The 72,089-nt window shown below is 42.4% G+C and overlaps 2 protein-coding genes and 2 long non-coding RNA genes across 8 annotated transcripts; 1 reads left to right on the forward strand and 3 right to left on the reverse strand.

Moving 5' to 3' along the window:
* Positions 1-4,119: 4,119 nt before the first annotated feature.
* LOC124046402 (serine/threonine-protein kinase PAK 6-like) lies at positions 4,120-23,076 on the reverse strand. Of its 2 annotated transcripts, none has more exons than XM_046366735.1 (8): positions 22,921-23,076; positions 13,822-14,070; positions 11,002-11,637; positions 7,344-7,477; positions 5,939-6,065; positions 5,721-5,846; positions 5,420-5,554; positions 4,120-5,299 (listed from the first exon to the last, which is right to left on the reverse strand). In XM_046366735.1, exons 2-8 carry the CDS (start codon positions 14,023-14,025, stop codon positions 5,132-5,134), a joined length of 1,530 nt encoding a protein of 509 aa, XP_046222691.1. In that variant the 5' UTR covers positions 14,026-14,070; positions 22,921-23,076; the 3' UTR covers positions 4,120-5,131. The 2 variants fall into 2 exon arrangements, with proteins under 2 accessions (XP_046222691.1, XP_046222690.1); XM_046366734.1 differs by having other exon boundaries at positions 13,822-15,718.
* A 9,935-nt stretch (positions 23,077-33,011) lies between these two features.
* On the reverse strand, positions 33,012-40,248 carry LOC124046403. Of its 4 annotated transcripts, none has more exons than XR_006841008.1 (4): positions 39,929-40,248; positions 39,674-39,705; positions 34,897-35,011; positions 33,012-34,619 (listed from the first exon to the last, which is right to left on the reverse strand). It is a non-coding gene; the product is annotated as an uncharacterized LOC124046403 (long non-coding RNA). The 4 variants fall into 4 exon arrangements; XR_006841007.1 differs by having other exon boundaries at positions 33,012-34,334; positions 34,436-34,619; positions 39,674-40,243; XR_006841010.1 differs by having other exon boundaries at positions 33,012-33,976; positions 34,436-34,619; positions 39,674-40,239.
* Positions 39,607-42,854, forward strand: LOC124046404. The gene is made up of 4 exons (XR_006841011.1): positions 39,607-40,476; positions 41,223-41,324; positions 41,901-42,068; positions 42,279-42,854. It is a non-coding gene; the product is annotated as an uncharacterized LOC124046404 (long non-coding RNA).
* A 7,366-nt stretch (positions 42,855-50,220) lies between these two features.
* LOC124045247 (protein phosphatase 1 regulatory subunit 14B-like) lies at positions 50,221-70,818 on the reverse strand. Its single transcript, XM_046364529.1, has 4 exons — positions 70,453-70,818; positions 59,197-59,277; positions 50,858-50,890; positions 50,221-50,659 (listed from the first exon to the last, which is right to left on the reverse strand). The coding sequence occupies exons 1-4, from the start codon at positions 70,639-70,641 to the stop codon at positions 50,591-50,593; spliced, it is 372 nt and encodes a 123-aa protein (XP_046220485.1). The 5' UTR covers positions 70,642-70,818; the 3' UTR covers positions 50,221-50,590.
* Between the last annotated feature and the right edge of the window lie 1,271 nt (positions 70,819-72,089).

Genomic DNA, 72,089 nt, shown 5'->3' on the forward strand with positions numbered 1-72,089 from the left:
TCCAATATGTCCATTAAACATCACAAATAGTCCTTTTGTTTGATTAATTCTGTCGTTATATCCCCAAAATGTCCATTTATTTGGCGAGTTTGATTCTGAAAATACACCGGTTCCAACTTGCACAATATGACTACAAAGTATCTAATAAGTTACCTGTAAACTTGATCCAGACATTTCAAATAACTTTCCTAATACAACTTTAGGCAATTCTTTACATAAATAATCGATACAATTTAAGATGGGATAAACTGCGTTCAATAGCGGATAAAAACAAAGTGGAGCGAGCTTTCAGGTCATGCGCCTCTAACAAACAGTACACTTCACTCGACCCTCGTTCTGAACTGCCTTACTTCTTAATTTCTCAAAGGAAAAACATCAACCAATTTCTAAAGACTGTGTACATCCAGTGGAAGTGATAGGAACAGCAAGCAAGGGCCTTAGAAATCTTGATCTCCATAGAAAACCATTGAAAAGAGAGTGACCTCAACAACAACAAAAATCCTAGATGGTTTGTCCTCTGGGTTTCGCCTGCTAAATAAGTTATATTATACTCACAGACATCATTCAAACAGTTTTAGTTTTCTATCCAAATCTACTAATAATATGCATATCCTAGCTTCTGGGCCTGAGTAGCAGGCAGTTTACTTTGGGTACACTTTTCATCCGGACGTGAAAATATTGCCCCCTAACCTTAAGAAGTTTTAAGGGCTTTCAGGGCTGCGCCAACCAGGCTGGGCACTCTTCCATCCAGGTGGCCAACTTCTTTGGGCACGGAAAGTATGTCCAGACCCTGAACTCTGGGAGAGAGAAGGTGGTGTCAGATGACCCACTAGGAGGGGTCGGCATCGGGAAGGGGGCAGGGACCGAGTGGTGACAGCCCAACTAGCTCTCTAAACCCTCTGGGGCAAAGCAAAGTAATTTCACCTCCACCTCCTGAGCAACAGAAAGCAGTTTTATCAGGGTTATGTGCTGAACAAGAGTCTATCAGCGAAGAAATTAAAGATAGCCTTGCTGCAGGACAAAATATCCCCTAATAGCCAATGTCAAGAGAGCACCTGTGAGGTGACAAACAATGCTGATAAAACTGTCTCCACGCCAAAAGCACTTTTAAACGGCAAAGTCAATCTCCGAGAGCGCCCGAGGATTCCACTAGGGCGCCAAAAGATGAAAATAATGACGTTGCACAATCAAGTAGGAGAGGGAGTCAGAAGCATGGCAGCCTACCGCCGAAAGGACGACTAAACAAACTCCACTTCCACAGAGCAGAGATGGAGTCTGAGATTCCTGTCAGTCCCCCAGGGTTCACCGGGCTGGGGACCAGATTACTGCACCGATTCACCACCCCTAAGTTCATGAGACTGGTAAATAACTGTTCCTCCGGTTCCTCACAAGGCAGAGGGAGGATGTCCTGGGATAAACCTTTCCCTTTTCTCAAAACACCAGAAGGTTTACAGTCAGCCAAGTGGGACAGCATCAGCGGGTTGAAGTGTGAATTTGAGAGCAGTGTCTCCCTCGAGTAAAAGGAAAACTGACTGTTCAATTTGAAAAATTAGAGGCGGTCCATTTGATAAAGCACTTTAGATTCCACATGTTCAAACAGTATGGTAACTAAGGAATATATTCCAATGCCTTGTCTGTAGATTCAAATCATGTGCTATTTGCACAAATCGTAATAATGGCAATGTTGCTTTTATCTGACAAAATAATAATATATTACACTATTATTGAAATATGTGGTGTATATTCTCATTATAATGTAAACTTATTTATAGTGAATAATGTTGTTAATATGCACAGGCTATGCTATATGAATTGTAATACATTTATACAACTATTTCCAAATGTGACAGAATTATAATTTTTGCATTTTAGAGAGAGAGAGAGAGAGAGAGAGAGAGAGAGAGAGAGAGAGAGAGAGAGAGAGAGAGAGAGAGAGAGAGAGAGAGAGAGAGAGAGAGAGAGAGAGAGAGAGAGAGAGAGAGAGAGAGAGAGAGAGACAGAGAGAGAGAGAGAGAGAGAGAGAGAGAGAGAGAGAGAGAGAGAGAGAGAGAGAGAGAGAGAGAGAGAGAGAGAGAGAGAGAGAGAGAGAGAGAGAGAGAGATGCTCTTGTGTGAAAGGGGACATTAAACATCAAACTCAATTGGAACAAAATAGCAGTGATTAGTTGATAAATAGCAGTGATTAGTTGATAAATAGCAGTGATTAGTTGATAAATAGCAGTGATTAGTTGATAAATAGCAGTGATTAGTTAATAAATAGCAGTGGTTAGTTGATCAAGATCAAGAGTTAATATGCATTATTTATTGATTTTTACAAAATGTCATAAATGTCCTACATAGAAATACAAATACATTAAATATATTGTATCACTGGTAAGAATACAAAGACAATGTGCAAGGTGTTCTCAGCTGGTGGACGTTCTTCAGCATCACATGCCAAGCCTGTGTGCTTTATCTTTGCAAACCAATGCAAATGCTGTCACGCATACATTTTCTGTAGCAACACACACATTCTGTAGTTTAAAAAGTTGGTTGCAACACAGTGGAAGGGGTGGTTGAGGCAAACACTAAAACAGCATCCAGGCATAAACACACACTTTTAAAAATTAAGTTAAATTCATACCATATACACTACCGTTCAAAAGTTTGGAGTCACTTAGAAATGTCCTTGTTTTGAAAGCACTTTTATTTGTCCATTAAAATAACATCAAATTGATCAGAAATACAGTGTAGACATTGTTCATGTTGTAAATGACTATTGTAGCTGGAAACGGCTGATTTTTAATAGAATATATACACAGGCATACAGAGGCCCATTATCAGCATCTATCACTCCTGTGTTCCAATGGCACGTTGTGTTAGCTAATCCAAGTTTATCCAAGTTTATCGTTTTAAAAGGCTAATTGATCATCAGATAACCCTTTTGCAATTATGTTAACACAGCTGAAAACTGTTGTTCTGATTAAAGATGCAATACAACTGGCCTTCTTTAGAATAGTTGAGTATCTGGACCATCAGCATTTGTGGGTTCGATTACAGGCTCAAAATGACCAGAAACAAAGTACTTTCTTCTGAAACTCGTCAGTCTACTCTTGTTCTGAGAAATGAAGGCTATTCCATGCGAGAAATTGCCAAGAAACTGAAGATCTTGTCAATGCTGTGTACTACTCCCTTCACAGAACAGCGCAAACTGTCTCTAACCAGAATAGAAAGAGGACTGTGAGGCCCCGATGCACAACTGAGCAAGAGAACAAGTACATTAGAGCATCTAGTTTGAGAAACAGATGCTTCACAAGTCCTCACCTGGCAGCTTCATTAAATAGTACCTGAAAAACACCAGTCTCAATGTCAACAGTGAAGCGGCGACTCAGGGATGCTGGCCTTCTAGGCAGAGTTGCGAAAAGCCATCTCAGACTGGCCAATAAAAAGAAAAGATTAAGATGGGCAAAAGAACACAGACACTAGACAGAGGAAGATGGGGAAAGAAGTGTTATGGACAAACTAATCTAAGTTTGAGGTGTTCGGATCACGAAGAAGAACATTCGTGAAATGCAGAAAAAAAGGAGAAGATGGTGGAGGGGTGCTTGACGCCATCTGTCAAACATGGTGGAGGCAATGTGTTGGTCTGGGTGTGCTTTGGTGGTGGAAAGTGGGAGATGTGTACAGGGTAAAAGGGATCTTGAATAAGGAAGGCTATGACTCCATTTTGCAACGCCATGCCATACCCTGTGGACGGCGCTTAATTGGAGCCAATTTCCTCCTACAACAGGACAATGACCCAAAGTACAGCTCCAAACGATGCAAGAACTATTTAGGGAAGAAGAAGTCAGCTGGTATTCTGTCTATAATGGAGATTGCCAGCACAGTCACCGGATCTCAACCCTATTGAGCTGTTGTGGGGCAAGCTTGACCGTATGGTACGTAGGAAGTGCCCATCAAGCCAATCCAATATGTGGGAGGTGCTTCAGGAAGCATGAGGTGAAATCTCTTCAGATTACCTCAACAAATTGACAACTGGAATACCAAAAGCCTGCAGGGCTGTAATTGCTGCAAATAGAGGTTTCTTTGACGAAAGCAAAGTTTGAAGGACACAATTATTATTTCAATTAAAAATCATTATTTATAACCTTGTCAACGTCTTGACTGTATTTCCTATTCATATTGCAACTCATTTCATGTATGTTTTCATGGAAAACAAGGACATTTCTAAGTGACCCCAAACTTTTGAGCGGTAGTGTAAGTACAGTGGCTCTGCAAGTAAGTCCTAATATACAGGCTGTATTTACATTATTTGTTCATCTGCTACATTTCAAGTTGATATTCTAAACTGAAAATGTATTTGCAATTTCACGTTACAAACCATTCACAACACTTTTCGGGAAAGCAAAATAGAATAAATATTAAAAGGAACATGATTCCTTGAGCACAATAAAATCGAACAGACATCCCCTCATCTACACATTTGTCATGGTGATACTGGCGGCAGGTCTGTCATAGTAGCATGTTTTAAACATTCTGATCAGGCCAGGTCTGCCTTCATTTGGCCATGCAAATTGTTTACTGACAAGGTGAACTTCAGTCAGTGTCCCATATGGTTGTAGAGGTATGTAACATCAAGCTTCTCTCCAAGTCATGAGCTACCATAACTTGAGTCTATAGCACAAGCTGAAAATTCACTATTATCCAAAGACTACAATGGGAAACTGCTCAATTACAGTAAAAGTTCACAATGCAGTTTACAGTTCCCTTGGATTTCAAGTCTGTATATAATGTACCAAGGCTAGATTGGTGTTGTGTCGGGAGGAATCCCATTGGATGTTGTCTATCACAGGTAGAACCAGACGTTGTTGAAATGAGTTAGGAATACTGTTTGTTTGCATGCTACTGTTTCACTACACCAACTCACTGCTAAAGTGCTTCTTACAGTAGGTCTCTAGGCCCATGCTGTGTCATTGTTTACCAAGCCTACAGGCCTGATGCCATGAGCTCTGTAACAGCACCAGGATCTCTGGGTCTGGATCTGCTCTCTGGTCCTGCTCCCACACTGGGGTGGGTGCTGGGTGGGTTGGACCTGGGCAGATCACACTCAGGGTGGGTACAGTAGTAATCAGGGATCAGGGTCCACCATGGGATCAGCAGTGAGACATGCGCTTGCGGTACTGCTCCACCAGGGGCACCAGGCACTGCGGGGAGCCACTCTGCAGGAGGAAGGGGTGTTCTAGCAGGTCTGTGGCGCTGGCCCTCTCCACTGGGTCCCGGGTCAACATACGGTTCAGGAAGTCTTTCAACACCGGGGATACCTATGGCGTAAAGTCCAAGCTAATTCAGCAGACATGTTGAAATAGAGAAAAGATGTGTTTCTGTGCATGTGTAAGAGAGTATCTCTCTATGTACTGTATGTGTTCTGTTTGACCTCTGACCTGGGTTGTGTTCCGTACGGTGGGAGCTGGCTCATCCCTCAGCCTTCTCATGGCTGCAACGGGGGTCTCACTGAAGTAGGGGGGCTCTCCATCCACCATCTCAACTACCATGATGCCCAGAGACCACACATCCACCTGGCAGACACAACAAACCAGTACGCAGTATACTGGATATCAGCAGTGTTGACATGCACATGAATACTGGACATCATGAGTATTTGTTTGGACACAGTTAGTATGCAGTAATATACCTGTAAAGTTAGTTAGGATACAGAGTCGTTTTGAATATCTTCTTTCTCACCTCAGTGCTGTATGGAGATTTAGAGATGACCTCCGGAGCCATCCAGTAGGGTGTTCCTACTAAAGACTTCCTCTTGGGAATGTCCTTACTGATCTGTGCACAGAACCCAAAGTCTGACAGCTTGATCTGTACAGGACAGGAGCATTACAATTAAATGATCAACAGTTATGAATACATGAACAGGTGTGTTCTCTCTCAACTCAATTCAAAAGACCTACCCTCCCATCCAGTGTTAGCAGTATGGAGTCACTCTTGATGTCCCTGTGGATGACTCCCTGGGAGTGAAGGTAGGCCAGGGCTTGCAGCACAGCCTCACACACTGTGGCTATCTGCTCCTCACTCAGCCTGCATGGGGGAGTGACATAGATACACACAACACTCAAAACTGCACTGCAGACTGGCTGTTGTTGTGTCACCCAGGTGATGCTATAAATTAATGGTGGCATAGGTGAGGTTCAGATGACTATGTGCATTCAGAGTATCACGTTTATACATTTGGAATATATAGCCTAGGAGATTTTGAACATTGAAGAACTGTGTTTCAGAAACTACTCAGTAAATACCTTAGCACACATCTGCAGTTCAAATAACAAATCAGGCTCCTCACCACTGTTCTGGTAAATAGCTGAGGGATGGGGCTGGAGCTCTCAAGTTCATAGATAGAGCTATGCATGCAAGGACTGACCTCCATTATATAAAAATGTATAGTTTTGACCATGTTCTGAGGCTATACAATGTTAGAAATGTAATTTTGACAAATAAATGGAGTAAAACAAGCTTAGATTTTGGGTTCTGATTGGGTACGGCAGTTGAACTATTCTCTTTTTAAGTTATATTCTTAGTTATATTCTTAAAGAATCAATGGGTATATATCACGAATTTAAAAGTAAAAAAATGTAAGTAGCAATCGCAGATTCAAAACGTATTTTGGGATGGATTGGAGTATGAAGGAGGTATATTTTAGCAAAGGGGTCTTATTCCAGACGGTTCAATCAGAACTAATACTCATCTAGGACTCTGACAACCAATGAAAATTGCAGACTCCATCTGGACCATTTTAATATGTCAGCTGGCTAGATAGAAATGCACTCTGTCCCCATGTCTCTAGATACCTGGTTTTAGGGTTAAACTCCTATCTATATAGTGAGAATGTGTCAACTTTCAGTTTGGAATTAAAATACATTGACAGGTAGTGTTAATATGCATTGACAATTTGTTTATGCATACAGTTTCTGATATATTTAACAGCATGGGAGCATAGATTGATTCGTGTTTTTGGATCAAATTAAATTAACCACGTCATTTCAACATGCACAAATCTAATTATGTTTTCAGATTATAGTTTTCCATAGGAGGACACAGTGTTTTGCTCTTGTATCAGTGAGAATGAAAGCAACTGTGCTTAGGTGCCTGTCCCCTCAAGCAGTCAGTACCACACTACCACATAATGGTGAGAATAGGTACTGAAGACATGACTGGAATTTTGCTTTATCATTCTGTCACAAGTCTTTGAATTCTTGTCTCTTAAAAATGACTATATTTTACTTTTCATTGTTCCTTCAATACAATTTGCCCCCAATTGTTTATGGGGTAGTAGGTCAGATCTGTGCTGTGTCTCCATACCTGGTCTCAGACACGATGTTGGTTAGTGCTCCACCCTCTATGTACTCCATGATGACCCAGAGCTCCTCCTCCACCAGGGCACTCTTAAACATCTCCACCACGTTCCTGTGCTGGTAGTCCCTCATGATCACCACCTGGACAAACACATACAGTTGATAACAGAGGTGTCACATAAGGTTACTGATGATTTCAAGTGGGCACTGATGGGCAAAATAGGGTCTTTGGGTATTATTGTCAGGGACAATAACTGACTGATGGACAAAATAAGGACTAGCTGGATCTAAGGGGGCATGTGCCTCCGCAGTTTCAATTGATAACAGGTGGGCTCTGTTACAGATATAGTATCTTAATTTGACCAGTTTCTCACAGCCAGAAAATAATCCTGCAGCAATAGGAAATGTGAATTATTATGTGGATTATAATGAATGGACATTTTTGTAGAGGGTGATACTTTTTTTCTTAGGATAAATGAAGTCTGACATTTGAAAATGTAAATGATAAACTTTAGAAATGTTTTAAAATCTTGAATACATTACAATGTGCATTTCCTGCTGTGAAGGGACATTTTCTGCGACAACAGAGAGATCAAATTAAGATAGGATATACAGCACCAGTCAAAAGTTTGAATACACCTATTCATTCAAGGGTTTTTCTTTATTGTTGCTATTTTCTACATTGTAGAATAATAGTGAAGACATCAAAACTATGAAATAACACATGTAGTAACCAAAAACAATTCAAAATATATTTTATGTGAGATTTATCAAATTAGCCCCCCTTTGCCTTGACAGCTTTGCATACTCTTGGCATTCTCTCAACCAGCTTCAACAGTCTTGAAGGAGTTCCCACATATGCTGAGAACTTGTTGACTGCTTTTCCTTCATTCTACGTTCCAACTCATCCCAAACCATCTCAATTGGGCTGAGGGCGCATGATTGTGGAGGCCAGGTCATCTGATGCAGCACCCCATCAATCTCCTTCTTTGTCAAATAGCCCTTACACAGCCTGGAGGTGTGTTGGGTCAAAAACAAATTATAGTCCCACTAAGATGGGATATCGCTGCAGAATGCTGTGGTGGCCATTCTGGTTAATATGTGTGCCTTGAATTCTAAAAAAATCACTGACAGTGTCACCAGCAAAGCACCCCCACACAATCACACCTAGTCCTCAATGCTTCATGGTTGGAACCACACATTCGGAGATCATCCGTTCACCTACTCTGCAGCTCACAAAGAGATGGTGGTTGGAACCAAAAATCTCAAATTTGGACTCATCAGATCAAAGGACAGATTTCCACCGGTCTATGGTCCTTGCTCGTGTTTCTTGACCCAAGCAAGTCTTTTCTTATTGATGTCCTTTACTAGTTTCCTTGCAGCAATTAGACCATGAAGGCCTGATTCACGCAGTCTCCTCTGAACTGTTGATGTTGAGATGTGTCTGTTACTTGAACTCAGTGAAGCATTTAATTGGGCTAAAATTTCTGAGGCTGTTAACTCTAATGAACTTATCCTCTGCAGCAGAGGTAACTGTGGGTCTTCCTTTCCTGTGGCGGTCCTCATAAGAGCCAGTTTCATCATAACACTGGTGGTTTTTGCAACTGCACTTGAAGAAACTTTCAAAGTTCTTGAAATGTTCCTAAATGACTGATCTTCATGTCTTAAAGTAATGATGGACTGTCATTTCTCTTTGCTTATTTGAGGTGTTCTTGACATAATATGGACTTGTTATTTTACCAAATATGGATATCTTCTGTATACCACCCCTACCTTGTTACAACACAACTGATTGGCTCAAACACATTTTAAGAAGGAATGAAATTCCACAAATTAACTTTTAACAAGGCACATCTGTTAATTGAAATGCATTCCAGGTGACTACCTCATGAAGCTGGTTGAGAGAATGCCAAGAGTGTGCAAAGCTTTCATCAAAGCAAGCAAAGGGTGGCTACTTTGAAGAATCTCAAATATAAAATATATTTTGATTTGTTCAACTTTTTTGGTTACTACATGATTCCATATGTGTTATTTCATAGTTTTGATGTCTTCACTATTATTCTGCAATGTAGAAAATATTCAAAGCAAAGAAAAACCCTGGAATGAGTAGGTGTGTCCAAACTGTTGACTGGTACTGTATGTATATGATGTATCCAACGTGATTTATTGGTGATTTAGGGTGAGGTTTTGGGGGTCATAAAGGATGGTGTTGACTGGAGGTCTTCATACCTCGTTGAAAAGCAGCTCTCTTCGCTGTTGTCTCCGCAGGTCCATCATCTTCACGGCCACCTGCCTGCCACTGTGTTTTTCCCGAGCGATACACACCACCCCCCGTCGAACCTTCGCCAATCTTCACAAAGTTCTCCAGGTACGACCGAGGGTCCCCCTTGTCTACCACCATCTGCAGGGCAGCCTTAAACTGTTCATGGGTCACCCTGGGGGGGTCTGGTGGCGGCCTCTGGGGGTGCTGAGGGGGTCTGAAAGCAGGGGAGCATGTGCCTGGGGGGCTGGTGGCCAGGGAGCCGGTGGGGGAGGGCCGGGGCTGGGAGGGGCTGTCCTGCCTGGGAAAGGGAACATTAGGGCACCCTGAGTGTCTCAAAAAAAGGGTCAGGGCCATTGAGTCTCAGGCCCATGTTGGGAGACAGTCCCAGGGTGTAGCTGGCTGAGGAGCGCACCGTCCTGTGGGGTCTGATGCCACTCATGAAGGGACTGCTGGGGGTGCTGGGTAGGAAGCCTGACTGGTGGTGCCTCAGAGCCGACTCTGCCTGGATGATGAGAGAGTAAGAGAGAGAGAGTTGGCTGTCTTCCCAAGGTCCCTCCCCTGCTTTATTACTGGATGTAAATAACAGTGCTTTACTCTCACACTATGCATTCACTTCACCTGGTACGCCCCTTGCTAAAACGCCATTCAGATATAGGATCTTAATTTGATCACTCTTTTGTTGCTGAGAATTTTTCCTCTTTTCATGAAGCCTACTTTTTTCCAGTGAATAGCCTAACCACCGATCATGCAACATTATGGACTTAACGTTCAAATCCTGTTGCTGCAGGATTATTTTGCTGTGATAATATAGGTCAACTTAAGATCCTACACCTTTAGGTACCTCAATGTACCCTTGAGATCTTGCTAAACATAGCATCTCTCAACATTTACAAGCACATTCAAGCAATAAAGTCACAAATCACATTTTAGCACCTCTGAAAAAACAACAGCATTAATTGAGCAATCGACTGTAGAATACAGTGATGCAGTCTGCTGTAAGATGGAGAGGAGCTATGGGCTCTACAAGTGTTTTCTATAAATGTTTCACCTAAAAAACTGTCTATGAAGTAGCTCCCTGTCCATTATATGCACAGGGTTTTCAACGAGTAATGGTGTTAATTGCTGTATATACCACAGCACACGAGGCTGTTGAGGGGAGAACAGCTCATAATAATGCCCGAAATTAGCAAATGGAATGGCATCAAACACATGGAAACCATGTGTTTGATGGATTTGATACATATTCCTCTCCAGCCATACCACGAGCCAGCCATTACTGGCCAATGTGAAATTGGTTGACGTATGTCTGTAAATAATATATCATAGTTGATTACATCAGCTAAGCTATGACAATGTACATCTAAAATAGAGATGAGAGATAATGATGAAGTGACATGCTTACCTTCAGGTCGTAGGAGGAGTATGGTCTGCTAGGGCTGTTATGTGAGTGGATGTAGAGGTTGGTGCGGTACTCCGGAGGGGGGTGACGCCCATGGTCAGGATGGGGCTGCTGGACAGCCATGGCTGGGTTGTAGAAGCATGAGAAGGGCCTCTGGTTGTGTGGCATAACCCTCGGCACCTGGAAATCTCTCCTCACCATCAGTCTCTCTGTGGGACTTCCCACCTCACAGCTGATATAAGCCCCTTTAATAGGCACCTGTATGGGCTGGGATGGAACCGGGTGTCCCTCCAGAGAGCTGACACTCACCTCGTAGGTGGACTTAGCCCTGGGAAGATCCCCATTGGGCTGCAGGGTGATGCTCTTCTTCATGCCCATTTGGGGCATCCCACTCTCACTGTGGATGTTATGAGCCCTGTCCCTCCACTGCTGCTCCATGTCATCCTCTCCCAGGTCTTCATACTGGTAGGTGTCCCCCTCCTTCACCTCCCCCAGCCTGCCAAGGGACTGGGCCCTCTTCCTGCCTGAAGGGCTGCTCTTCCTTAGGGAGTTGGAGCTGGTCACGGACAGCCTGCTCATGTCGGAGATCATGGCTGAGATGTAGTCTCCATGGCCGATCATACTCCCACGCACAATGGTCTGAAAGGAGAGCAGTTATGTTCAGCCAACCACATTGACTGGAATGATCATAACATACTGAGAGGCCTGTGCATTTGGGTGTGGAATAAAGAGGGTGACACAACTGTCGCTGGAAGATTATTTTTAGAACTCTGAGTCTGAAAGGGAAGTTTTGGCATTCTTCAAAAATCCAGACTTAACTCGTTTTCCCAGTTAGTTTTGCTGGCAATATGTTGGAAGGACATATCTACATATTGCATATTTATTTTGTAGCATAGATGGTGATTTCATATTTTGGCCTGTATGCAGGCACTTCTATTTTGTAATGAGGTTTGTATAAAAACGGTAAAAGCTGACAGATTCTTTCTGACAAGTAAAATATCCAGCAGCACCCATCACAGTGGCATAGAGAAGAGCATTAACTTGCCCTGACAGAACAAGATGACACAGACTTAAAAATGCATTGGCAGAAGGCCCTTTCAGTTTAACATATCAGAGAATAGGCCCATTGGCTGATTACTCAATCTCTGGGTAAAGAAAAGTAATGTTCACTGTTATGAGAGTCTTCCATGCGTCTGTCTTTGGTATGGTGCTCTAGTCTGCTCTCACAGCTGCACAGGTGGCTATTTATACCCTATGAAGACAGACCCCGTGTCACAATGTCGTTTTCTTTTGTCACAAAAGGGGTGGCTCCTTGTAGTGCATTCCGACATTCTACGTACTCCCGTGCCACACCACATGAAAATTGTAAAGCGCTGTATCATTCCCCGCGTAGCCATGGGGGCAGCGTTGAAGCTCGCATGGTTTGTTGATCTGGTCTGTAGGCTATGTATCAAAGTAACCTATTTTGCATTGATAAGTACATATAATCTCAGCGACTATTCAAACAATAAACCAAACAACATTAAAGCCTTATTAGAATCCCGCACAAAAAGGTATTTTGTTTAGAAGTGATAACTTTAATTCCAGGCTATTTGAAAATGTAAAAGCAGTGCTTGTTTCTTCTTCTCTGTGACAAAAAAAGTTTGACGTTATATTTTTTAGATGATATGGGAGTGAATACATTGAAGCAGCATATCAAATTGGGATATTGTTGTAGGTTACACTGGGAACTATAAGAATGTTTCACAGGGCATATTATTTAATTATACATCAGATTATTTCACATGAGATGTGGGAAGCTAAAAGGCTATCTAGCTCGCAGTGTTTAGCCAACTTGCCAGCAGGGGAAGACAAGACAAGCCAGACTCTTCTTTTGCTTTCACAAGAAATGAGAAGACAACAAGAAAACCTCTGTCACCCCTTGATGAATGTTGCTATTTGGGATGGGTGAGGGATCAGGTTACCCAAAGGTGCACGTGTTGCTCTAAAATGTCTGACTCCACCCAGCGCACTCATGCGTGTAGATCTACACACGTGAAGACTAATTCACATCCCACTGCATACCCTTTACAAAGGACAGAATGCATCATTATTGTTCAAATGTAGCAAATGTGATCATGTTTCATGTAACCTCTCCAACCTTTGCCTCTGCCATGCAGGCTACATAATTTACAGAACACAAGACTCCTCTGTACTACCAATCCAATCCCGATGATCCCATTAAAACCATGACTCTGCTTCATAAGCTGACGAGGAGATTCTGAAATGCAAAAGCTCAAACTTATCCACTGGTGGTAATGAAAATGTGTTATGTTTTTCTAAGGGGCATATCGGCACGAGCATTCAGTCTAGCGCAGAAATCCTTCGATTTGAAGGCTTTATCGCTCACTGGCATTTCCATTGCTGTACCTGCACTTTCTATTCCTCAGCGTGACATCTATGGGAAGGCACCATGGATCGTTATTAATTGCCTGCATTGAGTAATAAATCCTGGAGCCCTCCAAGGATTCATGTTGTACAGTCAGTGTACACAGCAGGGTCATTAGCTGAGCCCTGTGATAGATAAGAAAGCAATATGACAGGGAGAACAGCAAAGTGTTGACCACCACAGTGCTCTGCTGCAGTAAAGGACCCTGTACTGTAGTAAGAAAGCCTCTGCTATAAACGCTTTAGATGGAGGGCTTTGAGGCTCACTAATACTGGAATATTCTCAGAAATAAAGTCCTATACATTTTCAACTCTTTTTAATCTGTTGGAAAATACATCAAGAGAAAAAGACACCCAGTGCATACAGCCAGTTGGGCTGAGAATAAGGCCCAGTACCTTCTTTGGATTGAGCTCAACTGGGGTGATCCGGGAGGGGTCCACCATAGGCTTGGGCCTGCGGAGGTTCTCTATCAAACTGTGCCATTGGGTTGGCAGGCCCACGAAGCAGCCTCGTTTAGCATCAAAAGAGGTGTGCACCCGGTGCTCAAAGTTCTTTGGTGCCGAGATCTCTGGCCTCTTCTTTTTCTTCTTACGAAACATTGTCAGGTCCAGAAAAGTGACAGCTTTGACAAATTCAAGATGGCCCTGCATAGACAAGAAGTATATATAACATGTTTCTAAATCTGCAGCACACTTAACATCTACTGTACTGTTCATACCATTGATACAGTCACGTACGGCTCCTTTAATCTATGAACAGCTTATTATCCATCAATGTGTACCCCGAAGTGACTAAGCCATCATCAGATGCAGTACGTTCCCAGAAATCAAAATACAAGTGAATAAACTCAAATCTATCTGTCTAAAAAACATTTTCCATCTTCCAGACTGGCTTTCTGTCTGTCACTGGCCTTTGTGCTTTAGAACTTGTCTTAGGGGAACAGAGTGCATTGGGTTTGTAAGCCTGTGTGTAATGAAGGATATCTGGTCAATTAAGGCTTTTTCATTCTCTGTGCCCTTTTACTTACGAGCACACAGCCGGCCTCGCCAGAGCCCACAGGCTTTCAGAGCATTAGAGGGAAGAAAACACACTAAAAGTCTACCCACTATGCTACAGTCTGCCCACTATAACCCCATCCCCATTCCAATGCTAATGAAGGAGCATGAATTTTTCTGGCTTGTAGGGAAAGTAACCACTCAAGCTTTAGATATAAAGCCCTCTTCACTGACAGTGGAGTGGTATAGTGTAAGCCAAGGACACTGCTGTCATGTCTCTCATGTGTACCTACCACAAAGACAGTTATCAATTACATTACATCTAATGTCCTTAGCTGTACTAGGATAGAATTCACCCACATTTATGCTTGCGTATTTTCTTGAAAATATAATAGTGCATTTGAGCTGCTCGTTGATGGAGTGCTGTTGGAGAACATGTTTTGTTGAAAGCTGGTGGATGTTTGCGAGATCATCAAATGGGAACATGGCCGGTGGCCCACTGTAACAAGCTGGCATGACACGCTAATGACGTTGTCATATGTAACACAACAAATGTGCCTTCAGTTGAACATGGCTCATCTCCCATGATGCATTGTGACACAGTGGGAGTTTAGGAAATCACTACTACGGCATTCTATAACTCAGCAGGCCATCACACTGGCAGCCTCCCCTCCCCTCCCACACTCTACAATCCCAATCTCCCCCTCCAAGGATAATTCAAACAGAAGGTTAATATGCTAAGTGTTGCATAAGTGTATCATTCTGTGCTCTCCCTATGTACGTAATGTGGAGCTGGGAAGGAATGTAATTCTGACAGGGACACTATAGCGTGAGGGAGGCTGGCAGGAGGTGGGGTGGGTGGGCTTGAGGACAGAGCGGGGACCACAGAGCAGGGTAGACCTGACTGTGGTTGTAGACGGGGACCTTGTTTTTCACTCTAAAACACGAAAAGGCTTTTAAGGAGTGTTTGTCTTTTGAGTTCGATTAAAAAGAAAGGTTTGAAATAACGAGAAAGTACATTACTGTTTTTTCGCTCCATTTGCCTGGTTCTCTAGTTCTGTGACTGTTCAGAACTGTGCATTTGCAGATGTTGGCACTACTGAGCCAAATATTTACACAAGGCTCTTGTGTTTCCTGTACAATCAGATCTATCAATATTTACTCATGAGTGAAATGTAAGCTACTAAAGTCATCCGGTGCCAGTGATAATGGGATGATACCATCACAAACAGCATGGCTGCTCTCAGTGCTCTGTGCTGTGTGCTGCTACTCTATCAGGCATCCTCGCTCTGCAGAACTGCAGATTACAAACACAACATTACACATCCCTACATCCCTTCTATGCGGTCCCTTTCAGAATAAATGGGAGTTACAAAGTAAAGAACCAAGTAATTGGACACAAATAAAAACACAGCATCTTGATTCATTCTCAACCAAATGAATTGAAAAGTAGATGATTTGCAAGTTGTGATCACAGGCTTCTGCCCTTACATCGACATATCAGAATCCACTAAGCTAATGACTGTTCAGATAACAATATCTTTCATTTCAGCCCATAGGAAAATACTTTATATACAGTACATGCATGCAGAGCTGAACTTGCAGCTGCTATAATAACGGTTTCTGGTCACATACGTCTGACCTACAGGGACTTGACCCCATGCCTCAGCAGCTTGCCTTGAATCTATCAAAGTGCTGAAGCAAAACTTGGCCACATGCTGTCAAGGATATCAGAAGCCATAGAGGATGAGGTCATTCTAAATTGTGCTACACTTGTTGATTTCTTTCCAACTCCATGAACACACGTGCAAACATAGCATAGATCCAAATACCTGCCATGAACACAGAACCAATCATGCGTCCCTTTCACAACTGATTTTTAAAGATTGATGGTTCAGAGCCATCAATTGTTCAAAATCTCTTTTCAAAGGGACACATGCTAAAATCTTTACCAGGCATACTGGCCTACTTAACGTTAGAAAACATACTTACTCTTGTAGTACAGTCTGATCAATAATCACTCCTCTAAGTTGTATGAATTACAACCCTGGTTTTTAAAGACAGACAGCCTATAATTCCAGAATGTGTCAGTGTCCCTATAAACAACATACCTTAGAGCGCAAACATGCCTTCACACCCAACGCCCATCTCTAGATCTAAAAACAGCCATACCACCCTGTGAGCAGCTTTAACAGGCAGACAAGACTCTCAGTTATCCCATCAATCCAAACCCATAGAGGACAGGACTAGTGATGGGGGGCGTATGCTCCCCTTAACATATTCTTAGAAGGGGATATAGAGATAGCGAGATATAGAGAGATACGAGAGGTATTGGATTTGCTGGACGTGAGTGCACCAAGCTTAAGTGAATGTTCTCCCTATTTCGTCCTGATTGACTTTCCATCCTTTTTGGCAGGCTTGCACTGATGTAGGGAGGATGAAGGTTACTATTCTTGTAAGATCAGTAGCGTGTTCAGCTCTCCTGTGATCCAATTTTAGGACACAGTTTCTCCCACGAGTGCTGTCGCACGTTTGTTGTTCACAAAATATGTGTCAAATTGTGAGGTGTGGGAAGGTTATCCTCTTTTTGTGTTTGTCAGTGCATTAATAATCCAGGGCTGAATTACACAGCTAGACCTGTGCCGTGGCATAGATACCATCAAGGTCTTAACTGCTGTTTTGGACTCTGCAGTGCGGTGGTGTGGGCTCAGAGATTTCTATTCTATGAGCTTCATTATGATGCCCGTTTTGCCCTTTGAGTGTAATGAGACTGCATTGCCTCTCAAGGGGGGTGGAGGTGGAGGGGTATGTTTTTTCAGTACACACACACACACACACACACACACACACACACACACACACACACACACACACACACACACACACACACACACACACACACACACACACACACACACACACACACACACACACACACACACACACACACACACACACACACACACACACACACACACACACACACTGAGGGAAGGATAAAGGTACACAAAAACTGGACGTGACTGGACGGCACAATTGCAGTGTTTATGATTGTGATTGATGCTGCCCTTTCCTTCAGTAGCCATGCCTGTCTAAAGAGTCACTTCTAGTGGCAATAACAGAGCTGAGTCAACACGCAATAGGGTGATGATTATTGTTTTAATTTAAACGTTTAAAAGGTGTAATCAGACTGGATTCTTATGACACATAAAGACATACTCCCTCCATGTATATTTCATTAGTAAGTGGTCTGGTATATCATGCAAGTGGTGTGCAAGCAAATGAAAGGGGAGACACACTATAGAACCTGCACTAAGTTACTCATTGCCGGAGTGTGACTGTAGAGTCACTGGGGGCAGACCTTCCTCATAGAGGGAAATGGGGTTTCTTTGCTGATGGCCTCAATCATCATGTTACCGTTACTCAGTATAACATGAGCTGTTACAGGAGAGGGTACAGCACTCTACACCACAGTACATCATATAATAGGAGATAAATTATATACAACCAAAAGTGGTTTAGGATCTAGACAGTGGTACAACAACAGCATATAACAAACAAAAAGAAACATGGGAAGAAGCTAGCTATGTACCCTGGGGCTAGATCATGAACCACATTCATTAGACACTGTAGTTTATTAATGTAAAGCTCTTAAACAGAAGAATATTCTGGAAAAGTGAGTATGCAAAACTCACTGAACTAGGTCATCTGCCCTTGCAGGCTCCAAACTTCTGTTAAGTAAGCAAGTCAGAACTGCATCAAATCACTGAAATTCTGTTTTTTAAAGGAAACTGAAAGCTTTTCCATCATGTTCTTAGTTTTCTTTTCCTTGAGTGACTAAGAAATTAGTTTCAGAAATTAAAGAAATGTCCTTATCCTACATCTTTGCGCTGTTTTAACTTCTAGGGTAGAAACAGTGCATGACTGCACACAACTTTTGGCTGAATATTGACAGTATGGAGTGGAGGAATAGTCCAAAGAGAGAGAAAGGTGTGTGTGTGTGGGGGGGGGTCTTTGGATGTCTTAGTTTATCTCTCTTTGTGTTGGAACCTCGCCACGTGTTGTCCTCCCTCCTCATCACCAAGAGACTCAATGTCTTTTATATGTCAACGTTGACTGGCTTCAATGGCTGTAAAAAAAAGCCATAATAGGAGGGATTTGAAAAGGGGACAGGGAGCTTGACAGAGAATATACATCAATCTGCCTGAATTAGATTGGCAGATTCTCCAGGCCCAGTAAGTGTGAGAGAAAATGTCTTAGTTCTTCACTAGGCCAGAGTCGATGAAACACTAACAGAGTCATGTAAAGTAAAAGCTAGCTCTTATCTACCCCAAGCACTTTGACATAATGACACTGTAAACAGCACATCTCAAGTCGTAAGCCCTGGTGTGCTATTCCCCCTGTATGCCTCCAGTGCCTCCGCTGATCCTCAACACTGGAGCTCCCCAGGGGTGCGTGCTCAGTTCCCTCCTGTACTCCCTGTTCACCCACGACTGCATGGCCAGGCACGACTCCAATACCATCATTAAGTTTGCTGACGACACAACAGTGGTAGGACTGATCACCTACAATGACGAGACAGCCTATAGCGAGGAGATCAGAGACCTGGCTCTGTGGTGCCAGAATAACAACCTATCCCTCAACGTAACCAAGACTAAGGAGATGATTGTGGACTACAGGAAAAGGAGCACCGAGCACGGCCCCATTCTCATCGACGGGGCTGCAGTGGAGCAGGTTGAGAGCTTCAAATTCCTTGGTGTCCACATCAACAACAAACTAGATTGGTCCAAACACCAAGACAGTCGTGAAGAGGCCACGACAAAGCCTATTCCCCCTCAGGAAACTAAAAAGATTTGGAATGGGTCCTGAGATCCTCAAAAGGTTCTACAGCTGCAACATTGAGAGCATCCTGACCGGTTGCATCACTGCCTGGTAGGGCAATTGCTCAGCCTCCGACCGCAAGGCACTTCAGAGAGTAGTGTGTACGGCGCAGTACATCACTGGGGCAAAGCTGCCTGCCATCCAGGACATCTACACCAGGCGGTGTCAGAGGAAGGCCCTAAAAATTTTCAAAGACCCCAGCCACCCCAGTCATAGAGTGTTCCCTCTACTACCGCATGGCAAGCGGTACCGGAGTGCCAAGTCTAGGACAAAAAGGCTTCTCAACAGTTTTTACCCCCAAGCCACAAGACTCCTGAACAGTTAACCGAATGGTTACCCAGACTTTTTGCATTGTGTGCCGTCCCCCCCAACCCCTCTTTTATGCTGCTGCTACTCTATGTTTATCTTATATGCATAGTCACTTTAACTATACATTCATGTACATACTACCTAAATTGGCCCGACCAACCAGTGCTCCCGCACATTGGCTAACCGGGCTATCTGCATTGTGTTCCACCACCCGCCAACACCTCTTTTTACTCTTCTGCTACTCTCTGTTCATCATATATGCATAGTCACCTTAACGATACCTACATGTACATACTACCTCAATAAGCCTTACTAACAGGTCTGTATATAGCCTTGCTACTCTTTTTTTCAAATGTCTTTTTACTGTTGTTTTATTTCTTTACTTACCTACACACACACACACACACACACATACCTTATTTTTTACCACACCATTGGTTAGAGCCTGTAAGTAAGCATTTCACTGTAAGGTCTACACCTGTTGTGTTCGACAAACATGACAAATAAACTTTGACTTGATTTGATGCTACTGACACATGCCTGTACCCAATGAGTGCTCTAAGAAGTCCTAGCTCCCAAATCGCCCGGCCATAGGGTGATATCTAGTCAGTTGAACCAGACAGGTGTGGGGGGCTGCCTTGTCAGCTCGGGGATTCGATACAGCAACCTTTTGGTTACTGGCCCAACGCTTCTACCAGCCCCGTATAGAGTACTTATAATTGTTCCACTGAGGCCTATAGGCAGTAGGGAAGTGAAGTACAGTACTGACCTGCACTCTGTTTGATTAAAGATGCTACTGGCTTCCACCAGTCCTTTAAACAATCTGACTCTCAGCAGATAAATACATATAATCTGGTTAGTCCAATGAGACAGGCCAAATGGCCTCTCAGGGGTGTAATTTATTGATGCAGAATTCCGCCCTAGCAATCTTTACTGTACACCCTTCTTCCTATGAAAGGGACAAAATGACAAAATATATGTTTTCCCTCCATGTTATCAATTTGCGGCAGCTCAGTTCCTCTTCCGTCACCCAGTATGGGCGCTGTCTCATCACACAGTGTGACTGCAGGGCATCCTGTCCTAATTTTACTTGGTCGCGTTCTAATCCTCAGTGTTTGACATCTCATGGCCAGTGGCCACAGAAAACTCTTAATGCCTCCTCTCCTCTCCTCTCCTCTCCTCTCCTCTCCTCTCCTCTCCTCTCCTCTCCTCTCCTCTCCTCTCCTCTCCTCTCCTCTCCTCTCCTCTCCTCTCCTCTCCTCTCCTCTCCTCTCCTCTCCTCTCCTCTCCTCTCCTCTCCTCTCCTCTCTTGGCAGACACGACTGTGAGTCGAGCATTCCTCTTGCCTCCAGCAGGCCCACATGTGCACAGTGCTGGGCTGTATGCTAAGGGTCCAGTATGGGAACTCTGTCTCGGCAGCACCTGTGTGCTTCTCCATGGGGTCCGTCTGTCACCATCCCAGCTGTACCTGAGACAGGCCAGCTCATTTGTCATAGCCTTGACAGCAATGTGAGGCAGCGCTAGACTGTGAACTTTTAGAAAAATGAGGGACAGAAAAAAGGGTTCCAAACAAGTAATGACGTGAGAAGAGGAGTCACGAGTGTGTATGACATGTCACTCACCCTCAGCTAGCATATGTCCACCTGGCTCTGTGCGCTCCATAAAACTCTCCTCTCACATACTCTTTCTCTCCCTCCCTACCTGGCCTTCTTGAATATCAATGAGAAACCTGAGAAACAAACACATGACGTGTCCGTTACCTCTGGCTGTGGTATAAAGAGTGTCCAAAGTGTAGTGTTAACTAGAATCTGTAGAACCCCCCCCCCACCCCCCACTACCACCACCAACAACTAATTAAACACACTTTTAAAAAAAATAGAACAGGGTTAATTAATGACCGATCAGGTTATCTGAGTGCTGATTATTGATTAACCTCAATTAATCCTCCAGCACCTAGGAGTGGAGCCTCTGCCACTCCTAACCATCCCTGGTCTGGGGAAGCTGAGCTCTATAGATCTGTTGATCCAGGATGTCCCAGAGCAGCGCTTCTCTGTCTGATGGTTCTAACTGGCCATTAGCCTGCTAGTTAACAGAGGCAACCCTGTGCTGTGCAGCAGGTGCAGAGGGGCCTTTCAGCTGAGTCAAACGGGGTCAACTACTCACAACTCATTTACTGGTGTGAGAGGTAAGTGGTGCATGTCATACTGCTGCAGTCAAACATGTATGATTAAGGCATAATTGGCAGTATAACTTCAGGGCATGTGGTTAGAGTTTCAACCTACGGCAGTTATAAACCAGAGCAGAGATTCGTCAAGTTGTTGATCGTACCAGCAATCCCATGAAAACTATATCCCATTATATTATCTCCTTGGTGTAAGTACTTAAAACAATACTAATATGACGTAGACTATTAATGTAATATAATCTACAGTATAAAACCTTGTAAAATGGCATGAGTGGTTAATTGTCAGTCTGCCGCTTGGTCTCTGCTAATCGCTGAGCAATTCTTCTCTGTATCCTCACTTCCACAGATTACAAACACGTAGCAGTACATTACAACCATCCTGGCACACTAAAGGAACACATTCTGTGCATGATGTCACAGAGCAGAAGAAGAAAGCTCATGTTTATCTAACAAATCCCACACTCGTCAGTTTGTTACCCTCCCTCGGCATCCACATAAGCATAACTATACATACAGCAGCTGGATCCCTGTCAGCTTACAGTCAGCTTACAGTCCCAGATAAGGACAGATGCATAGGGACAACAATGAGTACCTTTATTCTGCATGCATGCAATGAGCATGGAATACTATAGCTTTGTCTGTATTGTCTCAACATGATTCATTCTCAGTCAAAACACATAAGTACCTGCTTGCTCACCAGACACTCTGGGAGATCATTTCAACAGAAGCTGAGGAGAGAGAGAGAGAGAGAGAGAGAGAGAGAGAGAGAGAGAGAGAGAGAGAGAGAGAGAGAGAGAGAGAGAGAGAGAGAGAGAGAGAGGACGAGCAGGTGAAAGCAGCCTTTCAGTCAGTCTTTTCTTCTCTCCCTTATTACCACCTGGGCTTACTGCATCCTTTTCTCTCTCTCTCTCTCTCTCTCTCTCTCTCTCTCTCTGATCTCCTCCATCACCGCTGTTGCCTTCCGACACCGCACACACACACATAGATACACACTACCTTGTTCATTATCAATGGAGCTAAGCCTCTTTTTCTGCCTCATGCCCCCATCCCCACTCCCCAGATGGAATACACAGGGTGTGCGTAGGGATTCATTAGTGGACAACAAAAAAAATCAGTCTCCTTACCTTGCCGATCGCTGAAGAGGAGAGCCTCTCCTCCAGGAAGGGAAGAGTGCAAGAGTGAGCACACACATATACACACACACACTTGTTATACACACTCCCTCACACACCCCCACACTCTTGCACATACACACATGCACACATGCACACATGCACACACACACACACACACACACACACACACACACACACACACACACACACACACACACACACACACACACACACACACACACACACACACACACACACACACACACACACACACACACACACACACACACACACACCGTCGAGGAGGGCTGGCTCTCAAGCAGACGCACACTGCAGGCTGCTGCTTGCTTGAGAAAGCCTGATGCATTCCTCCCTCCAGGCAGAAACACACACTGCCATCTCGAAAGCTCTTTGTTGGGGATGATTCATCCCCAGCTCCCTCCGTGGCTAACAACTCGTCCGTGCACCGCTATACCGCTGCCTGCTCCTGGGGACACAGGGTGGCCAGTGACAGGGACAAAACCAGAGGAAAAGCCCCATCCAAGATGCGAGAATATCACAGCCATGCAGAGTTCCTTCCCTCCCTCCCCCTCTCTCTCTCTCTCACTCTCTCTCTCTCTCTCTCGCTCTCTCACACACGCACACATCCCCTCCTACTCTCTCTTTCGCTCTCTTTATCACCTCCCTCCCTCCTCCCACCCTCTCATTGGGTTGTCTTTGCAGTGGCCCTAAGTTGATAGCAGCGTGCTGTGTGTGTCTCTTTAGGCTTGTTTCCAATGACTGAAAGGGAGGTAGAGCTGCTGTACACACAACCTGGGATACCTTTCATCCATCTGGTCCCCCTTTCCTTCTGGGGTGGGGGGGGGGGGGGGGGGGGGGGGGGTGATATTAGAACAGTAACCCAAGGTGCCTTTTTCTCCCTGCCTGGTCAACAGATGCAGGGTCGGGGATGACAGAGTGTTTTTTCTCTAACAAAAGATATCTGGAATTAAGGAAAATGACTATAGCAACAAAAAAAACACAACAATAAGAAAATGAAATACATAGCAGAAATAGCCTGCAAGACTAATACGATTTAGGACACTAATACATGGTCTTTTGATTAAAAAATACTTGTGCATGAGCTCTACAACAACCAAATATAAAGTTATTTTACCCCACATCAAATAAACCCAAGTAAAAGGCTATACTCAGCAAATTTGCATAACAATTATACAGATTTGAACACTAGGGGGCTTGGCAGATGTGACCCCCCTCCCTCTGTTGTCTTTGTTATCATCACTGTTATTGCTGATATTGATTGGTCAGCCTACTGGGTCTGTCCTGTTAGTACTGTCTGCAATGCAGTGCTATTGGGTGGGCAGCCTTATCCAGAACACAGGTCTCATAGCTCACAATAACAAATAAAAATGCCTCTGTTTGCTCAGACTATCTGATGGTGTCTGGTCCTTTTGCTGCTTGTTTTACAGACAACCGTTTGTTTGTTTGCACCTCATATCCTTCTGTGCTACAAGTTTGCATGTGGTTGGAGAGACATATATGGCTTAAGTGGGTTAAAAAAAGTCCCTTTCCTCCAGTTATTTAAATCCTCCCTTTATTTATGACAATATGCATTCTGTCTATGGCCTCTGTTATTTATCTGTCTAGGATCGTAATATCATTCACATTCAACACGAGGCAATACAAACCTAACCTCAAAATGTTACTTATGTCCAAGAAACTGACACATTGCGCATAATAAATAGTGATACCAAATTGCACCCACCTATAGTTGTTTGTCAAGCATTGCCATGCTTGATGAGGCTGCTACTGCTTCTGATGAAAACATTGAGTCACCAGATAAACTGGGGGTAATGGCACGCATTGCAAAGTAGGCCTACATTGACAATGCCTTTTTAGCCTTTTGCAGCTATTGTTATTAAATGAAGCCCTTTCTCTTCGTGGGAGACAGCCTAAATTGCTTGCATTTCAATTTCAATGCCATTTAGTGGGGCTTCTCAGGATTATGCCTGGGCAACATTCAGGCAGGGGTTGGAGTGCCTCCAGGCTTTAATGTTGACTGTCTTTGTGGGCGGTCAGTGAGTGGTCATCAGTGAGTGGTCAGAGCCCACGTCATTCCATGACCAGAGGATCTCAGAGTGGGCTGCAGCCTCTGAGCACACATCCTAACATGTCATTATCAAGCATGACATGACATTATTTTCAATTGATTAGCTGTCATACACCTGTCCCTTCCCTATGACTAGTTCAGTATAACCCTGCAGTTAAGTAAGTAAGGTATTGGCCTGGGAAGGAATCATGCTGTTAACTGGTGAATGTACTGTAAATAAAAAAGGACATAGCACAAAAGCACCAGTTGTGAACAAAGCTAATAGTGCCTGGATTTGTTTGTCAATCGAAATATCCTTCTCCCAGGGCCTTGCAAAACCCCAATTAGGCATAGGTACTAGTAGTCTCTCAGAATCGAGCTCCAAGTAGAGAGAGAGGTGTAGATCAGTAGATAGCAGCAAGTCCTGCAGCAAAGATGCTAGTGAGAATACAAAATATTTCAGAATTGCAACAGCAATAATACTCTATAGTGCCTTCATAAAGTATTCACAACCCCTTGACTTTTTCACATTTTGTTGGGTTACAAAGTGGGATTAAAATGGATCTACACAAAATAATGTGTAATGTCAAAGTGGAAGAATGTTTTTTACTTTTGTAAAATAATTATGAAAAATAAAGCACCCATATATCTTAATTAAATAAGTATTCAACCCTATGAGTCAATACATGTTCAAATCACCTTTCCCAGTGATAACAGCTGTGAGTCTTTCTGGGTAAAGTCTCTAAGAGCTTTCCAAACCTGGATTGTGCAACAACATTTGTCCACTACTCTTTTCAAAATTCTTCAAGCTCTGTCAAGTTGGTTGTTGATCATTGCTAGACAACAATTTCCAGGTCTTGCCATAGATTTTCAAGCAGATTTCAAGCAGACTGTAAGTCAACCAATCAGGAACATTTACTGTCTTGTTGGAGCAACTCCAGTGTAGATTTGGCCTTGTGTTTTGTTATTAAACGGTTGAAAGGTGAATTAATCTCACAGTGTTTGGTGGAAAGCAGACTGAACCAGAGCCTCAACTGTTTTGAGCCCCACCTATTTAGCAAAAAAAAAACATGTATTGATTTTTTTGTTTTGTTGCCGGTTTTGCATGTTATTTTGGCATTAATACGTGTTACATTTCAGTTTGCAAACAAATGTATATATTTGTTTAAATAATTGAGTTAATAAAGCCGAATACAATCATGGTTCCAAATACAGGTGTTTCAGCCTAGATCGTAACTTTCTGTGGTGGTGGGGCAGCCAGAAGAGAATACGGAGCGTAGGCGTTGGTAATGTTCTGTAGTTTTACCGTGATTAGCTCAGTGTTCTGTCATTCATGGGGACACTAACGTCACCGGAAAATCTACGGGTAGAGCTAAAAAATTCAGGCCCCTTGGGAGCTGCCATAGAGTTACATTAGAAGTGTTGTATTGTGTAATGGCTTTGCCGGCATGATTCTAAACGTTTTGGGGGGAGTTTGCCCACCAACATTTACAAGCTAAAATCGCCACTAGACGTTACAGATAATTGTATGTGTGGGGTAGTCATTCAAAAATCATGACAAACTCTGTTATTGCACAGAGTCGATGCAATTTATGTGACACGTTAAGCACATTTGACTCCTTAACTTATTTATGCTTGCCATAACAAAGGGGCTGTATACTTATTGACATAAGACATTTCAGCTTTTCATTTTCTAATCATTTGTAAAATGGGACTCACCATTTGAGAGGCACTCAAATCCAGTCAAAAATGGAGGGTGAGGTCAAAATAGTAGTTTGAGGGTGGGTTTCTATGTGATTTCCTCCAGCAGTCAAAGTGAATGTGATTTATGCTGTCCTTCTCTCCAGCTTCTTGGTGCAGCAGCAGCATTTTGGTAGTAGGGGTCTCAGGGGAGTCACTAGGCCAGCTATGCTGCTCACACAACCCAAGTAAGGAGGCTGGATTTAACGTGCTAATGAGTCACCTATCTACCCTCAGTGTATCACGTCACAGTGGATTACTCATTAACTTGGTAGTTTGGCTCCTGGATGCTGATTGGATGAAAGCAGTCGTAGATCAGACAATACACCACAGGTATGATGCAAAACTAAATGTTTACTGTTCTAATTAAGTTGGTAACCTCTATATACAGTGCATTTGGAAAGTATTCAGACCCCTTGACCCCTTTTTCCACATTTTGTTATGTTACAGCCTAATTCTAAAATATATATTTTTTTAATCTACACACAATACCCCATAATCAAAAAGAAAAAACAGGTTTGTATATTTTAGCACATTTATTACAAATAAAAAACAAAAATCACATTTACATAAGCATTCAGACCCTTTACTCAGTACTTTGTTGAAGCACCTTTGACAGTGATTACAGCCTTGTGTATGACGCTACAAGCTTGGCACACCTGTATTTTGGTAGTTTCTACTATTCTTCTCTGCAGATCTTCTCAAGCTCTGTCAGGTTGGAAGGGGAGCGTTTCTACACAGCTATTTTCAGGTCTCTCCAGAGATGTTCGATCTGGATCAAGTCCAGGCCCTGGCTGGGCCACTCAAGGACATTCAGAGACTTGTCCCAAAAACACTCCTGTGTTGTCTTGGCTGTGTGTTTAGGGTCAGTGTCCTGTTGGAAGGTGAACCTTCTCCCCAGTTTGAGTTCCTGAGCAGGTTTTCACCAAGGATCTCTCTGTACTTTGCGCCGTTCATAATACCTTCTACCTCATGGCTTGGTTTTTGTTCTGAGATGCACTGTCAACTGTGGGGCCTTATATATACAGGTGTGTGCCTTTCCAAATCATGTCCAATCAATTGAATTTACCACAGGTGGACTCCAATCAAGTTGTAGAAGCGTCTCAAAGATTGATCAATGGAAACAGGATGCACCTGAGCTCAATTTCTAGTCTCATTGCAAAGGGTCTGAATCCATAATTAAATAAGCTATTTCTGTTTGATATTTTTTATACATTTCCCAAAATTTCTGAAAGCCTGCTTTCGCTTGTCATTATTGGGTATTGTGTGTAGATTTTTTTTTAAATCCATGGGAAGTTAAGCCCTGGAATTTGGGGATTTTGCTTAAATTCATCAAAAAAGTCAGCATAACAGTGAACCTTTTTTGTGGGATACACATAAGGTTACACATATGTCTTGTGGCATATTTTGGTTAAACCCTCTGCATGCACAGTGCATTCTTCCATCACATGTACAGCCGATTCTCAAGATCTTGCACACTAATAAGATGCTATTGAGCCAACACTACTACACGGTCTTAGCCAACGACTACAGTGCCTTGCGAAAGTATTCGGCCCCCTTGAACTTTGCGACCTTTTGCCAAATTACAGGCTTCAAACATAAAGATATAAAACTTTTTTTTTGTGTGAAGAATCAACAACAAGTGGGACACAATCATGAAGTGGAACGAAATTTATTGGATATTTCAAACTTTTTTAACAAATCAAAAACTGAAAAATTGGGCGTGCAAAATTATTCAGCCCCTTTACTTTCAGTGCAGCAAACTCTCTCCAGAAGTTCAGTGAGGATCTCTGAATGATCCAATGTTGACCTAAATGACTAATGATGATAAATACAATCCACCTGTGTGTAATCAAGTCTCCGTATAAATGCACCTGCACTGTGATAGTCTCAGAGGTCCGTTAAAAGTGCAGAGAGCATCATGAAGAACAAGGAACACACCAGGCAGGTCCGAGATACTGTTGTGAAGAAGTTTAAAGCCGGATTTGGATACAAAAAGATTTCCCAAGCTTTAAACATCCCAAGGAGCACTGTGCAAGCGATAATATTGAAATGGAAGGAGTATCAGACCACTGCAAATCTACCAAGACCTGGCCGTCCCTCTAAACTTTCAGCTCATACAAGGAGAAGACTGATCAGAGATGCAGCCAAGAGGCCCATGATCACTCTGGATGAACTGCAGAGATCTACAGCTGAGGTGGGAGACTCTGTCCATAGGACAACAATCAGTCGTATATTGCACAAATCTGGCCTTTATGGAAGAGTGGCAAGAAGAAAGCCATTTCTTAAAGATATCCATAAAAAGTGTCGTTTAAAGTTTGCCACAAGCCACCTGGGAGACACACCAAACATGTGGAAGAAGGTGCTCTGGTCAGATTAAACCAAAATTGAACATTTTGGCAACAATGCAAAACGTTATGTTTGGCGTAAAAGCAACACAGCTCATCACCCTGAACACACATCCCCACTGTCAAACATGGTGGTGGCAGCATCATGGTTTGGGCCTGCTTTCCTTCAGCAGGGACAGGGAAGATGGTTAAAATTGATGGGAAGATGGATGGAGCCAAATACAGGACCATTCTGGAAGAAAACCTGATGGAGTCTGCAAAAGACCTGAGACTGGGACGGAGATTTGTCTTCCAACAAGACAATGATCCAAAACATAAAGCAAAATCTACAATGGAATGGTTCAAAAATAAACATATCCAGGTGTTAGAATGGCCAAGTCAAAGTCCAGACCTGAGTCCAATCGAGAATCTGTGGAAAGAACTGAAAACTGCTGTTCACAAATGCTCTCCATCCAACCTCACGGAGCTCGAGCTGTTTTGCAAGGAGGAATGGGAAAAAATTTCAGTCTCTCGATGTGCAAAACTGATAAAGACATACCCCAAGCGACTTACAGCTGTAATCGCAGCAAAAGGTGGCGCTACAAAGTATTAACTTAAGGGGGCTGAATAATTTTGCACGCCCAATTTTTCAGTTTTTGATTTGTTAAAAAAGTTTGAAATATCCAATAAATGTCGTTCCACTTCATGATTGTGTCCCACTTGTTGTTGATTCTTCACAAAAAAATACAGTTTTATATCTTTATGTTTGAAGCCTGAAATGTGGCAAAAGGTCGCAAAGTTCAAGGGGGCCGAATACTTTCGCAAGGCACTGTACATGCTTTCTGGTTTTGATTACAATACTGGGTGGGGTGAATATATTTTATATTACATACATTATTTTTGTTAACTAGGAAATAGTAGCCAACAGCAAAGTGTGTTTAAATCATTTCTAACGTGTTAACCATTTCTGCTAGTTAGTTTTTGCTACCTTGTGGGTTTTAGCTTGCTTGAGCCAGCTAACTGAGGAATGTTAATTCACCTGTTTCCATACATGTTTCATTTAAAAACATTTATCTCACAAAGGAGTTGTTTAATCTAACTGCTTAGCTATTTTTCTGTACATGGAATTGTATTTATTCTAATCTTTACAGGAAAATGCCTCAGGCACTATCTGATGTGTGGAGACATTGCACTGCAGATAATGTAGAAGGAAAAGTTGTGTACATTTGCTAATACTGAGCCAAATCATATGTGAAGAATGCAACAAAGATGAAGAATCATCTGGCCAAGTGCATAAAGTTCCCTCAGTGCTCACAACAAGCAACCTCTGACAAAAGTCCATCTACTTCTATTCAAGGTGAAAAGGATGAATCAGGCACCTTATCGATAGCAACAGCTCATGGTCCTCCTGGAATCAGAAGTTTTTTTGACTCAATGGTAGAACATAGTCAGAGAAATGCTGATGAATGTCTTGCTCGAGCTGTGTATGCAACTCGTTCACCTTTGATGTTCACAGGCAATGTGTATTGGAAGAGATTTCTGAATGTTCTTCGCCCAGCATACACCCGTCCAACCAGACATGCTTTATCTACTCATTTGCTGGATGCAGAGTTCAAGTGAAGGTCAAGCAAATCATAGAGAAAGCAGACTGTATTGCAATAATCTCTGATGGATGGTCGAATGTTCGTGGGCAAGGAATAATTAACTACATCATCTCCACCCCTCAACCAGTATTCTACAAGAGCACAGAAACAAGGGACAACAGACACACCGGTTTCTACATTGCAGATGAGCTGAAAGCAGTCATCAATGACCTTGGACCACAGAAGGTATTTGCACTGGTGACAGGCAATGCTAAGAAAATGAAGGCTGCTTGGTCTAAAGTGGAGGAGTCCTACCCACACATCACACCCAATGGATGTGCTGCTCATGGATTGAATCTGCTCCTCAAGGACATCATGGCACTGAAAACAATGAATACACTCTACAAGAGAGTCAAGCAAATGGTTAGGTATGTGAAGGGTCATCAAGTTATAGCAGCAATCTACCTCACCAAGCAAAGCGAGAAGAATAATATCACCACATTGCTGCCCAGCAACACCCGTTGGGGTGGTGTTGTCATAATGTTTGACAGTCTCCTGGAGGGGAAGGAGTCTCTCCAAGAAATGGCCATATCACATTTTGCCGATATGGACAGCTCAATCAAGAGGATCCTCCTGGATGATGTATTTCTGGAGAGAGTGGTAAGCAGCCTGAAACTCCTGAAACCTTAAACAGTAGCCATTGCACAGATTAAGAGAGACAATGCCATCCTGTCTGATGTTCAGACTCTGCTTGCAGATGTAAGAAAATAAATCCATACTGCCCTGCCCACTTCACTGTTGCTCCAAGCTGAGGAAACTGCAGTTCTGAAATAAATCAAAAAGCGTGAAGACTTCTGCCTGAAGCCCATACACGCCACAGCGTACATTTTGGACTCCAAGTATGCTGGCAAGAGCATCCTGTCTGGTGCAGAGATCAACAAGGCCTATGTTGTCATCACTACCGTGTCTCCGCCACCTTTGCATGGATGAGGGCAAGGTTCTTGGCAGTCTGGTCGAAGTACACTTCCAAGCAAGGGCTTTGGGATGGAGATGCAATATGGCAGTCGTGCCAACATATCTCATCAGCCACCTGGTGTAAGGGACTTGTTTGGGAACACACACACCATAGCTAGCAACAGGCTGACCAATACATGGGATGAAAAATTGGTAGCCATCCTGGCAAATTTGAGGGTTTTTGAGCCTGACAACGAGCCATCCTTAACAAGGTTGGAAAGTTACAGTGAAGATGAGGCCTCAGAGTCTGATGTTCAAGAGGTGGACATTGAGGAGATCCAGAGAGAAGAGAGGAAGACAATCAAAGCTTAAGTTTCTAGACTATCATTTCACATTTTATCATATTCCCTTTATTTTGTTGTTCAGTGAAATCATCCCATGTGAAGAGTCAACTCATTTAATTAATTTGTAACTAAATCATTTCTAAAAATGTCTATTGATACGATTTAATCATTTGCAAATATGTCTACTTATGATATGGGTTTATGTTTCTGTCTCCATATGATATGGTAAATATATCCAAGGCAAAAAAACATCTACATTTAAATTGTATTAATATTAATTTGCATATATTTCCATTTATTCCCACGGAAAGTTTCCACCTCTGAATATTCCCCAAAATGTACAACCCTAGTGGTACATGGCCATAATACACGACTAAGTGCTGTATCCAGGCACTCCACATTGCGTCATATATCAACCACACCCCCTCGGGCCTTATTGTTTAACTATACCAGTGGGGACCGACTGAACCTCATTGGACAACAATTAAGAAAATCTAGTCCCGGTTTCCCAGAAGCATGAGCTCCGTTAGAAACATTGTTCGAACCATTTAGCTTAATGGTTCTAACGATGAACTTAGCCTTTAGATGCTTTTGGGGAACCGGGCCCAGCAGTTAATGATAAAGATTCTGGATGTAATACAATACGTCAAGTAGCTATATCATTGTGGGCAGTTTTCATAACAGAAAAATACAACATAACACTCTCTAGTTAGAGAATGGAATAATTACACTCGAATAATTAAGATATCCAAGTGGCTGCATTAAACTATCTCAGTGTTTACCATATTTATGGTGCAGCTCGTTTCTTGTTGTGACAAGCTGCCTGTGTTTACGACTTTAGCTTTCAGCAAGAACATGTGTAGAGCAGTATACCCTTTGCTCTCATATTCAATGAGGTTCAAATAACATTATCAGATGAAAAACATGCAAAGTAACCCATATTTGAACTTCGTGGTCTGCAGTGCCTCTCCCATCCAGAGCTCCTCTTGCATGCCCTCTACTGATAGTGACTTATACGACAAGCTCCAGTTAATCAGGCAATGATTATCACAGGAGTCATCACCATTATTTCACATTTATTTAACACTATCACCACATGGCCTTGGGGGGACATTTTTACCAATATATACAGCAGTGACATCTATAATGTGAATTGAGCCTTGTCATAGACTCCTCCTCTGGATTTCTCTCTGTCATTCTCATACACTACCTTCACCACATGGGGTACTGAAAGTTTAATTCCTAAGAGGTAACGTGAAGAAGGCAAAGAAATAATGGAGAGAGGAACCAGACGGAACATAGCATGTTATCTAAAGCCCTTTTCCAAACATAATAGATTAGTGGAATGAATGTAAAATGTAGAATACAGTTTTGTAGTGAATTGCCATGAAAGAAAATATATTACAGAACAGTCTCAACAGCCAATTATTGCAGAATATCCAAGGATATGCAGTAACAACAACCACCAGTATTTCAGTTCTCAAATCATAGCACCATTTTCTCCAATTACATTAGATGATTTTTCCCTCTGGGATACTGTGTGGCCCAGAGCCTAGATAGTGATCTATGGCTATGACTGGTGTGACCTATGCCATTCCAACTGCAGTTTATATATACACATCACAAACAGTAAAATACATACATGACGAAAGACAACAAAGACATAACAGATGATACTGACAGTCTGCTACCTAAACACAAAACAATTTGAACATGGAAATGTCATGTCAATGTTCAGGTGGAAAGGTGTCAGTTTGGAAGACCAGAGCCCCCTTGCTCTTCCTTGACACTGACACTGCCCCACTGACTCCAAGGCCTTCTTCTGGTGGTAGCTTTCTGCCCTCAGTTCCTAAAAGCAGAACTCAGAGGCGACACTGAGCAACAGGTCCTTGCAATACATGCTCTGCTTCTGAGCTTTCCCCTCTTCCTGCTGCTGATGTTGCTGCAGTCTCTTCAGAGGAGTCTCATCCCCGCAGGGCTTTCGTGCAGACAACACCGAATTCACCGCTGGGTTGATCTTACAGTGTCCTGGAGGAAGGTGCCAGAACAAATAACTAAAACCTTAAGAACACAACTGGAGTAGACACAAACGATGTCACATAAATACACCTTGGGGTTACTGCTGGGTTTTAGTCATCCCGTTTTAAAATAATTTATTGCTAGATAGACATTACTTTAAATAGAAAAACAGATATTTGCTTTGGGAAAAGCCACAGGCATTAATTCATTCAGTTATGAGAGAAAAGTGAAATGAATGAGGGCAGCAAAATAAGATGATCTCAGTGAACACTTTCGGAGGCTGATCCGACTCCTCCACAAAGGGCTAGAAGTTTGGCTTGCTGGGCGGAGCCACAACACTGTGACCAAACCTGGACTTCATAGACATCTACAATTGAGCACACACAAATGATGTCAAATAATTTAGCTTACAAATCATCACGTCACCGGGTCATCACATAAAAAGTCCCATTACTGCGTGTCTCATACCTTTATGTCGCTCCATTTCTCATTCTCCTTAGATCTCAATGGGGGTGGGGCCATCCAAGATTCCAAATTTGGATCAGACGGTCCAGCACTTGGCAGCCTTGTAGATCACAGATCACAAGGCAACTGTTTAGACCACTGTTGGCAGGGGCTGGTGGGCCTTGTAACTGTATCCTTAGTGAATTACCTGTGAACAAACAGGAAATATAAGGTAAAACATCATAACAGATTGAAATCTGTTGAACGTCAAAACCTCCATGACATTACACAACCCAACATGACATCTGGTGTTTTAAGATGGCGCTGAAGAGGTTGGCTGACGTTTTACATGCCCATAACCAATTGTGCTATTTTTTTTTGCGTTGTTTGTAACTTATTATTTTACTTATTTTGTACATAATGTTGCTGCTACCGTCTCTTATGACCAAAAATCATTTCTGGGCATCAGAACTGGGATTACTCACCACGAACTGGAAGAAGCTTTCTCCTTTAACGAGTCCAACGAGAAGGGTATACTGCTCTCCCGGGAACAGGCACAGATCCCCATCATTTGAGTGAAGAGGACGCAGAACGGGCTTCCTTTTGAGAATCAGTAGGGGAGCGAGTAAACTCCCACGGCCATCAATTATATTTGCTGATATGCAATCATTGGAAAATAAAATTGATGACCTACGATTATCCTATCAACATGACATTAAGAACTGTAATATCTTATGTTTCACCGAGTCATGGCTGAACGACGACACGGATAACATAGAGCTGGAGGGATTCTCAATGCACCGGCAGAACAGAGAAGCTATGTCTGGTAAGACGAGGGTGGGGGTGTGTGTCTTTTTGTCAATAACAGCTGGTGCGCGATGTCTAATATTTAAGAAGGGTAGAGTTATTGCTTGTCTGAGGTAGAGTACCTTATGATAAGCTGTAGACCACACTATCTATATTATTTGTAGCTGTCTATTTACCATCACAGACCGATGCTGGCACTAAGACCGCGCTCAACCAACTCTATAAGGCCATAAGCAAACAAGAAAATGCTCATCCAGAAGCGGCGCTCCTAGTAGCCGGGGACTTTAATGCAGGCAAACTTAAATCAGTTATACGTCGTATTTACCAGCATGTCACATGTGTAACCAGACAAAAAAATAATAGACAACCTTTACTCCACACACAGAGATGCATACAAAGCTCTCCCCTGCCTATTTGGCAAATCTGACCATAATTCTAGTCCCCTGATTCCGGCTTACAAGCTAAAACTAAAGCAGGAAGTACCAGTGACTCGCTCAATATGGAAGTGGTCAGATGACACGGATGCTACGCTACAGGACAGTTTTGCTAGCACAGACTGGAATATGTTCTGGGATTCATCCCATGGCATTGAGGAGTATACCACCTCAGTCATCGGCTTCATGAATAAGTGCATCGATGACGTCGTCCTCACATTGACCATACAAACATATCCCAACCAGAAGCCATGGATTACAGGCAACATCCCCATCGAGCTAAAGCTGCCGCTTTCAAGGAGCGGGACACTAATCTGGACACCTATATGAAAATCCGCTACTGTAAGGGGTAAAATAGAACAATCAATAAATGGGTACATAACCCGACGCACATCAGACATAACGGGCACAAGCACTTACAATAAACAATTCTGGACAAGGACATGGGGGAAACAGAGGGTTAAATACACAACATGTAATTGATGTAATTGAAACCAGGTGTGAGGGAAGACAAGACAAAACCAATGGAAAATGAAAGGTGGATCGGCGATGGCTAGAAGGCCAGTGACGTCAACCGCCGAACACCGCCCGAACTAGGAGAGGGACCGACTTCCGCGAAAGTCTTGACAGCTACGCCCTCAGACGAACCATCAAACAAGCAAAGCGTCAATACAGGATTAAGATTAAATCCTACTACACCGGCTCTGACGCTCGTCGGATGTGGCAGGGCTTGAAAACTATTACGGACTACAAAGGGAAACCCAGACGCGAGCTGCCCAGTGATGCGAACCTACCAGATGAGCTAAATGCCTTTTATGCTCACTTCGAGGCAAGCGACACTGAAGCATGCACAAGAGCACCAGCTGTACCGGATGACTGTGTGATAACACTCTCGGTAGCCGATGTGAGCAAGACCTTTAAACAGGTCAACATTCACAAAGCCAGATGGATTACCAGGACGTGTACTCAAAGCATGCGCAGACCAACTGGCAAGTGTCTTCACTGACATTTTCAACCTCTCCCTGATTGAGTCTGTAATACCTACATGCTTCAAGCAGACCACCATAATCCTTGTGCCCAAGGCAGCGAAGTTAACCTGCGTAAATGATTACCGCCCCATAGCACTCACATCGGAAGCCATGAAGTGCTTTGAAAGGCTGGTCATGGCTGACATCAACAGCATCCTCGCAGATACCCTAGACCCACTCCAATTCGCATACCGCCCCAACAGATCCACAGATGACGCAATCTCAATCGATCTTCACACTGCTCTTTCCCACATGGACAAAAGGAACACCTATGTGAGAATGCTGTTCATTGACTAGTGCCCACGAAGCTCATCACTAAGCTAAGGACCCTGGGACCAAACACCTCCCTCTGCAACTGGATCCTGGTAAGGGTAGGCAACAACTAGTCTGCCACGCTGATCCTCAGCATGGGGGCCCCTCAAGGGTGTGTACTTAATCCCCTCCTGTACTCCCTGTTCACCCACGACTGCACGGCCAAACACGACTCCAACACCATCATTAAGTTTGCTGACGACACAACAGCTTCTACCCCCAAGCCTGCTGAACAATTAATCAAATGGCCACCGGACTATTACATTGACCCCCCCCTCCATTTGCTTTGTACACTGCTGCTACTCACTGTTGATTATCTATGCATAGTCGCTTCACCCCTACCTACATGTACAAATTACCTTTAACCTGTACCCCCGCACACTGACTCTGTACCGGTACCCCCTGTATATAGCTCCGTTATTGTTATGTTAGTGTTACTTTTTATAATTTTTTACTTTAGTTTATTTGGTAAATATTTCTTAACTCTTCTTGAACTGCACTGTTGTAAGTAAGCATTTCCCAATAAGGTCTACACTTGCTGTATTCGGCAAGTGACAAATAAAGTTTGATTTGATTTGTTGGGGCGGAATGCGAATTGGAGCGGGTCCAGGGTGTATGGTGTTGATGTGTACCATGACCATCATTTCAAAGCATTTCATGGCTACAGATGTGAGTGCTATGGGCGACAGTCATTTAGACAGGTTACCTTGGTGTTCTTGGGCATAATGACTACGGTGGTCTGCTTGAAACATGAAGGTATTACACACTGAGTCAGGAAGAGGTAGAAAATGTCAGTGAAGACATGCCAGCTGGTAACTATGTTAACAGTCTGATGTTCAGACAAACACAAACAATGTAAAGCCACTCAAGGACATATTGCACAACTTGTAATGCTTTACAAAGCAAGTAGCAAGCAAGGTGTCACGCATTATACAATGGGTGGTTTAATTCTGGATGCTGATTGGTTAAAGCTGCATTCAAGTCAGTGTCTATTCCACAAGTTACCACCAGCTAAGGCTATGACACAGACAGAAAAGGTAACCCTAGACAAGTCACATGGGCTATAAAGCTGAAGTATCCCTTGGAACATATTCTCGCCACCAAATATGGTAGTGAGAGGAAGTCCATTTGGGGGTAGTGGGAAAGGATGGAACTAGAGCTGTGTTCGAATACCCATAGTAATACTGTATACTACATACTTAATGAGTATATACACTCCATACTATAAATTCATTTTAGTATACTGTAAATGAACATTATCCTTTCAGTTGAGTGTACTAGCGCTTCACCTGTCTGCCGGAAGTTGATGCTGTTGCTATGCAACCTGTCTTGCTATAAAAAAAAATGTTTTACTTCTGTTGTGTTCATAAATTCAATCGGGAGGAGGCTGAACAATAGAACGAGTCAAAATTCACCTAAGGCTGAAAAACAGCAAAAGGACGTTGGCTGAGCTGGAACACTAGCACGAGGACATAGCAAATGAATGGAATCAAATGTTCGCAGAGCCTGTTTTGACTAGCGTGATGCTTAGACTTCCATTTTGCCTAAATGGCACCAAAAAAATGTATCCCTTTTTATTTTACCACTACAATTTGTTCACCGGACGAAACTGGGAAAAAACAACTTGTGTAGAAGTAAACATCTGCACCTCGATGTTGTCAATCTATAAACAATGTGAGCGGGTCTCATTGCCAACAATAGCGAAGCAGGCAGTGTGACGTATAACAATAAACTGGGAATAGAATGTTCGGAAGGCGAGTTGGTGCCACAATGCTCAATAGAAATAATAGGAGCTGGCAGGGTGAAAATTGCCCTAAAATAAGCCGTTTTTTCGTGATTACTTCAAAACAACAGCAAGCAGCTGGGAAATATGTTCATATTATGAAACTGGGCTCCACGGCAGATGCAAAGTGTTTCATGTTTCCGGCGTATCTGGAGTGCCCCCTGGCGTTCGTAAATTCAGAGCGTTCATGACGCACTGGCCGAGGAGTAGGGTTAATCCGACTCACAACGGCAGTCAAGCACCCTTGCTAACTGGCTAACGTCGTTGGCTAGGTTGCTAGCTACTTCCAGACACAAATGACACCTCACTCTGACCATTTTGCTCGCCCTAGCAGAGCTGATTAGGCTGTTTATATGTTGTCCAAAAAGTTGGAGACTGCTGCTGGAAACAATTTAATGACACCGGCCATATTCAACGTCAGGCGTTGATGTATTTTGGCGAATTTAGTACGACATCCTGGAACTTTTGGCATACTAACTATATCCATACTATGACCAAGAACACTAAATACTCAATTTAGTCACAAATAGTACAGTTAGTATGAGTATTTGGGTGAATCTGGCCAGACATTCTGATAATTTTCTCATTGATGTAACATATGATCAATACATTTATGTTCCAAAATCTAGCATTTGATAGGAAGTGCAATACGTTTTATAGACTTTAAATGGAGTTGTTTAGGAGTGCAAGGTCGAATTGATTTATGCACACCGCACACACGTCACAGTAAATTTATGCAAATACTTGCTACATGCCAATAGGAGCTCGTGCTTCACTTTGCCCACCTCCTTGCTTCATTTGTTCCCATTGTAAACGACACCGATGAACTATATTGGGTTAGTTATATATAGATCTTTATAATACATTCATTCGTCTATGACGTTGAAATGATTATTACCTTCTCATCAGATCAATCAGGCAATTTGTCCACTGTAAAAAAAATAAGGCAAGACATTCTCCCCTTCATTTTAGACTTGCATGTAACATTTTTGCAAAAGCACTTAACTAAGCTAGCTTCAGTAGCAAGTCAGCTTGACAACAGAAAAACAGCTAGCTAACGTTAGCATTATTAGCCATAGTAGCTAGTTAACGTTACTACAAAGCTTGGGTTTCCAAATTGTATTAGGCTAACGTTATATAAAAGAGATCTTACCCTGTTTAGTAAATAGATATATATTTAATTTGTGTTTCGTCAATGTTTAATAACACTAAGTCTTGTCATTTTTCCTGCTGGTTGCTCATGTCGCGTTCAAATCAACTGGAAACTCGGAATTCTCCGACTTCCTGGGAACTCGGAGGGAAAAAATCGATTTGAATGGTCATGCATTTCGGGAAGTCAGGTCTCTCCCTAGAGCTCAGACTTTCCGAACTAAAGATCACTGACGCCATGATTTAACATCGTGTTTTTTTTCGACTTCCCAGTTGTTTTAAACGCAGCATCATTTCACTTCCTTTGTATATTTTGAACTCTGAACGGAACCTTGAGAAAATTTGGACGACGTTGATTGGATGGTCAAGCCCAATGACGTGTTCAAACGTGTAGTCCTAAACAAGAAACGAGTTTGAAAAAAAGTTGTTGTATCAACAACTTCCGGTACATTCAGTGAGCGATGTCTTAGAAACATAAACATAATTACTAAATTCGGTAAAATGGACAACCGTTGTTATTGTTGTTCATCAAAGTTCACTCTCTTCAGGAAGGTTTGTTTGTGCCCCCTACCCTACTCCCTTTACGTTTTTGTAGTTGGATATTTTTATTCCATGTGTAACTGTTCTCGTATGCGTCGAACTGCTTTGCTTTATCTTGGCCAGGTCCCAGTTGTAAATGAGAACTTGTTCTCAACTAGCCTACCTGGTTAAATAAAGGTGTAAAATATATATTTTTTTAAATGCTACATGCTTTATGTCCCTACCAGCCTATGGTGAATTTCTTTGTAGACTGTAGCCTTGAAATAATATATCCTAAATCATTAATTGTCATTATTTATCAGGCTCCCTGTCTGGCTCCTGACCTATTTAGAGTGTTTATATGCTGTTTAATATGACATGTAGCCTATTTGAAATTATGTTTGCTTCATACGTTCACCTTTTCATGTTTATTCAACTACTTTTCATTCAAATCCATATGGTTTGGTTTCAATACTTCAAAATCAATTGGTAGGTCCAGGTAGTCACAAAAATAGATGGGTGTTGGTTAAATTGTGATTTCAATGAATGCATGGAGTTTTTTCCCCCCTGTGAGCCTGGAGTGGTTTTTAGTGGAGCAGTAGGAAAGGACATAGATTGCCGGAGCTGTGAACAAGCACCATTCCATGAGCTATGTATGAGCAGGACTTTCAACCACTCAACTCCACTCACATACTCTGGTGGGGATGCATCCCAACCTAATTTTAGATAGTGCTACTTTTCATAACCACAAGAGGCTGCTGTTTTTAACTCATTCCCAGCTCACGGAATAAGCTGCATTGGATGAGGCCAGTGGCTACAACATACCTCCTGAGCACAGTGGTGCAAAAAACACCGAAATGACAGCTTCCCACAAGAAACAGGTAATAAATATGCAGTCCTTTTTGAACACACACTTCAAAGGCTGCGTTTACACAGGAAGCTCAATTCACATCTTTAGACAATTATTTACATGTCTGATACCTATTATATTTTTCCCATATTATGTAAATGAAAAAAAAACACATGGAATCGGATAGTTGAACTTCACACCACCTCCATATGTGGACCTCAATCGTGATACAAACCCGATCCTCCATATGCGACCTTTGTCTGGATGCTCAGATCAGATATTGTTTTGCTCCTATGTGTTTTTTGTGTGTGTTATTTTTCACATAACCAGATGTTACTATAAAAACCACTCCCAATAACAACAGTGCCAGTAAATGTGCATTGCATCGGTGCTACTTCAAAGGCTACATCAGTGTGAATTCCCAAATTGAATATGGGTCACATGTAAAAATCTTACTGAGGACAATCAGAAAAAATCATCAGATATAGAAAGAAAATCAGATTTGAGTTCTTAGGGTGGCGGTGTAAACACAGCCAAAGAATCCCACAAATAAAACAGACAGTAAAAGCACAAAATGAAGTATATATTTGTTTGATCTATGTTTAAGACACCAGTTCTATCGTGTTCATCATCGAGGACCCCAGCAGCTGCCCTGGCCAGTCAGGCTTTAGACAGTGATGAGGATGAGCTTCCCTGGTGCTGCATCTGTAATCAGGAGACCTCCATCCGCTGTCACACCTGTGATGGGGATCTTTTACTGCAACCGCTGCTTCAGGTACTACACAATACTAATACTACTACTACTACTATGGCCACATATCTATGCAATGATTTACAAGAAAGTGAAGTTCGTCCCTGTGCTTGTCATTGTTTTTTCGAAACATGACCTAGATAAATCTTGTATAAACTTCTGGCATTCTGCAGAGCAACACATGTATGAAGTATTTAGTATGTTAAATTATCAATCTGCTCTCCGTTTCTCCAGGGAGTGCCATGATATGTATGACAGGAAAGAGCACCACACAGCTACAGTAGTTACACGGCACCTAAGAAAAACAAGAGGACGACGACGTGAGACTGCAGGGGCTGGCATCAGTGTTTCTTGGAGTCACTCTAAAAGATGTGTACTATACCTTTTAAGAGGCTGGACAGTATTCTTGGAATTCTGCAGGATCACAAAGAGAAGGCTTATCCAAACACTACTACCTCTCTTTAGGGTTGAAAAATTCCAGTAACTTTCCCAAAGTGCCCTGGTTTTCCAGAAATCCTGGTTGGGAGATTGCTGGAATTATGAGGGAATAAGCAGGGGTGTAAAGTCCTTAAGTAAAAAAAATAGTTTAAAAGTACTACTTAAGTAGTTTTTTGGGGTATCTGTACTGTACTTTACTATTTATATTTTTGACAACTTTTACTTCACTACATTCCTAAAGAAAATAATGTACTTTTTACTCCATACATTCTCCCTGACACCGAAAAGTACTTTTTATTTTACTGGATGACATTCACTTGTACTTGAGACATTTTCTATTAAAGTATCTTTACTAGGGATGCACTGATATGACATCTTTGGCCAATAGCAGATATTTCCTTGCCAAAAAAACCCGATACCGATAACCAATGTTTAACATTTTAGTGGCCATTTAAGCATTCTAGTGCAGTTAAATAGTTGAAACACTCACACACACTGACCAAAAAGTTATTTTGTTGGCATTTACATATGTCCCCATTACCTGTAAAACCTCATCAAAACCTATTTCTTTCACTTACTTGCTGTGCTGTTTCCTTGTCCATTTATTCAGTCTGAACCAGGATTTCATCATACATGTCAAGCAGTGAAGTTTCAGCTCTGTCTGTCTGTGGCCTCTCTTCCTCGGTGTGCACTGTCACTGAGTCCGTTTCCATCTTGTCCAGCTGTGTTTTAACATTTCACGTAAACCCTGTTTCTTATCTGCATCGAAGTAGCGGTCCTTGTACTTGGCATCTAGCATGGTGGCAACACAGTAGAGGCTCAGAGAGAATGTCACCGAATCGCTTGTTCACAGCCTCTAGTAGAGTACTTTTCCAAGTTAACCCAACGGTCTGTGTTGGCATTTTTGTTGAGCAGGCGTTTCAATGCCTTGACAGGGTATCACGTCTGCTGCAGACGCAGTTGAGCTTATTTCTCGATTCAGTTGTTTGAATGGAGTTAAGAGTGTTCATGTTTCCAAGTGTCAAACATGTTCTCAAATGCCATTGAAATGGCAGCAGTGGTATGAGAACCAGCACATTCTTGAGCATGCAATACGGCTTTCCTCAATACGAAATCCTCGTCGACCCACTGTGCTGTCAGACTCCTAATGCTAATAGGGCCGACATCGCTGGTCCAAATGTCAGTCGTGAAGCTAATAGCAGTGACGCCCATAGATGTGAGTTTCAACAATACTGTTCAACTCCGGTAGTGTAACATCTGAAAAATAGCAGCTACTTGGTAGTGTGTAACAGTGCTCGATCAGTTCGCGAAAGCCAACATCATCAACGACAGAACGGTTGATTGTCAAGGGCAATGAATTCCATTATCTTGCCGTTAATGGATTTCGCCTTTGAGGTGTCTCGCTGAAATTTTCTTACTCTTTCAAATGACTGCTCGACTTGATGACTGCTCGATACACACAGCAGACATTGTGGGCTAGGTTAGGAATGCTGTGTTGCGCTATATTTTTTTGTGGCGGCATTACGTCATCTACCTGAGTTACATAGGTATGCATGTCAGCTTTGACATCGGTTTTGCACATCAGCATTAAACTAGACATCGAGCCGATGTTGTAAGTTTTAGCTAATATCGGTCGATTCCAATATGCTTACCGATATATCGTGCATCCCTAATCTTTACTTTTACTTAAGTATGACAATTGGGTACGTTTACCGCCACTGGTAATAAGAATTAAATCCGGTAATCCTCGTAAAACCAGGGAACTTTTGGAAAGTTACAAGAATTTTGCAACCCTGCAGTGCATTCGGAAAGTATTCAGACCCCTTCCATTTTTCCAAGTTTTGTTACAGCCTTATTCTAAAATGGATTAATAAAAAAAATGTCCTCATCAATCTACACACAATAGCCCATAATGATAAAATGAAGACAGGTTTGTAGAAATGTTACCTAATTTATTCAGTAAATTAGGTAACTAAAAAACAGAAATACCATATTTACATAATTATTCAGGTCCTTTGCCTATGATACTTGAAATTGAGCTCAGGTGCATCCTGTTTCCATTGATCATCCTTGAGATGTTTCCACAATTTCATTAGAGTTCACTTGTGGTAAATTCAATTGATTGGAGATTATTTGGAAAGGCACATATAAGGTCCCACAGTTGACAGTGCATGTTAGAGCAAAAACCACGCATTGAGGTCTAAGGAATTGTCCGTAGAGCTCCGAGACAGAATTGTGTCGAGGCACAGATTTGGGGAAGAGTACCAAAACATTTCTGCAGCATTGAAGGTCCCCATGAACACAGTGGCTTCCGTCATTCTTAAATGGAAGACGTTTGGAACAGCCAACTCTTCCTAGAGCTGTCTGCCCAGCCAAACTGTCATTATGGGGTATTGTGTGTAGATTGATGAGGGGCAAAAATACAATTCATTTTAGAATAAGGCTGTAACGTAACACAATTTGGAAAATTTGAGGGGTCTGAATACTTTACAAATGCATTGTACCTGTCTTACAAAGAGACTAAGAAGAAACCCTGATTATGTTGCTAATCTAGTGTAATACATAGTAATCTGTCAAGTGTAGTTATAGATTTCTTCTAAATGGCTATACTATGAGTAACATTATGGGGTTGCATTAGCATAATTTAATGCTTGCGATTAGCTACATAACTGTGTTGTAGATTCACTTGACATTCACAGATCAGTAATCCAATCAATATCAGTCAATTACTTGTGGACTGTATTGCCAGTATTGATTTACATTTAATTTGTGAGGTTAGTCTAATTTACTCTCACAAAATGTTTAACATTATTGTATTTTAGCATTACCCATCCTAACCCTTTTGGATTTTGGTCCAATGAAATAAATTAGTCTGGGCAATTTGATGTGCTACCTCAATTGTAGCACACTTGAAATGGCTTGCAGATTTCTTATTATATTGTCATGATACTGAGATAGATGTTGAGTTGGTAACAACACTGACTCATGCACGTTGCACAAACACAATTTGCTTATTTGGGAGGATGTACGGTCCCAGACAACTCAGCTTCTCACTAGAGGCTCACAGAGGAGCCAGTATAAAAGGATTAGTGAAGGCTTTGTTTTAGTTTGTCAGGCTGCATAGTCTGTGTTATGATCCGTCTTTGGCTGCGACTCTGACATGATTGTTGTTTTTCCTGTAGCTGTGTGTAATGTAGATCTAAGGGATGTAAACAATGTGTTTGAGAGTTTTTTTTAAATGATGTCCTGATAGCTTTTTTGCTATGTTCCCTACTTCTCACACCACTAATATCATAACTATATAACACTGTCACTCTTTTGTCATACCCCGCTAGGGGTTCTCCACTCATACATTAGGACAGCCACAGTTTCAGAAAGGTTGTAGAGAGGATTTTTTTAGGAGAGACTCTGTAGTGAAAACCTTTACCAGATTACTGTGCGTATATGACAGAGAGAGCGGGGCAGAATGCAGTTTCATCAGGGTGCATTACTGTCTGGGTCATCGGGAGAGCCATAATGAATCTCACCTCAAGGGATTTAGTCCATTAAGACCCAGATAGAGGCCCCTCTGTGTTTGCCTAACTTTTCTATCCCACACAATGACCACAGACAGGAAATGGACAGGCATAATGGATGCAGATACAGATAATGGACCACCTTTTTGCAACATTTGTTATCTGTGATTCTGATATGCTGTCATTTCAATCAAGTCCCTTGTTTCAATTAGACAATACCTCACAAATAATACATTTAGAGTAACAAGTGAGAATGAGAATTTTGAGTAAAATGTTATTGGTCGCATACACATAAAGCAGATGTTTTTGCAGTTGTAGCGAAATGCTTGTAAAGTGAAATGTACAGTGCATATATATATATATATATATATATATATATATATATATGATCAGTTGAAGTCGGAAGTTTACATACACTTAGGTTGGCTTCATTTAAACTAGTTTTTCAACCACTCCACAAATGTCCTGCTAACAAACTATAGTTCTTTGCAGGTTTGTTAGGACATCTACTTTGTGCATGACACAATTTTTCAAAAAATCGTTTAAAAACAGATTATTTCACATATAATTCACTGTATCACAATTCCAGTGGGTCAGAAGTTTACATACACCAAGTTGGCTGTGCCTTTAAACAGCTTGGGAAATTCCAGAAAATGTGTTCATGCCTTTAGAAGCTTCTGATAGGCTAATAGACATCATTTGAGTCAATTGGAGGGGTACCTGTGGACGTATTTCAAGGCCTACCTTCAAACTCAGTGCCTATTTGCTTGACATCATGGGAAAATCAAAAGAAATCAGCCAAGACATCAGGAAACAATTGTTGACCTCCGCAAGTCTGGTTCATCCTTGGGAGCAATTTCCAAACGCCTGAAGGCACCACGTTCATCTGTACAAACAATAGTTCGCAAGTATAAATACCATGGGACCACGCAGCCATCATACCGCTCAGGAAGGAGACGCGTTCTGTCTCCTAGAGATGAACGTACTTTGGTGCGAAAAGTGCAAATCAATCCCAGAACAACTGCAAAAGACCTTGTGAATATGCTTGAGGAAACGGGTACAAAAGTATATATCCAGGGTAAAACAAGTCCTATATCGACATAACCTGAAAGGCTGCTCAGCAAGGAAGAAGCCACTGCCAAAAAAACACCATAAAAAAGCCAGACTACGGTTTGCAACTGCACATGGGGACAAAGATCGTACTTTTTGGAGAACTGTCCTTTGGTCTGATGAAAAAAAATATATATAACTGTTTGGCCATAATGACCAGGGTTGCAAAGAAAAATCCATATCTCAGACTGGCCTATGAAAAGAAAAGATTAAGATTGGCAAAAGAACACAGACACTGGACAGAGAAACTCTGCCTAGAAGTCCTCTTCACTGTTGATGTTGAGACTGGTGTTTTGTGGGTACTATTTAATGAACCTGCCAGTTGAGGACTTGTGAGGCATCTCAAATTAGACAATCTAATGTACCTGTCCTCTTGCTCAGTTATGTACCCACTCCTCTTTCTATTCTGTTTAGAGCCCATTTGCGCTGTTCTGTGAAGGGAGTAGTACACAGCGTTGTACGAGATCTTCAGTTTCTTGGCAATTTCTCGCATGGAATAGCCTTCATTTCTCAGAACAACAATAGACTGATGAGTTTCAGAAGAAAGTGCTTTGTTTCTGGTCCTTTTGAGCCTGTAATCGAATCCACATGCTGACACTCCAGAAACTCAACGAGTCTGAAGAAGGCCAGTTCTATTGCTTCTTTAATCAGGACAACCGTTTTCAGCTGTGCTAACATAATTGTAAAAGGGTTTTCTAATGATCAATTAGCCTTTTAAAATTCTTAACATGGATTAGCTAACACAACGTGCCATTGGAACACAGGAGTGATGGTTGCTGATAATGGGCCTCTGTACGCCTATGTAGATATTCCATAAAAAATCTGCCGTTTCTAGCTACAATAGTAATTTACAACATGAACAATGTCTACACTGCATTTCTGATCAACTTGATGTTATTTTAATGGACAACAATTTGCTTTTCTTTCAAAACAAGGACATTTCTAAGTCAAATTATATTTTAGATTCCTCAAAGTAGCCACCCTTTGCCTTGATGACAGCTTTGCACACTCTTGGCATCCTCTCAACCAGCTTCATGAGGAATCCTTTTCCAACTATCTTGAAGCAGTTCCCACATAAGCTGAGCACTTGTTGGCTGCTTTTACTGTAGTCCAACTCATCCCAAACCATCTCAATTGGGTTGAGGTCGCGTGATTGTGGAGGCCAGGTCATCTGATGCAGCACTCCGTCACTCTCCTTGGTCAAATAGCCCTTACACAGCCCGGAGGTGTGTTATGGGTTATTGTCCTGTTGAAAAATAAATGATAGTCCCACTAAGCGCAAACCAGATGGGATGGCGTATCACTGCAGAATGCTGTGGTAGCCATGCTGGTTAAGTGTGCCTTGAATTCTAATTAAATGACAGTGTCACCAGCAAAGCACCTCCACACCATTACACCTCCTCCTCCATGCTTCAATGTAGGATCCACACATGCAGAGATCATCCATTCACCTTCTCTGCATCTCACAAAGATACAGCAGTTGGAACTAAAAATCTCAACTTTGGACACATCAGACCGAAGGACAGATTTCCACCGGACTAATGTTCATTGCTCGTGTTTTCTTGCCCAAGCAAGTCTCTTCTTATTGTTGTCCTTTAGTATTAGTTTATTTGCTTCAATTCAACCATGAAGGTTCACGCAGTCTCCTCTGAACAGTTGATGTTGAGATGTGTCTGTTACTTGAATACTGTGAAGAATTTATTTGGGCTGCAATCTGAGGTGAAGTTAACTCTTATGAACTTATCCTCTGCAGCAGAGGTAACTCTTGAGTCTTCCTTTCCTGTGGCGGCCCTCATGAGAGCCAGTTTCATCATAACGCTTGATGGTTTTTGCGACTGCACTTGAAGAAACTTTCAAAGTTCTTTAACTTTTCCGTATTGACTGACCTTCATGTCTTAAAGTAATGATGGACTGTAATTTCTCTCTGCTTATTTGAACTATTCTTGCCATAATATGGACTTGGTGTTTTACCAAATAGGGCCATCTTCTGTATACCACCCCTACCTTGTCACAACACAACTGATTGGCTCAAATTCATTAAGAAGGAAAGAAATTCCACAAATGTACTTTTAACAAGGCACACCTGTTAATTGAAATGCGAGGTGACTACCTCATGAAGCAGGTTGAGAGAATTCCAAGAGTGTGCAAAGCTGTCATCAAGGCAAAGGGTAGCTACTTTGAAGAATCTCAAATATAAAATATATTTGATTTGTTTAACACTTTTTTTGGTTACTACATGATTCCATGTGTGTTATTTCATAGATTTGATTCTTAATTATTATTGTACAATGTAGAAATAGTGTTTAAAAAAATGTATCCTTAAATGAGTAGGTGTGTCCAAACTGTTGACTGGTACTGTATATAAAAACACAGGGGAATCTAGTTTTTGACTGTACTGGGTCTTTAACAAAAAACATGACTGTGTAATTTGCGTCAGAGCAATGGTGTGTTAAAGTGCAAACATGCAGAAAATTGAGAGCAATATTTAAATAATTAAAGCGTAACATTTCCCCTCAATGATGCTGATTTATCCACTGTTGCTGATTGGAATTACATATTGATGGGTGAAGACAAGCATTGGGAGGGTTGGCAGTGCCACGGTAGCATAGCCTAACAACTGCCTTGGGGCTGCCATTCTCTCTGCCCTACTTCTGCTGGCATCACACGTAGAATGTATGCACACATGACTGTAAGTCGCTTTGGATAAAAGCGTCTGCTAAATGGCATATATTATTATTATTATTATTATCACATTTTCAATCTCTTCCTCTCTTCTTGTACAGTGTCTCCAGTGTGAAGCATGTAGCTTTTAGAATAGTACTGTTTTTTTGTGAATATTAAAACATACAATCTACCTTCAGTGAAGCCGGTCAACATTTACATTACATTGTCATCTAACAGACTCCAATCCAGAGCGACCCACCGGAAAACAACCATGGTCAAGCGCCCCGACCAAGGACACTGTTGACAGATCCGCCACCAAGCAAAAACAGGGACCCGAACCAGCGATCTATCGGCCACTATTTTGATGTTTATATACACTGACTCGCATTATCCTTCTATGAAATGACATATCATCCATACACAGTAGGTATACATCCAGAGCCTTGTCTCAAAAAATGTTGCTTTTATTGACAAACACTATATCAGAACAAAAATATATGTACACAAGTAGGCAAGCAAAAATGTACAGTCTGACACAAAAACATTCCATGTGAGTAATAGACAATACATTTTACTACTGGTGCATTATTTTAATTGAGGGGAATCTAAATGTTTAAACTGTCCATAAATAATGTTCTATAAAACACCAATTAAAACCCACTGTTCTCTTTACAGACCAACATTGACCCATGTGTGCAGAGAGAAGGTCCCATTAACATGCAACTGCACAGAGAGACATCCAAAATACCAGGTAATGACGGGGTGGGTCGCGGAGTCTGGGGCGCTTCACATTGTCTCGATTCTTGATTTGACCTATTATTATTTCTTCAGGGGCCCTGACATTTTGCGTAGGCCCTTCATCCGATAAAGCAGCCCATTGATAAAGTCCTGAAAGGGAGGAAGAGAATGATTTAACACTACCCGTACCAGCAGTTGACGGATAAACTCTTTCTGAGACTGTTTGAGCAGTGGACCATTGAATTGCAAGTATTTCTTTGTAGAGAGTAAATGTACAATACGTGTAATTTGATGATTCGTTTTTTCGGTACACGACTAAGGTTATAATAATTGATGGTTGTGTCTCACCTCTTTTGGCTTCTCACATTCCTGCAGTAACTCCTGTAAATGTACAGAAACAAACATGGCCTCAGTAACTGAAGTGGACATTGCTCTTTCACGTCTAACATTGCAAAAGGACACCAACTGGGATCAAGCGCTTGTAAAGCAATTACCCTACTTTGTTAAATATGCCCTGGTGTATGCGTGAAGTATAAACAAGGGCATAGCTGAAGTGTAAGTATTGCCTCGTACTGTGACCCACAAAATGGCTTCTGAAGAGATGTCAATTTTCCATGGCTTGCTGTCTGTTAGACAAGGCTTAGCATTTGTGAAGGTATAGCTTACAGTGAAACCTTGGCTGGAAAATAGCTATGTTCTCCCTGTTTGTGTCTCTTAATGAGCTTCTTTTAAATGGCTCAAAAGTTACTGTGATAACTCTCATCTTTTATAACTATGCTGTAAAACGTTATTGTTGTTTTCTTTGTTGACCAAATGTGTATTTGTTGGAGGTACATTATACACTTCAAATGATACATTTATGAAACATGTACCTGTAGGCTGCCACTCAAAAGAAAGTCAACAGCAAGAAATGCATACAGTTGAAGTGATAATACATTCAGTATAAACAGGAAACCAAAACAACAAATAAGTGGGCTTCCAACCTCCCATCCCATTACCCCAAACCCACCAAGCCAACAAGTCTCCAACCAACATCCCCCACCCCCAACTCATGGAAACCATGCCCCCCCCCCTAGCAACTAGGGTTGCACATTATATATATATTTATTATCTATATGTGTTGGGATTTATGGATTGTTTATTTGTATGTTTTAAGGGATTCCAAGGTTATATTTTTCCATAATCTGTTCCAGTTAATGGTTTGTTCAGATTCAATTAGATCTGTGGATCATACTTTTTTAATGGCTAGCTCAGAATATGAGCTTTCCAAAAGTTGTTCATATAGTGCATTCGGAAAGTATTCAGACCACTTGACGGTTTCCACATTTTGTTACGTTATAGACTTATTCTAAAACTGATGAAATAGTTTTTTCCCCCTCATCAATCTACACACAATACCCCATAATGACAAAACAAAAATAGTTTTTTTGAAATTTTGCAAATTACATTTACATTACATTTAAGTCATTTAGCAGACGCTCTTATCCAGAGCGACTTACAAATTGGTGCATTCACCTTATGACATCCAGTGGAACAGCCACTTTACAATAGTGCATCTACATATTTTAAGGGGGGGGGTGAGAAGGATTACTTTATCCTATCCTAGGTATTCCTTAAAGAGGTGGGGTTTCAGGTGTCTCCGGAAGGTGGTGATTGACTCCGCTGTCCTGGCGTCGTAAGGGAGTTTGTTCCACCATTGGGGAGCCAGAGCAGCGAACAGTTTTGACTGGGCTGAGCGGGAACTGTACTTCCTCAGTGGTAGGGAGGCGAGCAGGCCAGAGGTGGATGAACGCAGTGCCCTTATTTGGGTGTAGGGCCTGATCAGAGCCTGGAGGTACTGAGGTGCCGTTCCCCTCACAGCTCCGTAGGCAAGCACCATGGTCTTGTAGCGGATGCGAGCTTCAACTGGAAGCCAGTGGAGAGAGCGGAGGAGCGGGGTGACGTGAGAGAACTTGGGAAGGTTGAACACCAGACGGGCTGCGGCGTTCTGGATGAGTTGTAGGGGTTTAATGGCACAGGCAGGGAGCCCAGCCAACAGCGAGTTGCAGTAATCCAGACGGGAGATGACAAGTGCCTGGATTAGGACCTGTGCCGCTTCCTGTGTGAGGCAGGGTCGTACTCTGCGGATGTTGTAGAGCATGAACCTACAGGAACGGGCCACCGCAAATATGACATTTACATAAGTATTCAGACCCTTTACATTGTTGAATCACCTTTGGCTGCGATTACAGCCTCGGGTCTTCTTGGGTATGACGCTACAGCTTTGCACACCTGTATATGAGGAGTTTCTCCCATTCATCTCAGCAGATCCTCTCAGGCTCTGTCAGGTTGGATGGGGAGTGTTGCTGCACAGCTATTTTCATGTCTCTCCAGAGATGTTCGATTGGGTTCAAGTCTGGGCTCTGGCTGGGCCACTCAAGGACATTGAGACTTGTCCCGAAGCCACTCCTGCATTGTCTTGGTTGTGTGCTTAGGGTAGTTATCTTGTTGTAAGGTGAACCTTCGTCCCAGTCTGAGGTCCTGAGTGCTCTGGAGCAGGTTTTCATCAAGGATCTCTCTGTACTTGCTATGTTCAGCTTTCCCTCGATCCTGACTAGTCGCCCAGTCACTGCTGCTGAAAAACATCCCCAACACATGATGCTGCCACCACCATACTTCACTGTAGGAATGGTGCCAGGTTTCCTCCAGATGTGACACTTGGCATTCAGGCCAAAGAGTTCAATCTTGGTTTCATCGGACCAGGAAATGTGGTTTCTCATGGTCTGAGAGTCCTTTAGCTGCCTCTTAGCAAACTTCAAATGGGCTGTCATGTGCCCTTTACTGAGGAATGGTTTTCGTCTGGCCACTCTACCATAAAGGTCCTGATTGGTGGAGTGCTGCAGAGATGGCTGTCCTTCTGGAAGGTTCTCCCATCTCCACAGAGGAACTCTGGAGCTCTGTCAGAGTGACCACTGGGATTTTGGTCACCTCTCAGACCAAGGCCCTTCTCCCCTGATTACTCAGTTTGGCCTGGGCGGCCAGCTCTAGGAAGAGTCTTGGTGGTTCCAAACTTCTTCCATTTAGGATTGATGGAGGTTACTGTGTTCTTGGGGACCTTCAATGCTGCAGAAATGTTTTGGTACCCTTCCCTAGAGCTGTGCCTCGGTCGGAGCTCTACGGACAATTCCTTCAACCTCATGGCTTGGTTTTTGCTCTAACATGCACTGTCAACTGTGGGACCTTAATATAGACAGGTGTGTGCTTTTCCAAATCATGTCCAATCAATTGAACTTACCACAGGTGGACTCCAATCAAGTCCTAGAATAGTTATGTAAATAAGTTATTTGTTTTTTTATTTTTAATACATTTGCAAAAAAATCTAAATACCTGTTTTTCCTTTGTCAATAATAAGTATTGCGTGTAGATTTATGAGGATTTTATTTATTTAATCCATTTCAAATTAAGGCTGTAGTGTAACAAAATGTGGAAAAGTCATAGGGTCGGAATACTTTCCGAAGGCACTGTGTATTATAGAGATCAGTCCTTTCGGGAGCCCAGATCATTTATTTTTCAAATCCCATCATTGGATGTTTCGGTAGTTTGGTTTTCCAAGGGACTCCATAGGCTAGCATAGAATGATTTGTCTGGTAATGTGTATGTATCTTTCAAATCTTGGAATGTTCTCAAACCATTACTGTCCATGATATCGGCAAGGGTACAGATTCCACTTTTGGACTATTTGGGGGGACGCAAAAGGCCACACTCCAGATCGTTCTTGTGAAATATGGAGTATGCGCATGCTATTTTGTTTGTACATTTTGTGGCAAATACAAATTGAGAGAGCAATAATAGGACCACAGTGTAGTTTCAATTGTTTCATGGATATATCAGTTTAGACCATCTCTTCCAGGGCAACAACTCCATACTGGAGTTGGTGGTGTGATGGTGTGATGAAAGAAACATACAGGAACTCAAATCCTTCTGTTCACCTGATTTAGAATTCCTCACAATCAAATGTAGACCGCATTATCTTCCAAGAGAATTCTCTTCGATTATATCCCCCCCAAGCAGACACATCGATGGCTCTAAACTAACTTTATTTAACTCTTTGCAAACTGGAAACCATTTATCCGGAGGCTGCATTCATTGTAGCTGGGGATTTTAACAAAGCTAATCTGAAAACAAGACTCCCTGAATTTTATCAGCATATCGATTGCGCAACCAGGGGTGGTAAAACCTTGGATCATTGTTACTTTAACTTCCGCGACGCATATAAGGCCCTGCCCCGTCCCCCTTTCGGAAAAGCTGACCACGACTCCATTTTGATCCCTGCCTACAGGCAGAAACTAAAACAAGAGGCTCCCACGCTGAGGTCTGTCCAACGCTGGTCCGACCAAGCGGACTCCACACTCCAAGACTGCTTCCATCACGTGGACTGGGACATGTTTCGTATTGCGTCAGATAAAAATATTGACGAATACGCTGATTCGGTGTGCGGGTTCATTAGAACGTGCGTTGAAGATGTCGTTCCCATAGCAACGATAAAAACATTCCCTAACCAGAAACCGTGGATTGATGGCAGCATCCGCGTGAAACTGAAAGCGCGAACCACTGCTTTTAATCAGGGCAAGGTGTCTGGCAACATGACCGAATACAAACAGTGCAGCTATTCCCTCCGCAAGGCTATTAAACAAGCTAAGTGTCAGTACAGAGACAAAGTAGAATCTCAATTCAACGGCTCAGACACAAGAGGCATGTGGCAGGGTCTACAGTCAATCACGGACTACAAGAAGAAACCGAGCCCAGTCACGGACCAGGATGTCTTGCTCCCAGGCAGACTAAATAACTTTTTTGCCCGCTTTGAGGACAATACAGTGCCACTGACACGGCCTGCAACGAAAACATGCGGTCTCTCCTTCACTGCAGCCGAGGTGAGTAAGACATTTAAACGTGTTAACCCTCGCAAGGCTGCAGGCCCAGACGGCATCCCCAGCCGCGCCCTCAGAGCATGCGCAGACCAGCTGGCCGGTGTGTTTACGGACATATTCAATCAATCCCTTTACCAGTCTGCTGTTCCCACATGCTTCAAGAGGGCCACCATTGTTCCTGTTCCCAAGAAAGCTAAGGTAACTGAGCTAAACGTCTACCGCCCCGTAGCACTCACTTCCGTCATCATGAAGTGCTTTAAGAGACTAGTCAAGGACCATATCACCTCCACCCTACCTGACACCCTAGACCCACTCCAATTTGCTTACCGCCCAAATAGGTCCACAGACGATGCAATCTCAACCACACTGCCCTAACCCACCTGGACAAGAGGAATACCTATGTGAGAATGCTGTTCATCGACTACAGCTCGGCATTCAACACCATAGTACCCTCCAAGCTCGTCATCAAGCTCGAGACCCTGGGTCTCGACCCCGCCCTGTGCAACTGGGTACTGGACTTCCTGACGGGCCGCCCCCAGGTGGTGAGGGTAGGCAACAACATCTCCTCCCCGCTGATCCTCAACACGGGGGCCCCACAAGGGTGCGTTCTGAGCCCTCTCCTGTACTCCCTGTTCACCCACGACTGCGTGGCCACGCACGCCTCCAACACAATCATCAAGTTTGCGGACGGCACAACAGTGGTAGGCTTGATTACCAACAACGACGAGACGGCCTACAGGGAGGAGGTGAGGGCCCTCGGAGTGTGGTGTCAGGAAAATAACCTCACACTCAACGTCAACAAAACTAAGGAGATGATTGTGGACTTCAGGAAACAGCAGAGGGAACACCCCCCTATCCACATCGATGGAACAGTAGTGGAGAGGGTAGCAAGTTAAGTTCCTCGGCATACACATCACAGACAAACTGAATTGGTCCACTCACACTGACAGCGTCGTGAAGAAGGCGCAGCAGCGCCTCTTCAACCTCAGGAGGCTGAAGAAATTCGGCTTGTCACCAAAAGCACTCACAAACTTCTACAGATGCACAATCGAGAGCATCCTGGCGGGCTGTATCACCGCCTGGTACGGCAACTGCTCCGCCCTCAACCGTAAGGCTCTCCAGAGGGTAGTGAGGTCTGCACAACGCATCACCGGGGGCAAACTACCTGCCCTCCAGGACACCTACACCACCCGATGTTACAGGAAGGCCATAAAGATCATCAAAGACATCAACCACCCGAGCCACTGCCTGTTCACCCCGCTATCATCCAGAAGGCGAGGTCAGTACAGGTGCATCAAAGCTGGGACCGAGAGACTGAAAAACAGCTTCTATCTCAAGGCCATCAGACTGTTAAACAGCCACCACTAAAATTGAGTGTCTGCTGCCAACACACTGTCATTGACACTGACCCAACTCCAGCCACTTTAATGATGGGAATTGATGGGAAATTATGTAAATATATCACTAGCCACTTTAAACAATGCTACCTTATATAATGTTACTTACCCTACATTATTCATCTCATATGCATATGTATATACTGTACTCTACATCATCGACTGCATCCTTATGTAATACATGTATCACTAGCCACTTTAACTATGCCACTTTGTTTACTTTGTCTACATACTCATCTCATATGTATATACTGTACTTGATACCATCTACTGTATGCTGCTCTGTACCATCACTCATTCATATATCCTTATGTACATGTTCTTTATCCCCTTACACTGTGTATAAGACAGTAGTTTTGGAATTGTTAGTTAGATTACTTGTTGGTTATCACTGCATTGTCGGAACTAGAAGCACAAGCATTTCGCTACACTCGCATTAACATCTGCTAACCATGTGTATGTGACAAATAAAATTTGATTTGATTTGATACTAAGCCAGGGGGCATTATGTCTAAACCAATTTAGGTTTGAGCAAAATACTAGTGCCTGAAAATGCAATTGAAAAGTTTGGTATGGATAGTCCTCCTACGTCTTTCCCTCTTTGTATGTTTGATCATTTGAGCCGGGATCGTTTACCTTGCCATATACATTTTGAAAACACACAATTAATTTTATCCCAATAGCCAGAAGGGGGAGCCATTTGAGTATTGAACTACAGAAATTCAGCCGTGGCAATATGGTATTCATTTTAGAAATAGATATTCTGCCGGTTAAGGCAACTGGGATATTATTCCACCTACTGAGGTCAGATTGAATTGATTTTAAGCGTTCTGTTAAAGTTTATGGCAAAGGTTTTATCTAAGGAAGGAAAAATATCCACTCCCAAATATTTAAAATGGTAAACGATTGGGATTCCATAAGTAGAGAAACTCATCCATCGGGGTCTTGAGAGGCAGTAGGGCTGATTTGGTTAGATTCATTTTATATCTTGAGATTAAGCTGAATTTATCTTTGATCTTCAATACATTTGGGAGTGATTGAGATATATTATCTTGGTATAGTAAAAAAAAATAGATGTAGTGATCAGTAGATTTCAGGGAAATTGGTATTATTTGCTCGATTGAAGAATTGTCTGGCAAATGGGTTCCATGCAAAGGTGAAATTGGATCACTTTGTCTGCTCCTTTTAGTGATTCTGAACGGAGCAGAGCAGGTATTGCCTGTTATAACATTGTTTTGACAGTATTATACAATAAAACTAACAGTATAATACCTTATTAATTATTTACAGTAATGGCAATTCACTCTGGGTGATTTTATGCGTAAACAGTAAATGATACCGTTTATTCCAAAGAAACTTTGATTTAACAGTACATTACTGTAACCGCACATCATTGTGGGATTGGCAAGCTTCCAACCTACCTCACTTCACTGTTAAAAGAAAATATGAGACACCAAACCCATTCCAGACGGATTTACCTAGATTGGTATATACTAGTGGAACCTTGAAAGTTAACCATTTAACTCTTGAGATTCCATTAGGACATACCGATCTAGGTAATATAATAATAATAATATATGCCATTTAGCAGACGCTTTTATCCAAAGCGACTTACAGTCATGTGTGCATACATTCTACGTATAGGTAGATCCACCTTTAGTTTTAGTGCCCCCCATTTTTGGAATAGCCTACAAAACTCCCTACATCTTGACTCTCTGGTGTCTCTAGGGCAGTTTAGGACTTTAATGTTGAGTATATTTTTTGAGAATTGCAACTGTTTGGATTGAATGTAAATAATTGTTTTAATAATAATCGTGGTGTTTGATTCTATAGTGTGGATTCTGTAAGTTCATTTTAATTTTACATTTTTTATTTATTGTATTGTTGTCCTTGGGGCACCATTGTAAATGAGACCCTGGTCTCAAAGGGTTCCGCTGAATAAAAAAAGAAAACAAAGTAAGATATAAAATACCAAAATGTTGTATTTTTCCACTTGCACTTCTATAGGTTTTAACAAAAGCTTCTTCTACACTGTAATTCATCGAAATGCTGTAATATGTGAGCAAATTACCTAGCCAACATGCTTGCACCAATCCTTGCAGTAAAATACAAACCTCATCTACACTGAATGAATTTCATTAATGAATTAATCCAATTATTAATTAATTAATTTGTTACAATTCCCATAATATTATTACACTAATGCACTGTACTATTGTTTTTACCGTAACTTACAAACCTGAAAGTTACCGTAATAACACAGGTAAAAAAGATTACAGTAACTGTATTGGATACCGTAAAATATGGTATGGTAACATACTGTACTTTGATTTTTTTACACCTTTAACCTGACCTCCTCTCAGGACATCCTGCCAGTAATCACCTGCAGTCTGGATCTCTGCTCCGTGTCAGATAGCTCCAGCAGCTCATCTATGTCAATCTCTAACTCTGTGATCTCCTCCTCCTGGACAGAGAGAGAGAAGGAGAGAAAGAAAGGGGTCAGAGACACAGGGACGTTATTCTTTTACCCACCATGCAAACATAGATTAACTGTGAATGCGGCTCCCTGCCACCTTAAATAGGCCTTTTTACATTTACATTTACATTTAAGTCATTTAGCAGACGCTCTTATCCAGAGCGACTTACAAATATGTTTGAAAATATTTAACTTAACCGTACCAAATAAAATGAGTCTTAGAGTATCAAGTCTTAAAGGCATTGCTAATGCATCAAGCATGTTGTACCACTAGAACAATAATGTATGTCTAACCTCAAATATAAATGCACAATGTAAAGTGTTGGTCCCATGTTTCATGAGCTGAAATAAATACACTCAAAAAGCTTATTTCTCTCAATTGTTTTTGTGCACAAATTCATTTACATCCCTGTTAGTGAGCATTTCTCTATGTCCGAGATAATCCATCCACTTGACAGGTGTGGCATATCAAGAAGCTGATTAAACTCCATGATCATTGCACAGATACAGCTGGGAACAATAAAGAGCCACTCTAAAATGTTTTGTCACACAAGATGGGTTAACTCTGAGCCAACTCTGAAGTGTTGAGGGAGCATGTAATTGGCATGTTGACTGCAGGAATGTCCAACAGAGCTGTTGCCAGAGAATTGAATGTTAATTTCTCTAGCATAAGCCGCCTCCAACTTCGTTTTAGAGAATTTGGCAGTACGTCCAAACGGCTTCAGAACCGCAGACCACGTGTAACCACGCCAGCCCAGGGCCTTCACATCCGGCATTTTATCTGCGGGATCATCTGAGACCAAACTGTGGGGTTGCACAACCAAATAATTTCTGCACAAACTGTCAGAAACCATCTGCAGTTCAGCAAATGCTCACCTTTGATGGCCTCTGGCAATCTGGAGAAGTGTGCTCTTCACGGATAAATCTCGGTTTCAACTATACCTGGCTGTAATGAATCTCTTCGTCGTCTGAGGCGTACTAGGAAATATTGGACCATAATGCAGTGTGGTAAGTGTTCGTCATATTTATTACACTGAACACAGGAAACAAACGAACAAGCGAATAAATAAAAAAAAACGAAACAGTCCCGAATGGTGAAAAACACTGAAACGGGAAATAACCACCCACCAACAAGAGTGGGAAAACAGGCTACCTAAGTATGGTTCTCAATCAGAGACAACGATTGACAGCTGCCTCTGATTGGGAACCATACCAGGCCAAACACATAGAAATATAAACACAAGAAAAAAACATAGAATGCCCACCCCAACTGACGCCCCAACCAACCTAAAATAGAAACATACAAAGGAACTAAGGTCAGGACGTGACAGTACCCCCCCCCCCCCCCACCAAAGGTGGCAAAATCTAACCCCATAGGGGAGGGTCTGGATGGGCATCTGTCCACAGTGGCGGCACTGGCGCAGGACGTGGACCTCTCTCCACCTTAGTCTCGACTCTGGAGCGAGGAGACGAGGAGACGGAGAAACAGCCTGGTGCATGGGGCTGCCACCGGTGGCCTGGTGCGTGGAGGAGGCACCGGATGGACCGGACCTTTGAGGTGCACTGGAGGTCTCGAGCACCGAGCCTGCACAACCTGTCCTGGCTGGATACTCCCCGTAGCCAGGCAAGTGCGGCGGGGTGGAACAGACGGCACTGGGCTGTGCTGGCGAACCGGGGACACCGTGCGTAGGGCTGGTGCCATATAACCTGGGCCGAGGAGACGCACTGGAGACCAGATGCGCTGAGCCGGCTTCATTGCTCCTGGCTCGATGCCCACTCTAGCCCGGCCGATACGAGGAGCTGCGATATAGCGCACCAGGCTATGCCTGCACACTGGGGACACTGTGCGCCTCACGGCATAACACGGTGCCTACCCGGTCCACCACTCGCCACGGTAAGCACAGGGAGTTGGCTCAGGTCTCTTACATGACTTAGCCACACTCCCCGTCTGCCACCCCCAAAATTTTGGGGGCTGCCTCCCGTCCCTGTTGCGCTGCCGTGCTAACTCCTCATAACGCCGCTGCTCGGCTTTAGCTGCCTCCAGCTCTTCCCTGGGACAGCGATATTCCCCAGCCTGCGTCCAAAATCTCCTCCCAAGTCAAGGAGTCCAGAACCCTCTGCTCCTGGTTACCACGCTGCTTGGTCCGGTTGTGGTAGGTGGTTCTGTAACGGTTGTCGTCTTCCTCTTCTGAGGAGGAGTAGGAAATATCGGACCAATATGCAGCGTTGTAAGTGTTCGTCATATTTATTACACTGAACACGGGAAACAAACGAACAAGTGAACAAAGAAAAACCGAAACAGTCCCGAATGGTGAAAAACACTGAAATGGAAAATAACCACCCACAAACAAGAGTGGGAAAACAGGCTACCTATGTATGATTCTCAATCAGAGACAACGATTGACAGCTGCCTCTGATTGGGAACCATACCAGGCCAAACACAGAAATATAAACACAAGAACAAAACATAGAATGCCCACCCCAACTCATGCCCTGACCAACCTAAAATAGAAACATACAAAGGAACTAAGGTCAGGACGTGACACTGGCAGATGGCGTTGTGTGAGCGAATGGATTGCTTATGTCAACGTTGTGAACAGAGTGCCCCATGGTGGCAGTGGGGTAATGTAATGGGCAGGCATAAGCTACAGACAACAAACACAATGCATTTTATCGATGGAAATTTGAACGAGATGCTGAGGCCCATTGTCGTGCCATTCATCCACCGCCATCACCTCATGTTTCAACATGATAATGCACGGCCCCATGTCGCGCAAGGATCTGTGCACAATTCCTGGAAACTGAAAATGTCCCAGTTCTTTCATGGCCTGCATACTCACCAGACATATCACCCGTTGAACATGTTTGGGATGCTCTGGATCGACGTGTACGACAGCGTGTTCTATTTCCCGACAATAACCCGCATTGATGAGGAGTGGGACAACAGGCCACAATCAACAGCCTGATCAACTCTATGCGAAGGAAACGTGTCGCGCTGCATGAGGCAAAAGGTGGCCAGACCAGATGCTGACTGGTTTTCTGATCCATGCCCCTACCTTTTTTTAAAGGTATATCTGTATTCCCAGTCAAGTGAAACCCATAGATTATGGACTAATGAATTTACATATTTTGACCAGGGGCAGGAGGAAAGGCAACTTCCATCTGATTTCACGGATGATTTACCCAGCTGGCATTTTGAATGCTTTTCATTTGTGTGATTTTATTTTATTTAAAAAAAAATGTATCTGGGACTGAAAATGTCTCGCCAACACTTTTGAAGTTAGAGAAACTAGTCCGACATTAAAATTAATGTTGGCATTCATTTTTTTAACACATGAATATGAAATGGTTCTTTAGAGGAGCATCATTTTTTAACTGCAACATGGATTAGAACTGCAATCTTAATTAACCATTTTATGTTGAGGGATTTTGTTCGGATAAGATGCTCCTGTATTCAAGGGACCAGTTGTATCCATGCCAGCAGAGCCTAAAACTACATTGCCTTTAGGTAGAGTTCAATTGAAATTTGATTGGAATTTGGGGTTCATGACCATTTATATTCAACATTGACATGACAAGACAGAAATCATATCATAGCAGCCAACTGCTGAGCTATTGTAGATTGATGCATTTACAATAAGTACATGGTGATTATGCAGTATGATAGAGAAGCTACATTCTCCACTTTGCAGGGATCCCTAAAACACTCTGACCACATAACAAACCGATTTTCCTAAACCAATCAGTCTTCTTATACTGAACAAAAATATAAACGTTAGAAATGTTTCATGAGATTAAATAAACGTTTCCAGTAATTTTCCATATGCACAAATAGCTTATTTCTCTCACATTTTGTGCACACATTTGTTTACATCCCTGTTTGTGAGCATTTCTCCTTTGCCAAGATAATCCATCCATCTGACAGGTGTGGCATATCAAGAAGCTGATTAAACAGCATGATCATTACACTGGTGCACCTTGTGATTAAAAGGCCACTCTAAAATGTGCAGTTTTGTCACACAACACAATGCCACAGATGTCTGAAGTTTTGAGGGAGCGTGCAATTGGCATGGGGATTGCAGAAATTTCCACCAGAGCTTTTGCCAGAGAATGAAATATTAATTTCTATACCATAACTCCAACGTCATTTTAGAGAATTTGGCAGTACATCCAACCGGCCAAACGACCACAGACCACGTGCAACCACGCCAGCCTAGGACCTCCACAGCTGGCTTCTTCACCTGCGAGATTGTCTGAGACCACCACCCAGGCAGCCGATGAAACTGTGGGTTTGCACAACCGTCTCGGGGAAGCTCATCTCGTTGTCCTCACCAGGGTCTTGACCTGACTGCAGATTGGCATCGTAACCGACTTCAGTGGGTAAATGCTTACCTTCAATGGCCACTGGCACGCTGGTGAAGTGTGCCCTTCACGGATGAATCCTGGTTTCAATTATACCTGGCAGATGGCAGGCAGCGTGCATGGCGTCGTGTGGTTTGCTGATGTCAATGTTATGAATAAATGGTGGTCACACCAAATACTGACTAGTTTTCTGATCAATGCCCCTACTTTTTTTTATGTATCTGTGACCAACAGATGCATATCTGTATTCCCAGTCTTTAAAATCCATAGATTAGGGCGTATTGAATTTATTTAAATTGACTGATTTCCTTATATGAACTGTAACTCAGTAAAATCTTTGAAATTGTTGCGTGCTGCATTTATATTCTTGTTCAGTGTAGTTGATACTAATCAGAGACGTAAAGGAAACCTTTCCCACAAAACCACGTTGTTTTGAAGAGGCTGACGTGAAAGTCAGACAAGACTGATTGTCGTCTAAATTCATTACTCATGATTTTTTTTTCCTGTAAGAGGCTCGAGCTGTCGACCAATCAAAACATACCATACCAGAGGGGTCACAGGTCATGCGCATGACATTTATCTGAGATCATCTGCATTGTGAGGAGGCTAATGGCTGTAACAAATTAGAGGCATCACGCATTTAGTACTATATCCATTGAAACGAGAGCCATATTGCTTTACATGTGTAAATTAATAATTACATTTACATTTTAGTAATTTAGCAGATGCTCTTATCCCTTTACAGGAACTATTAGGCTTTAGTGCCTTGCTCAAGGGCACATCAACAGATAATGACATAACTGCAGTCTGAAGTATATTTCTATTGAGTAAGGATATTTTCTGTTAATTTTGAAGTTTTTCCTACTCTTTGTGTTTTTTCACACCTCTACGATTTGAGACAATTTTCCTAAAAGGTGTGAAGTCATCAACGTGGTCCAGTGCCACTGCCACTCAATACCCAACCAATAAGCTACTTGAATAAATTAGAGATGTCACTAAATAATTCAGCTCTTGACACAGGGGGCTGACCACTAAATACTTCCACACGGAAGAGTCAGAGTATCCAACCACAGCCTAACCTGCATTCCCCTGAGTTCATGCAAAATTCATCCCATTAGTCAAGGCACATGGACCAACCATGTCTCCTCCTGCCACACCAATGGGTGGTGTCTACCAAACAACTTATCCTTCTCAGATAGACTGGAGTTTGTCTAGTCACCACTGAAATATGACATTAAGACATGAGCACCTCAAATCCTATAAAGAGATAGGCCATACTTAGGGCAGGAGTTTTTTCTTGACTGCGTGACCTGTCCAGGAAACCCTGCTTGCCCAGTCATACTGTTTTATCCATACAGTTTATCCAAAGACTGTACCTACCAGACAACAGGCCTGTGTCATATGGCAGGCCCCATACCCACAATGACAAAGGAGTTGCTACTACTGCTACTGTATCTGTTATCATTCCATCAATCATGCAGGGATCCCATTACGTGCAACATCCTTCAGTCATAAAGGGCCTTCTCTCTCAGGGATTCCCGCAGACAAATTAGTACAGTCAAGAACTCAAACACAATAACAGTAGTGTACTGTCTACTAGTCTACTATTAGCGTACTGATGACATATCCTGAGTAGCTTAGTTGCTCTTGCTACGCTGGGGTTGTGTGTTTGATTCCCACGGGAGACCAGAAGAAAAAGTATGCACTCACTACTGTAAGTGAGTGTCTGCTAAATGACTAAAATGTAAAATATCTACTGTACATAATTATCATGATAATAGTATGACAATAATATCAAACCCTATGCAAATTATAAATAGCTCTGGAACCATATTCTAACTGGGTTCTGCTCGCCTGAGTTAGAATATCCACCCTACCTCGATGCCTGATAAGCGGAACAAGAGGAGGGTGTTCCTGGAGCAGCTGGGAAAGGCACTTGTAACCCCACACATTCAAAGAAGGGAGCGCCTCCACCGCATAGCAGCCTCTGCAGCGTGTGTGAAAGCTGTTCAGGGGCCCAAATCTTGTCCTGATCCACCTGAGGCTGCAGCTTGGGCAGGCAAGAGGAGGAGATGCCAATAGACCTACATAGAGTTGATTGATTCATGTTGTTCACGTTTTTGTTTTGTATCTATTATCTTATTATGTTCTTATTTATTGTTGTTGTTTATACACCCTGTGGGTGGGGGCAGTTGAATTCCTCATTCTACAGTATATAAGAATATATCACTATGTTGCCAAAAAAGTAAGACGGTTATTGTTTCCCTTCAATAAAATGCATTCAAAACTACTTTCTGCACATTTCTGCTACTTTCTTAGGCTATACAAGTGCTATCTCTTGCTAAAAAAATTATGTTTACACCTATGCAGTACCTTTAGCAATAATAATAATAATAATAATAATAATAGACCTCTACTTTAGTAAAGAAAACAAGTATGACAGGTGTGTTCAAATAAAAACGAGTAGGGTCCACAGATTTAAATGCAGTCTTTCTGCATTGTGAAGAGGGAAAACCCAGATATTCACAAAGTTTGTGATGAATGACAGGTTGTTTCTTCATGCATAATATTTTTGGGCTTTAAAATTCAATTAAGCTGCTTTATTTTATGGGTTTAGTGAAGGAGGGTCACTTTTTACCCTTAGGACAAGGGGAGTATACAGAATGTTAAGACTACACAAGGCTTCAAGTAAAGATAGACGGTCATTTCTCTTTGCTTATTTGAGCTGTTCTTGCCATAACATGGACTTGGTCTTGTACCAAATAGGGCTATCTTCTGTATACCACACCTACCTTGTCACAACACAACCGATTGGCTCAAACGCATTAAGAGGGAAATAATTTATTCAAATTTACTTTTAAGAAGGCACACTTGTTAATTGAAATGCATTCCAGGTGACTACCTCATGAAGTTGGTTGAGAGAATGCCAAGAGTATGCAAAGCTGTCATCGAGGCAAAGGGTGGCTATTTTAATCATCTCAAATATAAAATATATTTTGATTGGTTTAACACTTTTTTGGTTACATGATTCCATATCTGTTATTTTATAGTTTTGATGTCTTCACTATTCTACAATGTGGAAAATAGTAAAAATAAAGAAAAACCTTTGAATGAGTAGGTGTTCTAAAGCTTTTGACTGGTGCTGTACATATCCCAAGAAGCCATGGATTACGGGCAACATCTGCACTAAGCTAAAGGTTAGAGCTGCCGCTTTCAAGGAGCGGGACGTTATACAGTGCTGATTTTAGCATGTACATCTTGGTGGGGAAAACTCCCCCAAATTTCTGCATGTCAGCAAGACCGATACACAACGCAACACAATAAACAACACATTAATTGCACTATAATGGTGCCCACAAACTGTTAGAACCTACATAAAGTCATCCCAGAATTTTCTATTTTCTTTTCAGCACCATGGAGTGAATCCTTACCACTAATATACCTAGCTATCAGAGAAGCCTTGTCTGGCAGCGAAACAGTTCATTCAGCCTCATTTACTGCCTTTAAAAAATAGCTGATATGGCTGACTTGCTTAAACAAATGTTGTTTCTACTGACAATGAGCGGATAAGAGGCAATCCATAATTTTGATTAAGACAATGAGTGAGATAAGACGGATGTAGTCAATATAACTATGTATTCAGCACTTTTGAAATGTACAGCGACAGAATTCAGAACATGGACCGTTCTTACAGTATTCTCCCTGTACACCAAGTTAGAACCGTAGGATAAATAAAGGGATTATATACGCAGACAATGAAAGCTCTTACAATATTTGATAGTGACATTTCTCTAAAACAGGCTATAGGCTACATGTGCACCACCAAGTCAGAACAGTAGGCTAAATTATGAGGGGGACAGGGACCAAACTATTAGGTCGAGGCACATGGGCTACTAATAGCTTACTACACAACAAACACTTAATATTACTTTCTTAGCTACAGTATACATATCTTGCTGGAATAATACATCATTTATGAAGCAGCATATAATACATTTTTGGACTCACCTTGTTGTGCTGTGCTCATTTGAACAAGAAGGTGGTGCTGTGGTCCTTTTTGTGGGCAAATTTTGTTATCAAACTTTGTCATCAAAGTCTGGCATTCTCTGGATTTATGGTGCTTTCAAGACAACTGGAAACTCGAAAATAAAACGGTTGAATCATGCCGTCAGTGATCTTCAGGTCGGAGCTTTAAAAAGAGGCCTGAGTTCTCAACTTGGAATTCTGAGTTGGATGACTGTTCAAAACATATTTTCCCAGTCGAAGCTCATTTTTTTCTGAGTTCCCAGTTATCTTGAACTCACAAGTCTGAGATTTTCCAGTTGTATTGAATGCGGCAGAAGTCATGCTGGATTGACATTATGGCCAATGTATTCAACCTTTTCTGGCCCATGGTGTTGCATGCGAGTGTTTATCCTTTTAAGCTTGGAAAAGAGACCCTTAAACCCAGACTTGGACCACACACCCTCTCCACTGAATAGCAGGCTAGTGATTGCTTTGTTAAATTTGCAATTTCCACCTTGTTGTCTAATGTTTATGTCCAATGGTCGAAGAGCACTGAAACGTTTTATGTATAATTTTCTCTTTATGATAAGGATTGAAAAGGATTGGCCAGTAAATTGTCAACTTAATTTATGATGATGTAATGTGATTTGACGTAATTTTATCTTTGGCCAAGGACCTTGGGCCTTCTTGGATGGGCACTTCTAATGTAAATCTACAATAAGGCAGCACCCAAGGGGCTTCAATTTTTTAGCTCTCCCTGTAGATTTTGCGTTAACGTAGTGTCCCCATGAATGACAGAAAACTGAGCCAATCACAGCGCAACTAGAGAACATTACCAACCCTTACGCCCTGTATTTTCCACTGGTTGCCCCACCACCACAGAAAGCACTGAGCTAAACTGAAACACCTGCATTTTGGAGCTGCCTTACTCAAGAAGGAAAAAAGATCCTATGTTTGTATGCGGCATTATTAACAAACAAAAAATTATTTATTTTTTTACATTGTTTGCAAACTGATATATGACATGTATTTATGCTAAAATAACATGCAAAACAGGCAACAGGTGGGGTTCTGCCCTGAATGACGGGTCACCACTGCGCTTGTAAGAAATCCCGCAATGACCTCCGACGAACCATAAAACAGGCAATGTGTAAATACAGGACTAAGATCAAACCCTACCTGTTGTTTAAGAAGCATGTGACGAATAAAATTTGATTTGATTTAAACATATTTATTTGTTTTGATTTTGAAGCAGCAGGCAAGACTGACCTAGCATCTTTTGTAAAGCAGCATAGAGATTCTTCTTTAACCATAATCCTCTATTCTTATTTCTGAGATTCAGGCATCATTTCAACCCACCGCCTTTCAGGGATCTTTGCATATATTACCAGAGAAATAAGCAGTTAATGGGATCGCTAAAAATGTGCACTGCTGAGTGGAATATATTTAGGAGACAGGTGTAATGCAATCCTTACAAAACGCCAACCATTGTTGTGTGTCCAATCTGACAGTAGAGTGGTTTTATTAAAATCACCCAGGCTTACAGTAGCTCACACGGGCTGTCCCGTGTGAGCCGAGAGGAGAATCCTGCAGCAACAGGAAATGTTGAATTATTATGTGTATTATAATTAATTGACTTTTTTTGTAGGTGTTGATACATTTTTTGGTAGGACAAATCAAAACTAACGTTTTAAAGTGAACATTACAAACTTTAGAAGCCTTTTTAAACCTGGAATACACTACAAGTTTGCATTTCCTGCTATGCAGGAACATTATCAGCAACAAAAGAGTGATCAAATTAAGATCCTACATCTGTAGCTATTTTCAGGAACTTTAATGAGGACACCCCTCACATGTGATGCTCTCTCATGCCCTGCAGCATCAGTATGCCATATGCAGTGTTTCTTGGCAGTAGAGAATCATTTTTTGGTTGGAGGCATTCAAGTCACTCACTGCCCCAACTCAACTCCCTCCTCAGTCAGGAAAGTAAATGAAGAACATCATCCTCATCCACCTCGTCCTTCCCCAATCCAGCTTCAAACATATGATCTCCATTCTCACGCGGATGCCCATGCTCCTGAAGACATCCCTCTGACTCCTCTGTGCCTTTCCTCTTCACGAGGGAGCCAGTCTTCTGTTGCCATGGCATCCCCAGAGACTTCCCAGCAAATCGATGCAGCCTCTGATTATAATTGGATTTACCCCCACCAAATTGCAGTGCAGTGATGAAACGGGGGGGGTCCTACGATCTCCACACAGGGGTCCCACTCCCTAATCTTTGGAATCAATTATGCTAATGCCCAGTCCCTTCGTTTGTGGTGTGCAATCCTGGCCATAAGCAGTTCTGCAGACAACCTCCCTGCCGAGATCTAAGCAGTAAACCTCTCAAGTTCTTAGATGTCTCAGACTGCAAACTGACCAGAGACAACAGGGATTTGCTGCCCTGTCTGAACCAGTGTCACAGAGGGGAGTAGATTCTCATCTTTTGAGGACAGATGCTGCATGCCACTATTGTACTGTCTGTGTATAAGTATTTATAATAAGGAAAGGGGTGATTGTATTAGCCAATTAATATGTTTATGTTAGATAGATAATGTTGTGTTACTCTGGAATGTTGTATGTATGTCCATTCAGTGATAGATGTTCAGAAAGGATATAAATAATGTAATATGATGTATAGTCATCCTGATATGAGGGTCAGATAATGTGTATCAACAAGGCTGATAATGCAGTAATAAATCTACCCACACAGCCCCTGGGACCTAGCTGTGCCAGCAGCAGCCGTGCACGACCTACCTCATAGTCGAAGAGCAGGTGCAGCTGATTGTCGATCCACTCCTCAATATCCAGCCTCCTCTGCAGGTCCTTGCGGTTGTATTTGACGGTCAGCTTGCCCAGTTTGCGATGCGTATGCTCCTCTTTTTTATCTGCGGACTGGAACATCACCCTGGACTGGGTGACTGGCTCCGACGCCATGCCTGCCATGGCCTCGGGTAAAACAGCTGAGGAAACACACAGCTGTCTCTCTCTCTTTCTATCTCTCCCTCTGTCTCTGGTGCTCTCACTCCCACCCTCTCTCTTGCTGTCTTTCTTGTGTGCTCGATCTTTTTCTTCTGCTCTTGCTCTAGCTCTCCTACATATGTATCTTGCTTGCTCCGTCTGTCTATGTGCACTCGTCTCCCCCCCTCCTCCTCCCTCGCTGCCTGTGGAGGATGGTAATGAAATATGCCTCTGTGTGTGTGTGTGTGTGTGTGTGTGTGTGTGTGTGTGTGTGTGTGTGTGTGTGTGTGTGTGTGTGTGTGTGTGTGTGTGTGTGTGTGTGTGTGTGTGTGTGTGTGTGTGTGTGTGTGTGTGTGTGTGTGTGTGTGTGTGTGTGTGTGTGTGTGTGTGTGTGTGGGTGTGCTAGGAGTGCATAGGTCAATTACAGAGTGATAAAAGCTGAGAAAGGGATGAGAAAAGGATGAGAGGGCAACCAGAGATCGGAGTGGTTATAAATACATTTATTTAACCATTTTGTTATCCAGAAAAGGATCCATGTCCCAAATTCTAACACATGTGAGTTTCCCATTTTCCAATGTGCCCTAATCAGGAGTTTACTCAGTGCTTGACTGAGTAAAGAGCTTACGGAGCTGAGTACCGGCACCTAAAATGTTCTATAAGCTCAAAAGTATTGTGGAGCTCCTGCACCTAAATATAAAAGGTATCGGCACCCAAAATGAGTACCAGAACCTATTGTATTTCAGTCCAAGTCAAGCACTGAGTTTACTGTATTACTCAGTGGCTTATCATCTCTACATCACAGCATGTGGAAACTCTTGGCCATCTCTGTTCATCCACACTTATCAGAATACCTGCGTTTCCCTGACAGGTGATCCAGACTTCCTCCAGTGTTCATTAGATCCCCCCCATATCATTTATAACAGCTATTATCAGGTGTATGTTTAATAAGCCTTGAAGTCAAATTGGCATCCTCAGTTACACCTCCATCAATAATGGATAAAAGAGAGAGCAGATAAATGCTGTGAACAATCCCTCAGAGGGTAAAACCATTGATAAAGACTCTGAACTAACCCATTTCATTTGAGAAGGTCAAATATCACCGGGAACTAAATTAGTCAAGGTTAAAACTACTTAGTGTTTCTTTCTGTGCCAAACTAGTACAGTTGAGACTAGAGGGATAACAAGGGTACGCTGTAGTTTCCACAGATCCTTTTACAATAATAACAATGAGACCCTGCTTTTTGTTTCGGCAGTGTGTATCAGTCAGCCGTGGTGTTGCGTGTTCCCCTGCTGAGGCAACGTCTGTTACAAACACCGAATTATTGAGCACCTCTGGCAGCTCACCTTTCCAGGCAAACAAATTAATTCATACAATTCACTGATACCCGGTTCTGCCCCATCAGGCTGACTGAAAGGGGACTGGGTCTGGAACT

The sequence above is a fragment of the Oncorhynchus gorbuscha genome, linkage group LG10 (genome assembly GCF_021184085.1).
Source record: "Oncorhynchus gorbuscha isolate QuinsamMale2020 ecotype Even-year linkage group LG10, OgorEven_v1.0, whole genome shotgun sequence".
NCBI classification, from domain to species: Eukaryota; Metazoa; Chordata; class Actinopteri; order Salmoniformes; family Salmonidae; genus Oncorhynchus; species Oncorhynchus gorbuscha.

Coding starts and splice junctions, on each gene's coding strand:
- LOC124046402 (XM_046366734.1), bottom strand. CDS start 14,142: ATGAACAGTACAGTAGATGTTAAGTGTGCTGCAGATTTAGAAACATGT. Junction 6,066..7,343: donor AACATCGTGTCTGAGACCAG/GTATGGAGACAC, acceptor TCCCCCATGCAG/GCTGAGTGAGGAGCAGATAG. Junction 5,847..5,938: donor TGCTAACACTGGATGGGAGG/GTAGGTCTTTTG, acceptor TGTCCTGTACAG/ATCAAGCTGTCAGACTTTGG.
- LOC124045247 (XM_046364529.1), bottom strand. CDS start 70,641: ATGGCAGGCATGGCGTCGGAGCCAGTCACCCAGTCCAGGGTGATGTTC. Junction 59,278..70,452: donor ACCTGCTCTTCGACTATGAG/GTAGGTCGTGCA, acceptor CTCTCTGTCCAG/GAGGAGGAGATCACAGAGTT. Junction 50,660..50,857: donor AATGTGAGAAGCCAAAAGAG/GTGAGACACAAC, acceptor CCTCCCTTTCAG/GACTTTATCAATGGGCTGCT.